The 72,089-nt window shown below is 33.0% G+C and overlaps 5 protein-coding genes across 9 annotated transcripts; 3 read left to right on the top strand and 2 right to left on the bottom strand.

The window, feature by feature from the left end:
• The first annotated feature begins 3,778 nt into the window (after positions 1 to 3,778).
• LOC131930629 (uncharacterized) lies at positions 3,779 to 7,286 on the top strand. Of its 3 annotated transcripts, none has more exons than XM_059287201.1 (3): positions 3,779 to 3,841; positions 4,173 to 4,275; positions 4,989 to 7,286. In XM_059287201.1, the coding sequence occupies exon 3, from the start codon at positions 5,001 to 5,003 to the stop codon at positions 6,063 to 6,065; it is 1,065 nt and encodes a 354-aa protein (XP_059143184.1). In that variant the 5' UTR covers positions 3,779 to 3,841; positions 4,173 to 4,275; positions 4,989 to 5,000; the 3' UTR covers positions 6,066 to 7,286. The 3 variants fall into 3 exon arrangements, with proteins under 3 accessions (XP_059143184.1, XP_059143185.1, XP_059143187.1); XM_059287202.1 differs by having other exon boundaries at positions 3,779 to 3,858; XM_059287204.1 differs by having other exon boundaries at positions 3,792 to 3,841; positions 4,191 to 4,275.
• A 16,923-nt stretch (positions 7,287 to 24,209) lies between these two features.
• On the top strand, positions 24,210 to 33,418 carry LOC131930618 (HAUS augmin-like complex subunit 7). The gene is made up of 10 exons (XM_059287186.1): positions 24,210 to 24,273; positions 28,936 to 29,042; positions 29,442 to 29,518; positions 29,678 to 29,739; positions 29,880 to 29,974; positions 30,364 to 30,510; positions 30,668 to 30,770; positions 31,306 to 31,518; positions 31,692 to 31,782; positions 32,761 to 33,418. The coding sequence occupies exons 1-10, from the start codon at positions 24,220 to 24,222 to the stop codon at positions 32,877 to 32,879; spliced, it is 1,068 nt and encodes a 355-aa protein (XP_059143169.1). The 5' UTR covers positions 24,210 to 24,219; the 3' UTR covers positions 32,880 to 33,418.
• A 1,895-nt stretch (positions 33,419 to 35,313) lies between these two features.
• LOC131930626 (UDP-N-acetylglucosamine transporter) lies at positions 35,314 to 44,642 on the bottom strand. Of its 3 annotated transcripts, none has more exons than XM_059287198.1 (6): positions 44,598 to 44,642; positions 43,180 to 43,338; positions 41,007 to 41,021; positions 39,037 to 39,239; positions 38,616 to 38,771; positions 35,314 to 38,380 (listed from the first exon to the last, which is right to left on the bottom strand). In XM_059287198.1, the coding sequence occupies exons 2-6, from the start codon at positions 43,310 to 43,312 to the stop codon at positions 37,730 to 37,732; spliced, it is 1,158 nt and encodes a 385-aa protein (XP_059143181.1). In that variant the 5' UTR covers positions 43,313 to 43,338; positions 44,598 to 44,642; the 3' UTR covers positions 35,314 to 37,729. The 3 variants fall into 3 exon arrangements, with proteins under 3 accessions (XP_059143181.1, XP_059143180.1, XP_059143182.1); XM_059287197.1 differs by having other exon boundaries at positions 44,494 to 44,625; XM_059287199.1 differs by lacking the exon at positions 41,007 to 41,021 and having other exon boundaries at positions 44,494 to 44,625.
• Positions 44,643 to 44,697: 55 nt separating this feature from the next.
• Positions 44,698 to 47,602, top strand: LOC131930606 (mitochondrial intermembrane space import and assembly protein 40-B). Its single transcript, XM_059287174.1, has 3 exons — positions 44,698 to 44,837; positions 46,198 to 46,293; positions 47,095 to 47,602. The coding sequence occupies exons 1-3, from the start codon at positions 44,816 to 44,818 to the stop codon at positions 47,430 to 47,432; spliced, it is 456 nt and encodes a 151-aa protein (XP_059143157.1). The 5' UTR covers positions 44,698 to 44,815; the 3' UTR covers positions 47,433 to 47,602.
• Positions 47,603 to 51,465: 3,863 nt separating this feature from the next.
• LOC131930617 (UDP-N-acetylglucosamine transporter-like) lies at positions 51,466 to 61,934 on the bottom strand. The gene is made up of 5 exons (XM_059287185.1): positions 61,629 to 61,934; positions 60,401 to 60,509; positions 52,675 to 52,877; positions 52,256 to 52,411; positions 51,466 to 52,128 (listed from the first exon to the last, which is right to left on the bottom strand). The coding sequence occupies exons 1-5, from the start codon at positions 61,932 to 61,934 to the stop codon at positions 51,466 to 51,468; spliced, it is 1,437 nt and encodes a 478-aa protein (XP_059143168.1).
• Positions 61,935 to 72,089: the final 10,155 nt, after the last annotated feature.

Genomic DNA, 72,089 nt, shown 5'->3' with positions numbered 1-72,089 from the left:
GTTACATCTGTATTTTTCTTTGTGGATCATCAACACTGATGCATTTTAAGTCTCAGTTTTAATCTTAATATTGCCTAATTTTTAAATACCTTATTCTGATGCCTAAACTAATATCATTTTTAACCTTGTTTTCTTTGTCTGTTAGGATAAATGTTTATAAAAGTTGAAAGTGTAAACTACTGATTTGATAGAGTCCATGACATTTAAGTCAGTTAACAAACTGTTCATAGCATGTTTATTCGTTTCACCTACGCCATAAAATATAGAAAGATGTCGGTACATGGGAAGCTATTCTTTCCAGGGTAGTTTGAACACTGGACCATGCATTGTTTAGCTGTTTCCTTCATAGGGATTGAACCACTGGACCATGCATTGTTTAACTGTTTCCTTCATGGGGATTGAAACACTAGACCATGCATTGTTTAGCTGTTCCCTACATTGTAGTTGTTGTCTCTACATAACTGCACGCCCCATCAGCTATTGCACATTTTATTTTTAGAATCATGCAATGCAGTTATTAGTTGAGATACATGCTTTTGTTATGTCATAAAACTTTATTGTATTTAGTTCATGCTAATTTTTTTTTTCAGTTAATTGTAGATACATCTAACTTTTTAAAATGGTTAATTAAAGCATACTGTAAAATATATTACTTAGGGTTGGTTTCAATTCATAATAGTGAAAAAATATCCATTCACATTTTAAAACTATTGAATCTATTATGTAGCATTTGCTTTAGATTTATTTACTGTGTGTTATTTTGTCACCATTTCTTCATTTTTAACTGCACATCTCACGCATACGTCTTTAAATTTAGAAATGTATCTATTTTATTGTTCACACACATCATGATGAAGTCTCATAGTTAACAATGTTTAAAAACTAGTCCCTGTTATCACTGTGTACAACTCATCTGTAAAACTGGTGTAGTTTCTGTAGTCTAAGCAACAATACTAAGACTTTGTATATGATTTTTAAACTGCTACTTACTCAGCTAGTCTTTACTCAACTTTGAACAGAAATAGTCAGAAAGAAATATTTTTTTCGTTAATACATTTTTTTTTGCTGTTGTTGTTTTATTTGTTGTTTAATTTTTTATGTTGAAAGTTATTAAAAAAAAATAAACCATTAGCTAAACGGGCTTAGTTTTGTTTCTTTTCTTAATTATCTTTATTTTTAATATAATTTAAAAGTACTGGTTTTCTGGATTAGGGGTCCTCCATAAATGACGTCACACTCGTAGGGGGGAGGTGGGTCTGTAATTTTGTGACGGTGTATGATGGGGGGGGGGGTCAGATGGTGTGACGTCACACTTTTGCACTATAAAAAAGCAATGTTAGAAAACGAGTTTTAGCCGTTATCTCGCGTTTTAGAAAACTGTTTTAATAAATTGTAATAGGAGTTGAACAAAATATTCTATGTTGACGGAGTTCTGACAAGATTTTGGAAAAATGTCGATGTTTTAAGAAAAATTCAACAGCAACCAATTTGGAGGGGGTTGTAGGCTGAGGGTGTGACGTCATTTTAGGGGGGTGGTCTGGCTTTTTGTGACGACGTGTGACGGAGGGAAGGGGGATGTAAAAATCGTCCAAATCATTTATGGATGACTCCCTTATAACACAAGACGTATGACTTCACAAAAATAGGTTAGAGAAACCTCAAAATGAATTGCCTGAGACTGATTCTTTTTTTAATATACACCTTTTCTGGTACAAGATTTATTAGCTTTTAAAAAATAAACTATAAATTTTTGAGGCGAGGGTGTTTTAAACATTTTTAAAAAAGATTATTCCTACATATTTTCTGGACCCATCGTATTCATAAAGAGGTATTCCAAGTCCAGTAAAATAGCCTACAGGCCAGAGCAGATGGCGTGGGAGGGGATACTGCTTCACTGAAATGAAATGTTATGAACCAGGATAAACAACCAGGATTTATATTTCCCATCTTATGTTAATTGTAGGTGTTTACAAAAACATCGCATGTTATCAATTCTGTCTGCGATCTAGTTTTGTAGAAGTAAAAAAAAAATTAGCAGCCAATATATTGAAGAGGCAAAATTCTCGAAGGGCAGTAATTAATGTATCCAAAACTGACACAATCATTCTGTACAGTAATGGATGGGCATTACATTGTTAATATCCACCACGTACAAACCACTTTCTAGGCCAGTGGTTCTGAGCCTAGGGTTTGAACGAACACCGAGGATTGGTGAAGCAGTCGCAGGGTCAAGACACACACCCAACTAATATGATTCACAATCGGATTTTGTCAGTGCGGATGGCAGGACTGTAAAGAAGGGTTCGGTGAATGGGTAAAAATACTGGTGAGGTTAGGTACCTCCAAGAAGATTGAGGGCCACTGGACTAGGCTAGTTTTATTCTTTTTTTAGCGCAATTTCCATACTGACAATTGCGATTATTAATTCGTTATTTTTCTTTCTGCATAGGCCGAGACGACAATTTGCCTGCAAAACGTACTTTAAAATGTGCTTTAAACTCACATGGGTCGTAAGATTTGAAAGGGTACTTTTTTTTCTATTCTAGGCTGAAAGATTTCACCGGTACCACCATCATTGTTTTTGGGATGTTTACTTTTTTTTTTTTTTTTTGCTGTTTCTTCAACTAGTACTTTTGTTCTGCAGTGTTGACAATCTGAAGGCAGAGATCATCAGCCACAGTGTTTCTTCCAGACATTTTTCTCCGGGGGGCACTTGAGATTTTTTTTGGGGGGGGGGGGGGGGGGGGGGCGGTCAACATTTTCGGGGGGGGGGGCGGACACTAGTAAAAGTGTATGTTTATAAATTCCATCTCGTTCGGGGGTGGGGGGGGGGGGTAGGGTGGTAGACTTTATTCGGGGGGGGGGGGGGGGGGGGCGAAGAGATTCCTGGAAGAAACTCTGATCAGCCAAATCAAAGTCTTCGAGTGTCCGTTGAATTTCAGTTCGTTGGTTTCCTTCAGTCAACCAACCGTGTGAGCCAACACCAGTGTTTCACACCCATGTGTGCTTTGAATGTTTTTTAATGGATTCCCATTTTGTATCCCTAGGCATGAGTTGTGGCATACTAAGGCGTCATCCATAAATGACGTCACGTGTTTTTTTGACGATTTTTACCTCCCCCTCCCATCCGTCACGCATCGTCACAAAAAGCCAGATCCCCCCCCCCCCACCCACACACACACACACTAAAATGACGTTACACCTCAGCCTACAACCCCCCCCCCCCCCCCCCTCAAAATTGCAGTTGAATTTTTCTTAAAACATTGATATTTTTCCAAAATCTTTTCTGAACTCTGTCAACATAGAGTATCTTAATCAATTCCTATTATAATTTATTAAAACCGTTTTCTAAAACGCGAAATAACGGCTAAAATTCGTTTTCTAACATTACTTTTTTATAATGCAAAAATGTGACGACACATCATCTGAACCACCCCCTCCCCCTCATCACACGTCACAAAATTACGGACCCCCTCCCCCCTACGAGTGTGACGTCATTTATGGGCGACCCCTATGTCATACTGGATAAGTGAAACAAATATGTCTGGGCTCGTACATTAATGCACAAAATGTAAGCCAATTAATTATTAAATCCAATAGCGTAGGGAAAAAAAAATACTTAGAAACAGTTTCTCTATTGGTTATCAAACAAATGTATAAATAGCTCAATCGGGATTTCATAAACGGCATGTACATCAGCGCAGTAATACCTTGACCTACTTACATTTTTCGAGAAAATCGCTGACGGAATTCCTATTATTGACATAGTGACCAGTTTCAGTATTGTCAACTGTGTTAGAGAGAGAGAAAGAGTTGTTTTCCTAACTTCATTTTTAATGTGGTTTGTGGTTTTCAAATGTAATGTTTTTATTTTACTTAAGTATTTGAAGGGATTTTGTTATTGCTTTTATTTTGCAGATAGCTAATTGAAACTCTAAATCTAAATGATTTATGAACCTATAAATTATAGACCAGTAGACATATAGATCTATATATTGATGCTATTATTATTAACATGACTACAAATAAAATATATCTAGAAGCTTGGCTACAATACTATACAACATCAGCGAAAGGTGGATTTTAAAATAAATACATAATCAGTAAACTAACTTTGCAAATTAAAAAAACAAAATTTGTATCTGGATAAATGGTGAAATATTTTCTTACAGTAATCTGTGTCGATGTAGGTTGTGTACTTTAGAATCCGACAACAACGTTACACATCTGTGTATTTCTGTGACTGAACATTAATTGGAAGAAATAAATCTACAGGTAAGGGACTGTCCGTTGATGACGTCATAGTCGTGAGTGGTGGTGCCGTGCTTTTGTGACAATGAGGGGATGGTAAAAAGTGTGAGAGCCACATTAGCATTTTAACTAGTAGTTATACATTAGTTGTCTATATAGCGGCTTTTAGCCAGTGATAAACAATTTATCGGAACTACTTAACGCAAAACACTCAGCCTTTATCACCGTATTCGTATAATCGTCTTTTTCAAATTAGAACGATTTTAAAATGCTGAAAATGAAAGTACGAGTTGGTTGTGTGATGTAAAAAAAAAAATTTTAATTAAAAAAAAACTCGAGCTGGGATAGGAGTTAGGACTGCACCGGACAATACCATCAAATTGGAGAGATAACAGTTCTCAAAGTTGCCAATTTTTTAATTTAAAATATTTCTATTTTTTTTTAAATAATTAATTAATAAAACCATCTAACAGGTGAAACCTTAATACGCTTACTTGTTGGGTTCGACACATGGGGCAGATGAAGTAGAGTTGATCAGTTCTAATTACCACGGCAGATTCAAGGATAGTGTGATCAGCCGCGTTAGTTTTTCCTGTGATTTAAGTGTTTATCAGAGCTTGGTAGACTCGCATGAGTGTCCTACGGCCTTACACTCGGGATCCGAACTCGAGACTTTCGGGTTAGCAGCCACGAGTTTTGCCGTCAGCAATGGTTAATTATTATTTGATATGTTTCAGTGACATACAAGCATGGCTTCCGACGCATCCTCAGATGTTATAAAAAAATATACATTCGCTCTACTCGGAAAAACCGGAAATGGCAAAAGCTCAACCGGCAACACAATTTTAGGATACGACGCCTTTTTTAAATCTGGCAATGCGCACGCATGCACCCAGCTGACTGTCTGCAGGTACAGACGACGCAGTGATGCAGAAATTAAAGTGGTGGACACCCCGGGGTTGATGGATACGAACGACACGCAAGAGGTCCAGAACATCGCGGAAAACCTCCCGATGATAATGAGCGTTTGCCCTGAGGGATTTGATGCCATGTTGATTGTTCTGAAATACGGCAATCGCTTTACTAGTGAAGAAAAAAAGGCTATAGACTTATTAAAAACGGTGTACGGGCCAAATTTTATTAGAGAAAATTGTATTGTTATAATAACAAACGGAGATACATTCGAAGAAGAGAATTCCATTTCCTTTAAACAATGGTGCAGAGAACAGAAGGACCCTATCAAACCTTTATTTGATGAATGTAATTTCAGGGTTATCCTGTTCTACAACAGAAAAGACGAGAAGTATAGCGCAAAGCGTCAAGCAGCGGTAGAAGAACTTCTAAATTTAGCATCGCAGCTCACTAGAAGGGGACGCTACACTAGCGATCGCTTTCAAGCTTGTTATCTTGAACGAGAAAGATTGATTCTAAAATACCAGCTTCCTACTCTAAGTGCCGAAATCCAACGAAAAATCTCACTACTGATGTATGACATACAATGTGGTATTGACGACAACAGAATATTTACTCAAGAATTCATGCTAAAGCTGGAACTCCAGGCTACTGGGCTGTACAAGGAAATCAAGGAAAAAGCTAAAGGAACAAATCTCTTGAAAGATTTGGAAAAACAATGTGAAAAGCTCTGTAACGACATACTCAAGATGGACTTCACAGTCAACTATCTTTCAAACATATACTCTCAGCTCATCGAACTACAAAATCCTGTTGTCACTTCACTGGTCGTAAATACCATCAAATTGAGTTGTAGAAATATATTTTTGAAACAAAAAGACTCATGGTGCCATATTCTTTGATTACCAATTATTATTAATCAACAACTCCTTCAAAAAATGACTAAAACCTAAAACTAGAAACTAAAACTAAAGAAAATTACTTTAAAAAAAAAAACAAGGACTCACATAAAACAAAACAAATTGTAGTGTTGTGGATATGTTTCTCCATCATTCAAGACTGCTAAAATGTATGTAGTTTCAAAAGCAGACTGACTCATAGTTAGTGGTGGCTGGCTGTGAGAGATTCTCGGTAAATTTTAAAAGGGGCCCCAACCCCAGAAAAAAAATATAATTGTGCATTTTTTTTCTCTATAAAAGCCTGAATTCTACGCCGTGGCATGAAGAAAATGTAATTTACAACCAATTTTAAAAAACCAATCATTTCTTATAGGACTATTACAGCACCGTTCATGGTGGCCCATCGACATTTTTTCCTGGGGGCCCAACTGAATTTTTCCAGGTAAACCGGTGAGCCAGTCCACCCCTGCACACAGTAGCCCCTATTTTCTTTGTCCGTGCACACTGAAAATATAGTGATAGGCTTATTCGTGTTTTCTGATTAAGACAACTGACCTACTTAGGATCCAGTGATGTGTTACTGGCTACTGCACAGTGAACAGGTTGATAAAACCCAAACGGCATGCGAGCTTGCTTGAAGCGTACGATTGTGTATCACACGACCGTATATCACACTACAGTATATCACACGTCTGTGCATCATACTGCTGTATATCACGCTACATTGTGTTACACTACATTAGTGTATATCACACCAAACTTCTCGGTACTGTAATAGAACTAAACAGTTTCTCATATCTCAAGAATGTTGTATCACTTCGTTTTGTTGTGACGAGTTATCGCATTAAAGTACATAACATACCAACACATCACCCATTTAAAGAATAAAAGAATGAACAAACTACAAATTAATTTGATATTTGTAGGCAATGGAATGCTCATATAAGAACAGTATTGTTCGATTGTCATAATAAGGGGGTGTGATTGAAAAAAAGATTAAATTACATCAATAGACAGTATGTTTGATTATTAAGTGAACTGTTTGACTTTTCTTCCTATAATGTCAATCTTGTAATCTAATTTTTTTTTTTTACAAATTGTTATTTTCACTTTTTAAATAAATGCATAACCCCAATACTAGTTGTAAAAAATTACAGTATAGTGAATTGATGTTTTTACATTATTCAATCTTTCAAAGTTGTTCTTATCGTGTAATTATTAGCTTTTTCTGAAAAATAAATATTTTGTGATTTTAAGAATATTTGTTTTTATTTAGTTTTATGACACACACTAGTGCGCATCGGCACGAGGGAATTCATTATGGATCTAGTTTAGCTACAAAATCTAAAGACGCACTATAGGTTTTGAGTTAGGCGATATGCAGTACACACGGTGTTGAGGGTATTCTAGGAAAATGAGCACTGTATGTAACAGTTGTGTCACATCTGTGCGAAAATCAATAGTGCGTGTCAGTGTGTGTAATGGTTGCGCGAGAGCTTGTGTGTGTGTGTGTCTCCGCGCGCGCACATGTACGAGTTCACGCTACTGACAACACATGTCTACACATGCGCAGACACATCCATATACAGATTATATATATATATATATATATATATATATATATATATATACATATATATATATATATAGAGATAGATATAGATATAGATATAGATATAGATATAGATATAGATATAGATATAGATATAGATATAGATATAGATATAGATATAGATATAGATATAGATATAGATATAGATATAGATATAGATATAGATATAGATATAGATATAGATATAGATATAGATATAGATATAGATATAGATATAGATATAGATATAGATATAGATATAGATATAGATATAGATATAGATATAGATATAGATATAGATATAGATATAGATATAGATATAGATATAGATATAGATATAGATATAGATATAGATATAGATATAGATATAGATATAGATATAGATATAGATATAGATATAGATATAGATATAGATATAGATATAGATATAGATATAGATATAGATATAGATATAGATATAGATATAGATATAGATATAGATATAGATATAGATATAGATATAGATATAGATATAGATATAGATATAGATATAGATATAGATATAGATATAGATATAGATATAGATATAGATATAGATATAGATATAGATATAGATATAGATATAGATATAGATATAGATATAGATATAGATATAGATATAGATATAGATATAGATATAGATATAGATATAGATATAGATATAGATATAGATATAGATATAGATATAGATATAGATATAGATATAGATATAGATATAGATATAGATATAGATATAGATATAGATATAGATATAGATATAGATATAGATATAGATATAGATATAGATATAGATATAGATATAGATATAGATATAGATATAGATATAGATATAGATATAGATATAGATATAGATATAGATATAGATATAGATATAGATATAGATATAGATATAGATATAGATATAGATATAGATATAGATATAGATATAGATATAGATATAGATATAGATATAGATATAGATATAGATATAGATATAGATATAGATATAGATATAGATATAGATATAGATATAGATATAGATATAGATATAGATATAGATATAGATATAGATATAGATATAGATATAGATATAGATATAGATATAGATATAGATATAGATATAGATATAGATATAGATATAGATATAGATATAGATATAGATATAGATATAGATATAGATATAGATATAGATATAGATATAGATATAGATATAGATATAGATATAGATATAGATATAGATATAGATATAGATATAGATATAGATATAGATATAGATATAGATATAGATATAGATATAGATATAGATATAGATATAGATATAGATATAGATATAGATATAGATATAGATATAGATATAGATATAGATATAGATATAGATATAGATATAGATATAGATATAGATATAGATATAGATATAGATATAGATATAGATATAGATATAGATATAGATATAGATATAGATATAGATATAGATATAGATATAGATATAGATATAGATATAGATATAGATATAGATATAGATATAGATATAGATATAGATATAGATATAGATATAGATATAGATATAGATATAGATATAGATATAGATATAGATATAGATATAGATATAGATATAGATATAGATATAGATATAGATATAGATATAGATATAGATATAGATATAGATATAGATATAGATATAGATATAGATATAGATATAGATATAGATATAGATATAGATATAGATATAGATATAGATATAGATATAGATATAGATATAGATATAGATATAGATATAGATATAGATATAGATATAGATATAGATATAGATATAGATATAGATATAGATATAGATATAGATATAGATATAGATATAGATATAGATATAGATATAGATATAGATATAGATATAGATATAGATATAGATATAGATATAGATATAGATATAGATATAGATATAGATATAGATATAGATATAGATATAGATATAGATATAGATATAGATATAGATATAGATATAGATATAGATATAGATATAGATATAGATATAGATATAGATATAGATATAGATATAGATATAGATATAGATATAGATATAGATATAGATATAGATATAGATATAGATATAGATATAGATATAGATATAGATATAGATATAGATATAGATATAGATATAGATATAGATATAGATATAGATATAGATATAGATATAGATATAGATATAGATATAGATATAGATATAGATATAGATATAGATATAGATATAGATATAGATATAGATATAGATATAGATATAGATATAGATATAGATATAGATATAGATATAGATATAGATATAGATATAGATATAGATATAGATATAGATATAGATATAGATATAGATATAGATATAGATATAGATATAGATATAGATATAGATATAGATATAGATATAGATATAGATATAGATATAGATATAGATATAGATATAGATATAGATATAGATATAGATATAGATATAGATATAGATATAGATATAGATATAGATATAGATATAGATATAGATATAGATATAGATATAGATATATAGATATATAGATATATGATATATAGATATATAGATATATAGATATATAGATATATAGATATATAGATATATAGATATATAGATATATAGATATATAGATATATAGATATATAGATATATAGATATATAGATATATAGATATATAGATATATAGATATATAGATATATAGATATATAGATATATAGATATATAGATATATAGATATATAGATATATAGATATATAGATATATAGATATATAGATATATAGATATATAGATATATAGATATATAGATATATAGATATATAGATATATAGATATATATAGATATATAGATATATAGATATATAGAGATATATAGATATATATATAGATATATAAAATAGAATAATAAGGATATGTCGACAAAACTTTGATGTGCGAAAAATTTTCACGAAAATATTCAAAAACCCAAAGATTTGAACGCTTATGTTGTTAATAATATGCTATTGTCCGGAAAGAGGATAAGTTGATTCTGAAAAGGCATCTAAACGGATATCCGGTCCATCCACACCTTTAGACCTCCCCGTGCCTCATACATCAACAGTGTAATGGGTGTTGACAGGCAGGATTCGTTGATGATTACTGAAAATCTTCTATCGTCTGCCGGCTTGTGGCTTGTTAACAAGGCCGAAAGTTTAATTTAAATTTAAGACGTCCGGTTTAGAGCGGATAATAGTTGCGGTGTGTGGTCTCCGTTACTTTAAGCTAGATCATTATGGATAACTTTTTTTTTAACTGCTTACTCTTTACTCTAAAGAGACGCTTTTAAAAATTTAAATCAAACGGAAAAATTTCACAACAATAAGAACAGTTTTTAAGTCAAAGAAACGAAAAATATAAACACATTTAGACGAAACTATTTGTTGCGAGATTAGCCTACTACGAAAACAGACCTGGAGACGTGACCTGGAAGAAGACACCAAGAAGATTGGATACACCTGGGGACAGTTGGAGAGACTAGCCCAGGACAGAGAAAGCTGGAAAGCTCTTGTCAGCGGCCTATGTCCCAGGATTGGCGACAGGCAAACCTAACCTAACCTAAAACAGACCTCAAAATTATATCTAGTTTTATGCCGTTTTGTCTTTATCCATTAAGTACAAAATACAAGCATTATTAGTTTTTTCTTTATAACTCCATATAACTACAATATTGGTTTGTAAATATTTAAAAAACGAGAATAAAAAATATCTCTTTAGAAGGACTTTTATGAATGTAGCAATTTAAAGGGACGCATCTCCAGTTATAACCACATGCCCCTTCACATTTCTTCAAAAGACATCAAGTTACTAATTAATTAATTATTTTAATTATCAGGTCTTTAAACATTTACCTTAGTATTATGTGTACATAAAAACAAAAAAATACCCTTCTATTTTGTCTTCTCCACAGAACATAGAATCACATTTGGTTAAAAAATTTAATTTTCAGGTTGAAAAATAAATTGAAATTATACGTTTTGTAACAGCATTATGTATAAACAAACCATTCTCAATGAATGAAAGTACATGTCAGAAAGAAGCTTTATGCCTACTAAATATTAATAAAGGTATCCAATAGATACTTAAGTGACCCACGCTTTTCTTTATAGTTATTTAAATAGTAGTGAATAATTTATTTTACTACATAAAAGCTTGTTATTGAAACGTTTTTTATGATATTTTTTTTATTTAAATTATTTAAAAATCGCGCTGAAAAAAAAATTGCGCACCAATTTGGAGTAAAAAATGTGAGTATAATAGAGAGGAAAATTAGTACTTTCTAAAGGAAAGGATTACCATTTTTGAAAAATCTGAAATAGCATACTACTTCCAGTCACCGAAAATCACTAAAAATGGGACTTAAAACAGCGAATAAGATCGTATGCCTATGTATGAAATTTCCTCTCGCTAACTGAAACAGTACTTCAAAGTTATATGGTATTTTAGTATTTTTAGAAACCAGAAATAAAGTACCACTTCCGGGTATCGCAAGTCACTCAAAAATTTATCAGAATATGAGACACTTTACTAATATATGAAATTTCGTCTTCGTAACTCAAACAGTTCTCAAATTATCGAATATATGGTAAAGTACATTTTCCATTTACCTCTAAATCGTATGTGAAATTCCGTCTACCTTACCTAACTATAATGGTACTTAAGTTATCGGCTTTTACGAGGCCGGAAATTGAATACGTACCGTTTCCGGTTAGCGGGAATCGTCCAGAAGTTGATAGAAAACTACAAATTGGATTTTTATATTTGATCAACTTAACTGAAACGGTGCCCACATAATAAACACACATAATCAAAATCTTCATTTTTTTACGATTACAATACATCTTTTATATTCAGTATACGATAAGGTAGTGAGCGGTAAAACAGCGAAAAATGTCAAAAATGTCATTTCATTTGTGTGCACAATTACAAACAGGGCCGTTTTAACGTTTTCATAAACCCTAGGCACAGTGCAGAGGCGTATCCAGGTTTTCGTTGTAGGGGGAGCGAAAAGAGCAAATAAAGGCGCCGAATTTTTTTAACACGTTCTATATACGTGTATTATATATATATATATATATATATATATATATATATATATATATATATATATATATATATATATATATATATATAATTACTAGCGGTATGTCATTACTTCGCTATGATGTAAAATAAATTGAAAGTAGCACTCTGAAGAAATAAAAAAAAAACACAATGTAGGCCGACAAAACAAAAATTGTATCAATCTAAAAAAAAATATATTTATATACACACACTACAACCAAAAACAATGAACGTAACACAATCTGTTTTGTAATTCTTATAAAAAAATGTCTTACATAATAATTCCTAGGAAATTATTTAAGACAAGAGAAATAGGGGAGATAATCACTTTCTTAATATAAATATGTATATATCTACACATCCTAATATATAATTCCCCATGTGCGCACTTCTCTCTCTCTGTCCGCAAAATATTTTCGCCGGACATCACGTCAGAATCGGCAGCGATATATGGATACCTTTATACGGATTTTTGGTGAAAAAAATATGTTAGATGTTTTAAATGTATAACCACAATTTTATTTAAAGAAGAAAAATAAAAAATAAAGGCGTATTTGAATGTAGAGAAACAGTATTATTTATGCAACCGGAAAAATGTATAAACTTGAGACAAAAACGCATTTAACAATGACGTCGCTTATTGTTTACACTAAAAACAGAGCACGAAACTGATGACGTCATCTTCCGATTTAGAAAGAAATGAACTATTTCATTCAAATATGATTTAGAGCTAGATCTATGTGCGCTATGAAATATATACAATACGATTTTCTCGGCCTAAACTTAAAAAAATTATTTTATCTATTTGGATTCTAGATCTAGAGATTCTAGATCTAGATATTGATCTCGATCTAGATATTCTAGATAATCTAGATCTAGAATCTAGAGATTCTAGATCTAGATCTAGATGATCTATAAAGCTAAGTTGTCGGGTGCCCGATAGGGCACTTCCCGGCGCCGCAGTCGCTTCAAATTTGGCAGGATCTTGCCTTGGGGCGACAGAACACGGGGGCCAGTTGGCTGAAAAGTCTACGATGAGGGGGTCAAAACTGACCTCGACTGACCGGCGCCTTATATGGGCGAATTAATTAAGCATTCAAATTCTCAATGTTTTCGAAAGCCTAAGCGAAGCTGGGCAGCATGCCTAGTTTAATTATAAATGTCAAAACAAATAAATAATTACTTTAGAATATAATGAAATTGTTTAACACTAATCGTGTTTAAAAAATGTTTTTGTCTATAATCAGAATTTAATATATCGTCATCATAAATGCTAAAGTATTACAGCATAACGAAAGTTTTTAAAATCAGAGTTGGTATAAAACCATGCTTTTCGACAACATAGAAAAACATTCGGAATGACAGCCTACATTTAACTAAATATCGGTGTTTTAGTTCAGATCATATATTTTTAAATTAACTACTGCTTCTTTGTGTTCTTTAAAGGTCATTTTATAACATAGTGATAGGTATGGGTTAGATCACTTTATTGATCACACACCTTTTTACTGGTAATTGCAAAAACAATATTCACAGAGTTTTACGTTTCAAAAGCTATGATTCTGGCGGCATGGTACTTTAGTACATCATTACGCGTTTTTCTACATGTACTTAACAGATCAGTTCGGGGTGGGTTGTGGGGGGGGAGGGTTCAACTTCATTCACCACTGTCTGGTCACTTTAGATCAATTATCCAACCCAGTGTATACCTAGATGCGACATTAATGTCGCTCTACACAATTGTGGTGGTGAGGCGTGTGGGGGGGGGGGGGGAGATAACCAACTCAGAGTGAACATAGCGTCAGTTTTTAGATGACTGTTCTAAACATACATATATATATATTACACAAATATATATTACACAAATATATATTACAGAAATAGATTTAAATAAGTAGCAGTCGTATTATGAAAAAAAAATTTTACAGAGGGGTCCATGAGGGAGGGGGGTTGTAACTGTTTCATATAATTTGTAATCGTAATCACTATCGCCCAAACTGTAAGAATACTACTACTTCATCGTGATGACGTTTTTGACCTTGTCAAAATTTCCCCGCCACTACGCAGTTTGCTCATACGTAAATTTAAATAGAGGTGCCACATCAGTTGTATTTGTTTCTGTATTGTAATTTTTTTAAAATTAATCACACGATTCAAGCTGTATATATAAAGTAATTATGTGTGAAGTTTTATGTATAACATTTTCTAATTCAATTATTCGCAAGTTGCCTTAAACTTAACACCCCTCTTGCCAAGTGGTACTACCCGTAGAGGTTTTTTAAACAGTGCAATGCATCGTAATGGTTATTCTTAGAATGGCAAACTGATGCAACTGTTAATACGTGTCGAAACGTTGACACTACTAGACTAGTACAATAATGCTTAATTGCTGCATGAAAAGAAATCTTGTGATTTACATAGATGTGCCGACCAAAAATATTTTTTAACAAATATTATTGTTTAAAACTTTGAGTTTAAAAAGTTTCCAAAAAAGGCGCCACTTTGCTGAAAATGGCCAGAGGGGGAGCGGCTGCTCCCCCTGCTTCACCCCCCCCCCCCCCTGCGTACGCTACTGGCACAGTGCCTATCGTGCACATGGATAAGATGGTCCTGATTACAATACTTTCTCTACAGAATGGAGGCGAGCGAGTTGACGAGATTCCGTCCCCAATGTTGTTGACATGGAATAAAAACGTGCTTTTTAGATTTAGACCGTAAAAAAAAATAAAAAATAAAAACTTAAGCCTAAAATTAATTTAGAAATTTTATATTTTTAGAATAAATGTTATAAAAGTTGCAAATCCAGAGAACTTGAAAATAATTTGTTGAGTTTAAGGCTACATTTCTATTTATTTTCATCAAGCCTAAGTTATAACCGGATGTTTCACTTTCGTAAGACAAATATTGATTGGCTGTACAGTAACTTAGTGATCGATAACTATTTGTTTACAAAACTTTGCAGATCAAGTTTTTAAATTACAATGCAAATTTAAAACCCCATGACCTAGTTTTCTATTTTTAGCTTACAATGTGTACAATAAAATCAATGGCGGCCTATCCAATAGCAGGATGCCATTGTTTATGTCGCCATTACACGTGAAAACCAAATTGTTTTTGCTTTTTTTTAAATTTTTATTTAGTTACCGAAAATATTATAAACATCAAATACATCCAATCTTTAGTAAAGTCCGAAAAAAACCAGATAGACAGGATTTTATAACCATATTAATTGTAACTACGCTGTGCATGATTTTTAAATGAATTTATACACCTCTCAAATACCTTTGAGACTTTTCTCGCTGGTGTCCATTGTTAAACATTTTATTTTTAAGGCAGATATTTCCCGTTTAGAATTTCCCCAAACTCAAAATCAAGGGTACTAATCTATCGTAAAGTAGAGTAAAATGTAATTAATGATATTAGGACTATTATAAAAATAGATTATATTCTATTAATTATATATATGTGTTACAACTTGTATAATTTGTATTAAAAGTTATAATTAATTTTACAATTCTTATAATTTCAAATTGTAATTTTAATATAATCTAAATAAAAAACCATTAGCCAATTCCAATATGAAATTATTAAATAGTTAAAGTGAAACTATTTATTTTAATTGGCTGGTCGTTACGATTTGTAAGGTACAACTATCTCAATTTGATGAATAAAATAAAATTAAAATTGAAAGTAAATAAATTAACTTTTCATATAATTAAATATATATAAATCATTTTCATGTTTTTGAAACTGTACAAAACCACAAAATACATTACTATTATTTTAACTTTTTAAAATTAAGTTATTTAAAATTGCGGGAGAACTGCTATGGATATAGCTGTTTGAAACGGAAGAATGTTTGATTTAATGTGTCTCAACGTAATCTACATATCATCCATGCTGCTCATAATATTTATACTATTATTTTTCTTTAATCCCAAATTTATTTAAGCTCTGGATATAAGCTCATGCTTCCTCAAGCCACTACACCGGAAAAAAGAAATATATACCCTTATTTATTCTCCTTATCTCCACAGAACATTGAATCGCCATTAAGTAAACATTAAAATTTTCAGGTTTAAAAATAAAATTGGAATTAAACGTTTTGTCTGAGTATTATGTATAAATAACTCAAACATCAATGAATGAAAGTGCATGTTAAAAATAGTTACAGCTGTTGACTTGTGTCCCTATCAATACTACCATTTAGAAATTAAATACTAAACACTTAGGCCGGGTCGTAGCCTCTAGAACAACAATGTATACCATTGACTGAAATTGCCAGTAGATCTTAGTTACAATTTTTTTATCTCGCAAAATTAATTTATTATAATCCGGAACACAGTATGCCAAGGGAAAGCTGGTATAGATCAATTTTCGTGATGTGTACGCTACTATTATTGATAACAACATAAAGAAAATAAGGGAGGATTTCCTACAGTTTGTCGGTGTAACTGATCTAACAGGCAAAGGACTCAGTGGCGTAGGCATGGGGGGGGGGGGTTAGGGGTGGTTCGTAACCCCCCCCCCCCCCCATAGACCCCTCGGTATATATATAAAAAGTATGAGGGGGTGCAAATCGAAAGTTTGAGGGGGGATGAAAATCGAAAGTTTGAGGGGGGGGGGTGCAAATCGAAAGTTTGTCCCCGGGTAAAAATTGGAACTCCCCCCCTTGAGACGATCCTGGCTACGCCACTGAAAGGACTTGCAAATGTTTTAACGAACACTCTAGCAAATGTATGATTGATCGGTAATTGTATGATTGATCAATGATATAATGGAGCCGTTACAATGATTGGTCGACTACATGGGGCACAACAATAATTTGCTGAGAAATTTGATTTGGCTATTGCGCATCTCACAGTCTAAATCTAGCACTTTTGATGCCTGCAACTATCAGCTGTGAGAGACTGTATGGGAATCCTTACTGCGCACCCAACTTTTTTTAGCACAACAAAACGACAATCTTTGCTTGCAAATTCAATAGAGGAGTTAACACCTAAAGCTTCAGCTTCTTATTTTTCTAGGGGTGGGTGAAGTGGGGGGGGGGGTGATCCCTTGACCAAACCAAGCGTGTGTGTGTAGTGTGTCCATGTTTTGACGTCATATCCCACAACATGTTATCGCTTTAATAAGAATGTATTTACTAGCTTTCTTCGGTGGTTGTGACAGAAGTATAATTTTTCTAAACACGTTAAGCGCAGGTCTACAAATGTGGGTTGAATACATGAGAATTGTGGTTGATTTTATTTCTAGAAACTAACCTTTTAACCTAAAAGGCGTTTTCTAATATAAAGTTTTTAGTGCTTGTTTTATTCAAAGAAACGATCAAATTATTTAAAATTCAAATTGACAAACAAGAAATAGACAAAAATATTAAATCATCCATTGCTTTCAACATACATACAAGAAGCTGCATCATTTTGCAAAAATGTAGGTTGCGTTTCTATCTTTGATTAAACAATATATTATGTTAAAGATTAAAACGAGAAGGCTAGTTTTTTTTTTTTTAGTTTTTTTTCAAGCCTTATAATGGTTAGTAAAAGTTTATAAGTGTGTGTGTGGGGGGGGGGAGTAGTTGCCGAAAAATCAAAACGATTTTGTTGACATAATATATACCATAGCAACTTGTACTTTATGTACTGAGTACATGTATGTTATATGCGTGTGTGTGGATGTGCTATGTAAGAGAATTGATGCTTTTTTTTTTCGTTTCGTTGTAGTAGTTTTTATTTAGGAAAAGTAACATATATTTGTGTGGAATAAAAGGGAAGTTGCATACATTTTATTTATGGTGTTGTGGGATCGTATGAGGGGCAGATTTGACATATGGTTTATGTGCGATGTATGGGAAAGTAGGTATATGGTATCTTTATGGTGTAGGATCGTGTATATAGGATAGTTACCATACAGTGTATGTTGTGCGTTGTAGAGAGAAATTTCTGATTCGTTGGAGGAAGATGTATGCAGGAGAGTTAGAATATCCTACCTGGGCGTGTTTTAATCCCAAAAATAACTCGGTCGTGTCGCAGGGGCCAGCAATTAATTATCCAGACCCAGTCTTCTGTTCCGTGCGTGGCTTGCCGAAAATATTAATTCACGTCAAAATAAGGGCTGCTACTTCCTTAAACCTTTCATAAGCAGCAGTTAAAAGATTTCAGGAATTAGGTGCTGGGGCTCGTTTGAGGTGGTTTAAAAACAAAGTAGGGATCGTCCACTGTTATATGTATTGTATCCTCGTATTGTATACAGTCCTAATCAAGCGCTATTTTCGGATCATCTTCAACTAAAAAAGCAGTTATTGTAGATTTTAATAATTTTTACAAAAACAAAACAAAACACTCTCTAAGATGGCCTATGTTTTACCACATCTCGTAAATATAATTTTACTTTCGCTAAAAAATTACATTTATTAGCTGATGACATGATATGAATAAAAGATTTTGAAAATCTCATGATACGGGTATTTTTAGATCATGATTGAGTATAATATTATAGAGAACAAGAGAAATACATGTATATACATGTATTTATTTAATACATATATTACTTTATTGTTCCATAACATAGTAAAAAATATTGAATACAACAGAGATATTCTACATTTCTCCTAGGCCTAGATATAATTTATTTTAATGTACATGATGACACTAGATTCTAGTAGGTCAAAGTGATTTAAAGCGCCTTGAATGTTGAATACACAACGCCCTATGTTGGTAACTGTGGGTTATGTTTAACTGCATATTTTAAACTAACTTAACTATTAATTTCCTATTTAAAAAAAAAAAAACATTAGCAAAAATATTTTGTATACAAATAATGGTAAAAAGTGTTTTAAATTATTTTTAAAAAATTTAGATTAGTAACCTAAGTTTAAAGGTTTTTTTCCTGATCGGACCTACTATTTTACATTTTTTACTCTGAACTTGTTTTTAGTCAAAACATCATTTATATTTTTGTTTAGTATATTTGCTTTAAAATTTTAAACATTTTAAAAATATTGTTTTGCTCACAAGGGAAGCTATCCACTTAGAAAAGCACTTCCTACAAACTTATATCACTGTCTAGATAAGAATTTATCCACAACTTTATCAGAACGATGCACCACAGCTAGACTCCCCAGGTGTGATTTAGCAGATATGTTGGGGAACAAATGTGGAGACACTCGGACACACCCTCCATGTTTATAATCCCATCACTACGAGCTGTGACAATGACGAAAAGAAAAACGAGGGTAAAAAAAAAATTAGGGGTTAAAAATATTAAATCCTAAAAAAATAAACCAGCGGAAACGGCAATAAAGGAAAGGATATATTTTTTGAGATGTGTAGATTTTTTACTTAAAAATAGTCTTAACAAAGCGGGGCAGGGGGGGTCGTGAAAAATGACGTCATATTTCTGAGGGTGGGGGCAGCTAGACTTTGTGACCACGTGAGAGGGGTTAACAAATCCGGAAGTGGGGTTAAAGACCTGGTAAGTTTTGTTGAATGTGAAAAGGTGGTCGTGTATGGTGTAGGATGAAGCCGAAACACGTCCTTATACAAAATTAACCCTGTAGACTTTGCCTTCCTAGAAATAGCCTTGTTAACCTGGTAATCTTGCAATTCATCTTGTAGACCTTGCCGCCTTAGAATTAATTGTGTGAAACTTTTGATCTTGAAATTAGCTCAGTCCACTTTGTAACCTTCGAATTAACACTGTAGACGTTACAACCTTAAAATTAACCTTTTTGGTCTTTCAACCTTGAAATTAACCTTGTTGACCTTTCAACCTTGAAACTAACCTTGTAGACCTTTTATCAACCTTGTTGAATTTGCAACTTCTCTTCACTTGCAATGTTAAAGTTCTCATTTTAGACTGAGTGCGACAATTGATAGCGTCCCAGTAAAAATGGCTCTTTAGCTGAATCAACCTTTCCCGTGTAAAACTTGTAACGACGGTGGTCGAGTGGATGCTTAAGCTAGCCTCGAAAGATTTAAGGCGGCTGTTGGCAGTGTGACAGCCACAGAATCATTCCACTTTCCGAGGTCAGAGAAAGTTCAACTCTACTCTGTCTGTTTGTTGGACAGCAGAGTCTAGAAGAAAAGTGTGTTTTTTTTTTTTTGTTTTTTTTGTTTGTTTGTTTTTGTTTTTTTCTTAAAAAGGCCTACTTTACTTATCAACAAAACTTGTTTAAGTCATTAAAAACGGAAATATTCTCAAATTTTAAAATGTTAAAACGATGCATGCAGTCCTGGTTGTATATAATAACACTTCACACAGAACAAATACAAAACATGATAACACAACACAAACAACATTTACTCAGACACAAAATAACATTACTTGTAAATTAAAGTTTTATTTCTCGACTAAAAAGATGAAAGAGCAGTATCTTAACAGGGGAAACAATGTCACTCTCTAATACAGTTACGATCACATTTTTTTTATTTTAATTTTTATGATAAGGAAAATATAGCTTAACGAGCCGACCCGCGGCGAATCATACACCGCTGTTTAGTTGTTTTATTTTCTACTTTTAAGTAATTCATAATTTGTGAATTCGACAGTACCAATGCTGCCACTGAAAATATTTGCTTTAAAACACTAAAACCCTCCTTCCCCCCCCCCATCCCCTACCCCCCCCCCCTCACCGTGAAAGCAGCCTCCTTCTAGTTACCTCCCCTAAATTTAAAATAGTTTCAAACTAAATTATCTGCCCCTAATAGGCTTCACTAAACCCGGCTCTACGATTGTAAACATTTAGCGTGAACCACAGCTCACCAGACCATGTGGGGGTGGTGGTGGGGACTGCTAGGCGCGGTTACAGCTTGGTGTTTTCTAACGTCTCCAAGAAGAGAATTATATATATATATATATATATATATATATATATATATATATATATATATATATATATATATATATATATATATATATATATATATATATATATATATATATATATATATATATATATATATATATATATATATATATATATATATATATATATATATATATATATATATATATATATATATATGTATATATGTATATATATATATATGTATATATATGTATATATATATATATATATATATGTATATATATATATATATATATGTATATATATATATATGTATATATATATATATATATATATATATATATATATATATATATATATATATATATATATATATATATATATATATATATATATATATATATACGAGCCGACCCGCGGCGTATCATACGCCGCTATTTAGTTGTTTTATTTTCTACTTTTCAGTAATTCATAATTTGTGAATTCAACAGTACCCATGCTGCCACTTAATATATTTGCTTTAAAACACTATCAGTAGCTCGTTAAGGACGATACCCCCTTTCCCCAACCCCTACCCCACCCCCGTGAAAACAGCCTCCTCTTAGTTACCTCCCCTAAGTTTAAAATCGTTTCAAACTAAATTATCTGCCCCTAGTAACCGTCACTTATGGACGACCCCTATGCCAAAAGTAAATGAATAAACTTTAAGTCAGTTAAGAAGTCACTAAGACAGGGGTCGGCAACCTGCGGCTCCCGAGCCGCATGCGGCTCTTTTGGTGTCGAGATGCGGCTCTTCAACTCCTTTCACAAATAATTATAATTATTTTATTTTCAAAAACTCATCAACATTTTTTTCTGCAACACTCGGTGATGAACGATATAATAAAAATATAAACAATAAGCACTTTTTTTAATGTACTTCATATTAACTTGTCTATCCCAAATTGAAACATTCGACTCGACTTCATAGGGGAATATCACAAAGAAACTAAATGAGCTAAATGTAAAACTTCAAAGAAAGGAAAACCCAGCATATGCTTTGCTTGAAGAAGTTTGTTTCGAAAAAAAAAATTAAATCTTTTTGCTGAAGACGCGGAGAGCGGTAAATTACTTTATTTCGAAAACTTTGAAAAAAAAATGTTGTGATAAAACCAACGCTACTAATAACATGAATTACTTCTTCATTACAATAAACAAAAATAAGGGTGAGTTCACTGAGAGATTTGAGCAATTCAAAAGAAATGCAGGTACTATGGCGTTCATAGTAGATGCTCTCAACACAAAAACAAATGAGATTAACTTTGAGCTATTTGGAATTGATGCTGGTTCGCTTCAAATGAAATTGCTAGATTTGAAAACCAAACATTTGTGGAGTAGGTAAGTTCACATATATTAAGAGCAAGTTAGAAGATTTGAAGGTCCAGTAAAACATGCACGTTTCGCTGCACAAGTTGAATGCTCTAAAAGAAATGCCGCGAGTTGAGGCGATTTTATGTGACAAATTGAATAGTCTTCAATGATGCCATAGTGAGGTGAAAAAGTTGTTATTTGGAGTGCCGACGATTTTCGGGTCAACATTCATGCGAGCAAGCGTTTTCTTGCATGAATGTAATACAAAGTATAGAAGCCAACTAACTAAGTAATAGAGGAGTGCTTGAAACTGAAGGTTTAAACAAACTTTTAAAAGGCAAGCAAGGCCAAACTATTGTAAATATATTCAATAATTAAAGTTATATAATTTGATTACTGATTTTATTATTCTAGCAGAGTTAGATAAAATACGTTCATATTTTTTTCTGGAAACATGTGTATGTTTTTATATGAATAAATATTATTTCATATTTAAATATATTTATTTGAAATTATATATATATATATATATATATATATATATATATATATATATATATATATATATATATATATATATATATATATATATATATATATATATATATATATTGTCAAAATGATAATATTGAATTTTGACAATATATATATATATATATATATATATATATATATATATATATATATATATATATATATATATATATATATATATTGTCAAAATGATAATATTGAATTTTGACAATATATATATATATATATATATATATATATATATATATATATATATATATATATATATATATATATATATATATATATATATATATATATTGTCAAAATGATAATATTGAATTTTGACAATATATATATATATATATATATATATATATATATATATATATATATATATATATATATATATATATATATATATATATATATATATATATATATATATATTGTCAAAATGATAATATTGAAATAAAAATGTTAGTGGCTCTTTAAAAACTTGGAAATTAGGTAAATTGTAACTTTTGGCTCTTCCGTCTCAAAAGGTTGCCGACCCTGCACTAAGACATTCGAATGAGGATTGCTTTTTTGAACCATCCCTCGTAATGATATTTGACATTTTACGATTGTAATGATATTCTGCGAGACTATAAATTTGAAAAGAATTTCAAGAGGCGAAAGAAATTCTTATATTATTAACTTTTAAATTTAATTTTCGCCAAATTGATCTGGCAAGTAAAAGTATAGAGCTCTTTCCGGGGAAAAGGTAATTTTATCTGTAGAAAATGGCGGCGCCCTTAAGAAAAGTGCACAAAATAACTTTCAAAGAGAGATTGGACGTAAGTATCTTAAAAAGTGATTAAGTGGACGCTTTAAAACGTCACTTTTAGAGGAGAGGTAGGGGTCGGCGTGGTCGAGTCGGTAAAGCAGCAGTAAAGCTCATGGTTGCTAAACCGAAATGCGAGTTCGAGCCCTCGGGCAGATGAGTAGGAATGTTGGGATATTTTTCCTAGTTACCATAGAATGATAAAATGTACACAGATTAATTCTATAATATACCCCATTGATAAAAATACCAAATTTATCATTCTAGGCCTAATAGTTTTTTTTATATGAATTTTTAAAGTTATGTATTAAACCTGTTATATATCACTGTAACATCGGATTTAATTGTGTGATTGGCTTTAGGCTTGCATACCACTGCTGCTATTCGAGATATAATTATAAAACTTTGCACATTAGTGCTAGAGAGTGTGGGCAATAGAAATATGAAAGTAAAATCAAAATTTGATGAAGGATAATTAGAACTAATCAAGTCAAATTAAAGTGAGGGGTGCTGTTCTATATAGGTCAATATGCAGACTGAAAGTCTATGTTTTTTTTTTTTTAATATTAAAATTGAAACTTTGCTAGAGGGTGGGGGCAATAGAAATATAGAAAAAAATTATATTAAGTATGACTGCATATAATTAAAAAGTCCTATGAAAGGGTGTTGCACCCTTTTATAGTAATTATAGTGACTGCAACAGACGTATGTCCAGAATGTTACTATAATAGATAGGATACATTTTGGTTATTGATACTGAAGCATGTAATAAGAAGAATGCTGAAAAATAAAACTAGGGATGGTGTGTTAAAGCACTCAACTACTAACATGCAAGTCTTAAGCTCAGATCTCAGACGAGTCTGTCTGTGCAGCGTGCAGCATCCACCAAGCTCAGATGAGTACCTGACCCAAGGGAAAGTAAAGATAGCTTGGCAGAGAGCTAACCACACCATCACTTCATGTGCATGGGTCAAGAAAAGATAAACTCTACTTCAGCTGCTTTATGGATGATGGATTGACAGGTCCAAAAGGGAAACTACTTTAATATACTAGGGCCTTTATAAGACCCTATTGATATTTTGGTACAACTAAATTACTAATCAATAGAAAAACCTTAAATTCTTGTAAAAGTTTATTAAGCTAAGTGTTAATTTGTACCAAATCAGAAGTTACAGCTTCCCTGTCTATCTGCTTATATGAATATATATATTGGCAACATGCAGTGATTTAAATCCGTATTGTTTGTTGTTATTTGTTTTTTGTTACTTTTTATTATTAAATGTAAAAATTGTATCCTAAATTATTATGAATAATAATTATCATGCCTTTTTCATGTCATTCTAAATTCACTGCCTTATTAATTAGTACCCCCCCCCCCCATGTCAATTGCTGCACCTTTTGTTAATTATTTACTAATGTCATAAGCATAATTATTACAAATAATTAAATAAGTTTATCACCAAGCTTCTTTACTTATCATAACCAATAATAGGCCCAGACTTACTTTATCAATCGATACATATAGTATATAGCATTAGTTATACTAAGAAATAGGCCTATAACTTATTTATAGTATAAAGTATAATAGTATATTAAATATTAAAGGCTATTAGTATTAGCCTTAAATCTAAGTAAGTCAGTAAGTAGGTATGTGTGAAATGCTTAACACTATTTAATGTAAGCCTAAGCTTCTTGCCTGTCGGTTTTAATAGATAACTTGATCAACGTATTTTATCTAGTTTTAACAGTGCCACCCACAATTTAAATTCTTTCCAACTTCGAAAACTACGTCATTGGCATTAGTGCGCGTATTTTATCGATAATAGGTAATGCTGTGCTAAACCGACGCCATGGCGTTGTCAAGGCCGAAGCGCTAGCTCGGGGATTTGACATGTATGATAACTCGTAAGCAGAAGTAGTAAGTGCCATAAAACCGTTATTATAATAATATTTGTTTATTTAATGGACACTTACAACTAATGGCAAGACACTTATAATGTGTTTAATACGTAAACTTATTTAAAATGTGACAGCACCGTACGGGACATGTTCGCGAGATAAACTCATTAGAATCGTGCGATGGATTTCGGCTTAAAGATTGTCATAATGGCGGTAATTTTCTAATTGAAACATATAATACGACTACACTAGAATATCTATATCGAATATTTCTAAAAACTCGATTCCAACAGTGAGATTCGGCATTCTTCGGAAAAGGGCGAGTTTTTATAAAGACTGCATCGAAAAGTCCGGATGTTGAATACCGAATCTAAACAGCGGAAGTCGGAATGCCTACAGATGAGGCTCGTTCGCTGGCGGGACAGCCACTCTTCTAGGAGAGACAACTCCAAAATCAAACAACTGCTGCCTTGTAGTTTGTTCATGGTTGGGCAAAGGCTATGGAAGCAAATCCAAAATAAAAGCAAGCTGAAATCGGAGTCAGTGGCCTCAATGGTGCATAACCAGTTGACACATAATTAGTCACGTATCCTTAATTCAAAATAATTGTGATGGAGACGTTGTCGAGTCAGCTAAACTAATGGACGAATGGTTGATAAATTCGAAAAAGTCTCGAGTTCAAACCCTCTTGCCAGATAAGGCTCGATCCCCTCCAACACTAAAATTTAAGAATGAAGAAGAAGAGGAGAGGTGGTGTTTGAAAAGAGGGGGGGTGGGGGTTGTCAGAAAGAGTAACGACACACATTAATTTACAGTTCTTAAAAATGATAGGCTTACACAAAGGGTAAAACTTGGTTTTTCTCACAAAATCTAGAATTTACGCAATTATCAATTTAAACATGACCACTGAATAATAGACATCAATATTTAATCCATTAGGCACTAACTTTGGAGATTTTAGTTCTTTTTAAACTAAATTACTTAATTTAATATTTATTGTCAATCACTGCCATGTCCAACACATCTCTCCATGACAACTCTTCTAACCCTTGAAGGTAAAGAAAACCACAAATCAGGTTAGACTTTTTAAGTGGCCATGCACAAGAGTTCCTCACTAGTGATCTCCAAATAGTGGTCACGTGGTTTATTTTTAAAAAAAAATTTGGTTGTCATTTTTGTGGCTGGTCTTATAAAAAAAGGGTTGACGATATTTGATTTATTTTTTCATAGACTGATAAAACTAATAATGCTTTACTATGGAAATCAATTTTGTAATATGGAAATCGATATTTAAAAAGTTCTAGTATTTTTGATGAAACCAACTTTTAAATTTAGCCTTCATTCTCCAACGCAAATTTTAAAATGCTTTTCTGGCATATATAGCCCTGCCACCTATAGCTTGTTGTTATAACGTGAAAGTCCCGCCATTTTGCGCGTGGTAAACATTTTAAAAACTAATTAGTAGAAGGTCTCTGGAATTTGGCCGAAAAATCGTCGGAAGTCAAGCGTCCGGTTCGGACGCCATATTGTTGTTAGCAACCGACCACGCCTCCAAGTTAGTGAGAAATACTAGTAAAACTACATTTTAGTGTATTTTATTCGCCGCTTAACGTTCACCTCCGGTTGAGCGTATTTTATTATAAACACAACCGAACCACGCGTTAGGAAAACACTAGGATTAGATCATTAAAGCTAGATGTCATTAGTAATAAAACAGATAGTATTAGTTACCTCACAAGTTAAAGACAGTTACAAGTACTATGGACGTTTCGACCCAAGGTCTTCGTCAGCACACAACAAGCTAGATGTCTAGATCTATTACTAGACTCTCTATTTATTTTTTATATGAATGTGAGTTTTAATTTAAATTAGAAAAGGTAAAAAAAAAACATAAAAAATCACTAGGACAGTTCCAATTAAATAGCGTGTGATCGTCAGCGTGAGAATAATCCCTACAAGGTCGAGGGTTCACCGTGAGTTCACATTGACTACATTGATTTTAATTACCAGCATACATCATAGCTATTCAAAATGGTGTTGGCCTCAGTTTTGGGGTCATCGTGAGTTCATAAAAGTTTATTTATAGCATTCAATATTCCAAATTTGGATTTTTCTCAAGTTTTGACAAAAGTAAATTATCAAAACTAAATCAAAACTTCATAAAGAAATAAGCCAAATGCTTTCCTAACGTTTTTGTGTGTTTAGGTTGTGTTTATAATATAATACGCTCAACTGGAGGTGAGCGTGCAGCGGGGAATAAAATACGCTAAAATGGAGTTTTACCTACACAAAGTACAAAGTGAAAGTCAGTGTAACAACTGAAGAAGTAAAGTAGGCATATTGGGAAAATGGTCCTAATTATCATAGAATGATAAAATGGACACAGATTAATCCTATAATATATACCCCATTGATAAAAACACCAAATTTATCATTCTAGGCCTAATAGTGTTTTTGGTCAGAAATTAGGATTAGGCCTTAGGCGGCTTAGATACTAGGTAAAAACTAGGTAGGACTTGGGTTAGGCCGGGTAGAGTTATTGTTGATATTAGCAAATCAATATTTGTATTTAGAATATTATCAGTAATTTTACCAGTGAAAATTAGCAGACACTGGTAATGTCATGTAATAGAAAGTCAACACTAACTAAAGTCACTAAAGAATTTTAAAATTAAAGTACCATTGTCAATGTCATTATCATTAAAACTTAATTTTTGAAAAGTGGGATGGATCTAACTAGTTGATAAAACCATTTGTTATTTATTATTACTTTCAGGCTCTTGAATGTCCATTTACGGAAAGTTTGGATGAGGCTACAACATCAGATATCCTACTCAGTCCAGGAGAGAGTAGATTCAAAATTTTACAATGGTTATTTTCCAGGTAATAACACAAAAGTTCATACGCTTACTTGGTTTTGAATATTAAAAAAAATTTAGTTAACATACTAATACGATTAACCTAGGAATATATTAATTTCCCAGTTTTAGTTAACCATTTAGGCTACATATGATGGCAACAAACAGAGAAAGCCCTGCCCTTTAGTATACAAATGCAATTAATACATTTCATTAAAAAATTGTACTTGTCAATTTCTCTTATTTACAATGCAGCACTTATATTTTATAACAAGATTTCAACCCATACCTAGCCATAATGTGTTGATGTATCATCAGCTATACTCACTGTGATAATCAGTAAACCAGTAGCTAGTACTTCTCTTTAATCTTCATTTTTTACTTATTTTAATTGCATTTTTTTGCATTCTGTTTTCTCAATTAGATATGATTCCTCATTAGCTGAAATGCTGGATCCCTCGCAGCCTTCATTGGGAGCTAGAAATGAATCTAGAGTTCAACGTAATATTGTTTTACTAAATTTTTTTTATAATCACCTTCAGTTTGGTTTGAGTTCTTGTAGTAAAAGATTCAACTTGTAAAATATATTTTGTAAAAATGTTTTACTAAAATTTTGGGTTTTTTTTCCGTTTATTAATTTATTCATCTAATTATGTTTAGGACTTTTGACGGCTGCTTCGGCAATGTGTTTGTGCCGTTACGATGATGTAGAGCTTATACGAGTAAGTGTAATCTTTCACATTGGTCGCTTATTTTGGTTTTTATTCTTTGTTTACTTTTTAAATCTATATTAAGCTTATTTTAAAACAGACAAACTTTCTTTATTTTTATTTGATTTTTTTAATTAAATATTTGTTACAAGGGAGATAGTCCACTACCAAAACAGATACAGTTTATTGATAGATTACTGGACTTGGTCTGCATTAGAGATAGTGAGTTCAACCAAGATACATCAAGGTTAGTTTATTTAATTTTTTTATTCTCTTCTTTGATGAAAACAAACATCCTTTTTTTTAAAAATGCCAATCGATTGTAATTATATTTAGTTAATTATACATGAATTCTGGTATTACCAGTTGGATTTTTTTCAATTTACATAAACTTCAAAACTAAAAAAAATTTTGTGTTTGTATATTTTATGTAATTTTCTTTATCTTAGCTTTAAAATATATTTCAAAACATTGATTTTGCGCAGGCTCAACATGTTAATGTGTACATTTTCAGTACTTTTTTCACTATAAGTAGCTTTTTATTTTCCTGAATGTTATTTGTTCCCTAATTAAATATTAAGCCCCCATTTTTGCAGTGACTCATGTATTTGTTATAAACGTGTTACTTGTCCCTAGACCAGAGAATCCTAACTCTTACCTAGAGGAAATTGTGAATCAGGAGGGATTCTCCACAATGTTGGATACAAAAGTGGATCTGTTACCAAAGGATATCCAGACTGAAGTTGAGAAAATGTGGCGCAAGGAAGGCTGGAAGGGAGATAAGTATGTTATTGTTAAAAGTTTTTAATAAATGTGTAACAATTTTATTTTTTACTTTAAAACAGTTGCCTATGAATGCATAATTTAACTATCACTACTTATTTATTTTATTTTTTTACTTTGTCATGTATCTTACACATTGTATGATCCTATTGATCAGAGCCTATCCGGTATCTACCTTAGAGGATTTGAATGATCTATCAAACAATTTGGGTACAGCCTTAGAGAAACAAACTGCAACATTAAATGGTTTAAAAGCGAAGGTATCCAATTTTAACTTCATAACAGAGAAAGTATTAATGTTATTTAATCTATCTGTATGTATGTTTGCTCTATGTATATATAATAACTGGTAAAAAATTAAGTTAATGAGTAAAGTTCCTCTTTAGACTTTATGATCCTTTGGACATATGAAGTAGAGTTCATGTTTCTTGACTTTGGTGTATGAAGGGAGTATGTGGTCAGCCCTATGCCCAACTACCTTTACTAACCTCCCTTAGTTTTGATGTATTAACCACCATCTAACCTCTCAGTTTTTATTTATTTACCACAATTTAATCTCTAAGTTTTGATTTATTTACCACCAACTAGCCCCTCAGTTTTGATGTATTTACCACCATCTAGCCTCTCATTTTTTAAAATTTATTTACCACAATTTAACCTCTCAGTTTTGATGTATTTACCACCAACTAGCCCCCTCAATTTTGATGTATTTACCACCATCTAACCTCTCATTTTTTATTTATTTACCATAATTTAACCTCTCAGTTTTGATGCATTTAATGTATTTACCACCAGCTAACTCTGCAAGGTGAGAGCAAGAACCAGGAGGTTATGACCACGACCCACATGCTGTCCACAGTGCTGAAAGAACTGCGTCAGCTGGCTGAGGGCTTTACCCAGTGCTACGAGTCCAGCATCAGCCAGTGGTGCAATAAAACACCACCAGAGTTGTCTGACCTTGGGCCTGTTTTAAAGAGGGTTCATGGCTATCTACAACAGTTTATCAAGGTAGAGGAATTTATGGCTTTTTTTTAAATTGGTCTGTGTGTTACTTTCTTATAAGTTTATATCTAAATAGGAATGATAGAGTTTTATATTATTATTTCAATGTAACATCTAATAGCCAGGTGAAATGTTTTTTGGTGTGCTTGTGTCTTTAATATCTAATGTTTTTCTTTCAGCTTCTCACAGATATTAATAAAATTCGACAAATTCATTCTAAATTGAGTAAAAAGTCAAAGTCTGACCTAGATGTCAGGTTCCAGGTTTTAGGTGAGTTCCTGTTGTAAACTCCCATAAGTGTTTGATTTACTTACATACCCACCTTACTTGTAAGACAAGTTAACCTTTTTTCATTGCTGAGAATAGTTTGAAACAACTCCAAGACTTTTATTGTATACAAGCTCTTAATTCATTACTAGTTTTAACAATGTCAAGCATAATGCAGTTTTATGTTTGTGCATTAAGAAAAGTCTCAGTTGTGTAATATATCCATAGTACATTTAACAGTACATCCAGAAAAGTTTTCATTACTTGTTGACTATTCCAATCTAACCATAGGATTATACATTTAGAAAAGTTACCTCATCAGACTGCTCAAAATCCATGTTTAGTTTGTTTGTTGTTTTTTTTTCAAGATTTTTACACCATTTTGTTCTTTAAAAAAAGTGGCTATATCTCTTACCATTATTACTTAATTTAATTTCACAAAGTGCTTAATAAAAAAATTAAATGAAATAAAAGCTGTAAAGATTTGTTTGTTGTGAACTTGAATTAAGAACTTTTTCCTCCTGTAGAAGCATAGTCTTTACGTTTATATCCTGTTTGCTACACATATTGTTATGACTATGCATTGTTAAAAAAAATATATGGTTAACTACTGAAGGATCCCATCTCTTTTTTTTTTCTAATGCTCCAGCTTTGTTTCACTCACACATATTTGTTTGAAGCATTTTAATTGTCAGAGAACACAGAATAAGTTAAACAATTCAGATTGATTCAACTTAATTGAACCGAGATTTATAACTGATAGTAGTGATAAAGATAAACACATATTAGAAAGGAAAATGTATCTTTCATATATCAAATTTTTATTTCATTGTAGTTATGTGTAAGAAAATATTTTATTCCAAGCCACAAAACATTGATACAATGTAACCATAGCTGTAGTAATCCACTTCAACAGGTTTAGAATGATATGACATGATATACTTGTCATGGGTTTAATGAGGGTAATTTTTCCATCCCCAGATAGCACATCAAGAAAAGTCTCAGACAGTTTCCAGAGCTGCCTGACAGTGCTAGAGGAAACACTCCATAGATCTGAGTCTAACTTCACATCCCAGCATCCCCCTGTGATCGTGTTGTGATGGACATATTGATGTTGTTGTTTACATTTGTCTCCGGCAGCTCTCAGCTTCACTCATTCTTTCAATGTTAAAATGATGGTATTTGTGGCACAACTTTTTCCTGTGAGAAATTTTTGTTTACCACTGACAAAATAGAGCACGTTTATCATCATGTGCCAAATGATCGAAATAAATAATTACTAGTACTAGCTTTGAGTAAAGTATGTATTTTTTATAATAAACTGTGCATGTTTACTTCTGTACATAAAAGGTAGACTTGTCTCCTCATCCATTCCAGCCCTACAGCCCACATAATATAAAGCTCTGATCCATGTCAACTCCCTAACAGACTTTAGTTGTAGCCACATAATCTACATTATTTAATGTGCCTGCCTGAAAAATAAAAAATTGTATGCAAGTTTTAACCGCATGGTGCCATTGTACATTGTTTTCAATGTTCAAGCTTGTTTTAAAATTGTATATTTTTATGCAAATTAAACTGTAAATGCTGTTAAAATGTATATTTTATAAATATGCATATATTATTAATTACTATTTCAATTAAATTCTATTCACATATTAACTAATCTCAAGAATTTTAGTTTTTATTTTAAATTTGTGTTGTACATTTGTTTTAAAAGAAGATATATATTAAATGTGTTGAATAGAGCTTTTCTACAATATTTATGATTATTTTCATGTTACACAACCTGTTAGCAATCCCATTTAACTAATATTTAATTGGAAAAACTACATATTTTTTCAGATCTGTGTTAAACATGATTTTTTTAAATTCAACTTCTAAAGAATTGGCTACTTTTTTTTATGAATACTTATGTCTAAATGTAGGCCTATGTCAAAATATCATCTTCAAATTAACTGTCTTTCTTTGACAATTTTCAATATCTCAAATGTATGTAAAGAAACTAACACAACAACTTACATTTCATTATTCAACCATTTATTTCATCTATCCCTCAGTACCTTGAAAGCTCAAGGATCAAACTTAACATTTTTTTTATCATGAACATAACTTCAAAACAAAAGGTAAAACTAATTTGTAAGTTCACAGAAAACAGTATCACCATAATTTCATACCATATATTTTTTATCCACAAACATAATTAACACAGAACACAATCATTTTTTTAAAAAGAATTCCAACATCTCTATCTTACAAAAAATGTAATAAAAATATTTTAACCATTTACATACAACATGAGTTTTTATGTTTAACATAATTATAAAAAAAAACCTCTGTTGAAGGTGCATATGAAATATTAGGATGAGAAGTTAAGCAAAATTACAGAAGAAATATAAAGGTTAGTTTGGCATGAGCAGGTTTAATATAAAAAGCATTGCTATTTTAAAAGTTGGCTACATTTAATAATAAAGCTGTGATATGAATTATGTAATAATTAAAAACAAATTAGTTATAACTTATATATCTAGCATTTTTGGCAGTAATCATCTCTCAGATGAACTAAATTTTCATGCTAGTACAAATATTAAATCTGCAAAAAAAATTTAATAGAACTTACATTTTTATTTTATAGATTTACATAGTTTATTCCCATTTTTAAAGATCCCTAGACTTCTAAAAGCCTTGAAAAGGTGACAATTAAAAAAAAAGCTAAAGCATGGTAACATTCATGATTCAATAATATATGTAGTACATATCATTCCTGTAGTGAATCCCCCTTTCAGATTTATGAAAATGAAACAAATATTGCAACTTTAGTTTCACCATCAAAGGAAAAACACACAAGTAATAAATAAACCAAGATTTTTTTAAAAATAAGTTTCTTTTCAAATATAAATAAAATGTTGAACATTCTTATAACTGAAGCAAAATAAAAGTATTAAAAAAGGTCTGAACACGATTTGCAATACATTTACAATAACTCAGAATGACAGCTGGTTACTAATTGGTTGTATAGTCATGTTAACCTACAGATGTTGATTTCATAAACTTTCACAAATCTCACAAAAAAGGGTGTTTTTATCTACGTATACACCCAAAGTTGCTAATTTGCTCGTGATGTAAAACAATGGTGGAAGAACTGGGTTGCCAACATATAACTTCACACAAAATAGACTTCTTTGTCATAAAACTGTGTTTTAATGCACTGAAATACTAAGCTAAATTGACATAAAGAGCAAGTATGGATTTCTTTTTAACTACTGCTATATATACAATCAATTCAAACAGGTAGTTTGCATACACAAAAATTTAAAAACATTTTGAATTAAAATAATTATTTTTTTAAGATTGTCATATTTTGGTTAATATTTATTTTAAATTTCATTATGACCCCAGCACAACATTACAAGCGAGAACACAGTATTTATTCCTGCCTGGAGAAAATAGTTATAACAGTGGTAACATTTGGTATAGCACCAGAACAACTCAATGTGTCACTCAACACTTTATTCCCACATCCATGTTTGAATAACTAATTTGATAATACTAATCTAAACAAAAATCATTTGGATATGAAATATACATTTAAAAGTGTGTTAGTAAAGTAGGATAACCCAACTGAATATATTAATTAAACAAAAAGATTATTGATATGGTTATGGAAAAAAATGATCATGTGCAAGAAAATTTGTTTTACCCAATTGTATAACCACTATGAAAACATTGTTTCTATTTAATATTTAGAATATGATATATATACATACGTACAAACTCACATATACAAACATATTTACATGTAATTAATTGCACACATGCAGAAACATTAAAAATTTTGTTAGTCACAGCTTCACGGCTTAGTATAAAACAATGCGGTACTTGTTCAAACTCACCCCACAGGAAAATTTTATTCAATAAATAAAAAAATTGAAGAAGACAAGACTATCACCACACTAAACTTTAGTGATGATAGTTATATTTTTAAGAATAATTTTCAAATTAAAAAGTTCAATTGTTCGTTGTTATTTCCTTTGTAATACTGAAATATGAAAAACTTGGGATAAAAAGAGAAACGGCTTAAACCAATGCAATTTTACAGATTATGAGATTCCTTAATAGTTAACAGGTTTAGCCATGAAATTAAGTAACACTTCTGTGTCAATTTTAATATTACAGGAGTATGTCACATATTTTAAGCTTCGAAGTTTACAAATTATTTCTGAACGTATAGCTTGTTGAGTCATGCAAACGAAAAAGTAAGCATAAGGCCTCTAGTGCATGTGAGTTATTTTAAACACTGGCGCGAGTTATAGTAAGAGATAACAGGATTCTACTAAAATAAAGAAAATATATCTTTTTAAAAGAAATTTAGTGGCCATTTCTTAATAATGCTGATTATTTTTAATGTGTTCAACCAATTAAGAATTAAGTTAAATTGAAACTGGTTACAAGTTTCAGGTTTGCCTATAAATCAATACAAGGTTACGTCATACCTTGCTAAAATCTTAAAGTATGGAGAATCTTTGGAGAAATATTGATATAAAATATTAAATTCTAAAGCTGGACCCATAGTTTACAAAAAATAGACAAGTTTAATCAAACAATCTCTAATCCATTCCCCAATACAACCAGAACACACTGTACAAGCAATGAACTATTAATAGTTCTGTTAAACAATGAAATAAAGCTACTTTCAATTTCACATATATTTTACTAGTAAATACAAGATGGCATTTTAATGGGGGAAAAAAAAAATCGACCATCAAGCCAAGTAAAAGAATTTAACCATTTTCTTGCAGTATAATTTTCAAATAGGATATTCTTTACAGAAATATATTTCAGTACACAAGTATCTATAAACTATTTATCCAATTTTTATCACATTTCTAATCCACATTATTGGAAAATTAAAATTCAGCCCTGTTAAGCCTTTCCCCAGCTTTCATCACTATTAGAAGTCACTACAGGCGAAGTTGAACATGTGGTCCTTATTGATTTATTGATTGGGGGGGGGGGGGGGGGAAATCAATAATAAACTATTATTTTAACACAACTGTCTTGCTAAGCAAACAACTAAATTGTAAACAGAAACTTACAGTGACAAAATCATCTACTTCAACACTTGAGAACACACATACATATGTAGAAATATTATTAAAATAAAGAGAGACCAGTAAGTATAGATGAATGAAACAGAATGAGGAGTCGGAAAAACAGAATTCGCTTACCAAAACACCCACAACTTTAAGTCAATGGAAATAAAACACTTATCACTATGTTGCCTAAACTTAAAGCAGTGATGATCAATACCTTTAATTTTCAAACAAACAAAAAAATTTCATTGGAAAAAAAATTATTTTTCAACTGAAAGAACTCTTAAAATGAATTTAATTAACCAGGTCACAGTGTTGTGTTGAAGACAGTGAACGTTTGTGTTATATTGTGTTGATACAAGTACAAAAAAGCTTTTGTCAGCGGCCTATGTCACATGAGGGGTGACAGGCTAACATAACCTAACGTACGAAATAACACTAGATAATTTTTATCAGTTCTTCTCTTCACAACCGTTTTCTTGCACTATTTATTAATGGGATGAAATATTTTTCTTGTCTTGGTTAATCAACAATATTGCTAGTTAAAAAATAACATTAAACAAGGGTTTTAGTGAAGCAGTACAAAAAGTAATATGTAAGTAACATATAATTGATAAATAATTATTAAATAGAAATCTTTCTGAAAAAATACTCATAACATGATGAATCACAATTAATAAGATCAGTACTTCGAGTTAAAATGTTTTAAAATCTGTATTTGATGATATAAAAATACAAGTTTGCTTTTTAAATGTAGGAAATAATCCACAACAAAATGAAAAAAAATTGTTTTGCTATTGTGGTTTTATCTTGCTTGTAGAAACTAAGCTCTAACAAACTAGCAGTAAAAAATTGATTTATAATTTTCTACTGCTGGCTGTTGGTAGTACAGGTGTACTCTCTGGAACATATTTACTATAGATATACACAGCAGCTATAACAAGCCCCGCCCCAACTGTAAACTCTATGGACAGCTGGAAATCAAAGAAATAAATCGAGGCCACGCATGAGCATATAATAGCAGCAGACGTAGCGAATCCTTTGAGGATGTTATCTGCGTACTTAACAACAACAGCAACCAAAAGCCCCCCGAAAGACTGTAGACAGACAACAAACCAAACAACAGAATCGTAGCCGTTAAAAAAACCCTTTTCCTGTACTTTAGCACCATCGTTCATAAACATGGTGATAACACCTATAACAGATCCTAACACGCCGAGCTGAACGTTCCGTAGCCAAACTGACTGCCTCGTGCCTTTGAGGATTTTCTCGAAATAAACACCAGCAAAGCCGGACATGAAACAGGAGATGATGACAGCAATGAGTCCTTTGACTGGGCTTTGTTCTGTGGCTGTTGCTGTTTTCTTGCTGTTCTCCGGCTGCATCTGGACAATGGCCACGCCCACAAAGAGAATGACCAGTGAAGCCCACTGGAATTTGCTCAGCACTTTTTTTAACATAACAACTGAGAAAATGGCGGTGGTCAGAATTTTTAGCTGATATGTTACCTGAAAAATAAATCAAATTGTATTTTTTTCAGTCAATAAAGTCTTCATTGATTAATATAAACACAAAAATTGTGTGGCTATGTCACACTTTGGGCTAATTTTAATTTTACTATATAAATAAAAATATAAAACTACCACTCACATAGTCACATTTAAAATATATTGTAAGCTCACTTAACTAAAAATCTGATATTTTAAATTACCATGGCACAGTTATATTTGATTAATTAAATACCTGAAATGTAGCAGCATCTAAATTAGAGACAGCAACATAAAGCAAATTGTTCTGTAGAACATAGATGATAGATGGAATCGACACTTTGACACAATCCATGGGCTCTAGGATGATGTCTTCATAGAGTAGCTTCAGCCATGCTCTAATGCTCCCAGTCTGCAAAAGCAAGTTATTCAGCACCTTTTTTTTCACTGCAGTGAATTAACAACTTAAATTCTTTTAAAATACATAAACGAGATGTAAGTTTATGCAAAAAAATTTTTTTTTTAATTTTAATCAGTAATAAGGAAAAAGTTAAAAAGGCTGCCTAAAAATTATATAAAAATTACATTTCTTATAAGGTTAAATAAAATGTTTTTGAAAGTCAGATCACACTTTAAAAATATTTAAATTATTTTCAAAAGGGTGAAAAAATTGATACCTGAATGAAAATAATAACAAGACAGGTAATGAACTTAAAGATCTCTGACATAATGACAGCACTGGTAGACAGGAACATCTCCCCCTCACGTGTACGCACGTAGCGCATGACAAGGATGAGCAAAGCATTTTGTAGGGTCAGCAGAACCAAACTGATGTACTTAAGGCTTGCTGGTGTTTTCTGTGGAGCTGGTTGCTTGGGCTCTGAAATGTACACAAATTAATAGTTTCAGAATTTAGACAAACAACACGAAAATGTGAACCTGATGAATTATTTAAGTGACTGAATATTGATTGAGTATTTATAAAATCATTGACAGGACAATACAGTTTGATATCAGAAGTTTTTTCTGCCGGTATTGCTGTTAGGATTTAGGATTAGTTCTAGCATCATAATACAAGCAAAAAAAAAATCAGCCTCAAACATATCCTGTCTTTATTATACTTACTAACAACTAATTTTTTTTTAAAATTCAGAGCAAAAATCATTTGAAATGTTTATTTATATACAGAATTTACATAAGCATGCTACAGATATTTTATTCTTGTTTTATTCTCACAACTTATTTCACTACAATGAAGTAGAAAAAATTGAATTAAAGTCTATTTAGTTAATATAAATCTAATATAAGCTAATCAAAGCCCTTTTTAATTATTTCAAGAAATCTTTTATTTTTAATTAAGAGATATTTTTTTATAACTACCAATTTAAAGTTAATAGCTAAAAAGTTGATTAGCTTTGCTTGGTTAGCAAAATTGGAAAGTTTAACTGATTTTAAACAATACAAACATCAACATATACTTGTTCAATACTTGTTTACAGACAAACAATTTTGATTTTAAATTGTTAAACAAATAATCAATAACATCCAAACAACAACTAATACAATGTGACCTTCCAGTTAAGCTGTTTAACACCTATGACTATATTTTAAAGGTTGAAGAAAGAAGTAAAAGCATTTTGTAACATCAATTTCAATGGTGAAATACACTCTAAAATTCTCTCAGAAATAAACATTTTACTATAAACTACTTGAAATGTGATTCTAATAAATTTTGAATTTTCGTTTGAACATCATTAGATTTAAAAAAAAAAAATTTTCAGTTACAATTTTTTTTTAAACTGGAAGTAACTAATAAACCCTAACATTTAAACCATAGATCTCCTTCTTTAAACTACAGCTCCAGATCAAAATATCTCAAGGTGTCAAGCAACTCATCTGATGTAGGCTTACATATGATCATTTGTAAACTTTCAAATCTTATTGAAATGAAACTCAAGGAAATCTTTTCTACAGGAAAATAAATCAAGTAGACCTTGCCACTAGATAAACTAGAGCCAAAGATAAATTATTTTAAAACCAAAAAATTTGACTAAAAGTAAAAATAATCAATCATAACATTTATATTTGGATATGATGCACTAAGTTAGTTTTTTTAAACTGTAAGACAGTTCCCACAAATGATGTGCACATTTTATTTAAACAAAGTGTCTGCCTTTATCACCCACTAAGAGATAGCTCTCTCTTGTTCAAGAATTATTAAGGCAAACAATGGGGAATGGCTTAATTACTCAACAATATTTCATGTTTAGTAGTTTTGGTGTATGAATGATATTGTATTTTAATACAAGAGTGTCAATTTGTAAACTTTTATGTTTTCATTTGAGTGTTCCCATAAAGATTGCCTCAATTTACCCCCATCTTGCTAGACAATGTCAAAAGACAGCTGATCACTGCCCATCTTTAAATATGACATCATTAACAGGTGCTGTTATAATTAATTTACAGTTTTTAGATGAAACAAAACAGAAACAATTAAATCAAATTATACAGCAGAACAACTGATAATGCAGTAATAAAGTATTTAAAACAAAAACACAAGAAAATTAATCAAAAGCTGTTGAAGGTGCATCTAGCAAAACAAAACAACACTACACTGGAATAAAAATAGTGCAGACATTCCACTTACTGTGGTCATATATAGCTGTTGAAGCAGTGAAAAACAAAATCAGTTTTTAAAATGTATGGTTATAAGCATCAACATAGCACATAGTAATACAGAGGAAATAAATTGTGTGTTTGTCAAGCTGGCAAGGTATTGGGTTGCCAGAATTTTGAAAGTTTAAAAGACAATTTGAATTAATTTTATGTCCTTTGATAAGAGAGTTCTATCAATAGCTTAAATATTCAGCCTGTTTGAATTTCTTTTCTAAACATGTTTCAGCTGAAATTCATAGTTTAGTTTTTAAATGACTAAACAAAACTAAGCAAAAAGAACTGATTATATTTATCATCAACATTTATTAAACCAATCATCCATCCCCTTTATAACAAAATCATGAAATTCATGAACAGTAACTCTCAGGAACAAATTATTTCAATCAGCCATGAAGGAGAGAAGGGTGTTGGAGTGGTGTGAAGTGGTCCCCAGGTGCAGATATGTTGATTAATTGACGGATGCTGAGATGGGAATTATAGATAATCAATTACTTCTTTGCGTCACTCAAAAGTATAGTGTTTGTTGTTGTTTTTTTTAATTTTCTTTTGGGGAGAGGTGGAGGGGGAATTTGGGGCAGGGTGTGTGTAAGCGTATTAGTCCTTTTAACTAAATAAAATATTTACGCACCTAAACTAATATCACACTTTTGAAACTCAATGTTTTTTTGTTTTTTTCTTTGGGGAGGGTTGACGGAGGATTTGGGGCAGGGTATATGTAAGCATATTTCTCATTTAAACTAAATTTAATATTTACACTCCAAATATCACACCTTAGAAGCTCATACGAAAAGATGTCAAATAAGATGAAAATTAAAACAATAGTGGAATTAGGTTTAAATAAAGCATCTTAAATGAAATACCTATATCAAGAGGGCTTTGCTGTGATTAACAACTAACTGTTATTTAACCAGGTAGAACTTATATACATCAGACAAAGTAGGCTAAAGAGAAATGATTTGATCTAGGTATACGTAAATTAACAGAGAAAACAAAATGGATGGATGTACTATTGATCAACATACAAGTGCATTGCAAGAAGGCTGTTTATTCAGAGAGTACTATGGCCCATTATTGTCTATTGAGCCTTCAGCTGGTTATAACTAGATGGAAAAAGATAATGATGCAAGATTACCTGGAGGGTAAAAGGTGCACGAAAGGATTTAGATTTAAAGATTAGAATATGAATAATATAATCTCAGGCTGTGGGATAGACTACCAATCAGAGCATGAAAATCTTGTATAAAGCTGTAGGATCAGTAATATTGTTAAAATTAAGAACACTGCCATACTTGTTTTTAAACAAGACACATTTTGGATTCATCCTCTTGCAATGCAAAAATATTATGGACAGATTTTTTTGTATTTGTTATTTTTTATGTGTTGCTATACATTACCCTTTCTATTCACTTTAAGAATGAGACAAAAAAATATAATAAAATGAGCACAATGAAGCATAATAACATATTGAATAATGAAAAATAGAAAAATAATATGGCTGAAGAATGTTTATATCACAAAGCATATTAAATTAAAGAATATTTACAACACCATGTTTTGAAAAAAGAACTGCATTTAATGTAATACCCACTTCACTTCAAGTTATTAACATTTAGCATTTTTTCTCACCAAGGTTATCTGTCAGAATGTTTGTTTCTGGGAAGTTTTTTTTTTTTTAAATAGCTTATGCTTAAGCAGTGGTTGAAACAACCAGCTAAAAAAGTATTAGGTTAAAATATTTTTACATATTATACAAAATTATAGCACACATCTATAAAACAGTTAGCTTTTTAAGCATACTTAAAATTTGAGTTACATTTGTGTATATCAAAGATTGATTTTAAGTCTGCAGTATTTGTGCCTTCATTGCCAAACAAACTAATGCAGATAAGAATAGGAAAAATGGCACCAGATGAACCGACTTCAAAGCATGGTTTGACCAACACTTCAAACTTAAGGAGTGAAGCACAACAACCTACAAAACCCACTTATGCTTCATCTAGTCATAGCAAAATACAGTCCTTTTTTTTTTTTAAAAAAAACTGCTAAAAATTATCAAAAATGAGCAATACTACTTTTTAATCTTAAGTGCACAAATAAAACATTTTAAAAATGGATGTCAATAAGTTATTTGGGACACTACATACCCAAATCCTCTTGGCCACCTTTTCTGATCATTTCACTGTCTGGGGACCCTGACTCGGATAATGTTTCCCCTGTTCTGTATATATCGTCTGCTCTGTTTATATCGACTAACGGAAGCTTATGTTCCATTGACATGACATTATTTGTTATATTTACTAAACCTGTCAAGAGAAATATATGAAATTATGTTAACTATTAGAATGTTGTTCACTTTTAAAAAGAAGGAATAGCAAAAAGGAGAAAGAAAAGGTGTGAGAAATTTTTTTGAAGTGATTAGTAGCTCAGTTAGACTGAATTTTATCTCAGCTTTAAACTTGTAATTCTCTTTTTTATCCCTAAACATAGCCTTAACAATAACATGCTAAATCATGTTTTTTGCAATTTCCACTTTGTCCATTTTGTGAAGGGGGTTATTCCCTGGGATGAACAAAATAGTGATAATATTATTGCAAAGTCATCATTATAATTTCAATACATGTGTGGAAGATATATTCTTTTGTAGGCTAATTAGAAAACTTATTTTCTGTGTCATGGAGTAAAAAATAAAAATTTTAAATCTCGCTAGGAATAGGCCTAGGTACATTAATTATTTAGGCTAACAAAATATTTGCCATGTTAGGCCTACTAAATAAGTAACTAAACCTCTATATTTAATTTAGTCTATAGTTACAGTAGGCCAATACTATTACTACTGGGCCTAAACAAAATTATTAAATTTAACTCATGTTAGTCTATTATTAGACGTAAGCCTAAATATTTAGGAACTTTAACACTAATTATAAATTAATAAATAATATAGGACCTAGGCTTAGAGTTTAGAGTCTTAGAGGCTACCTCATTATCAACCCTACCAGGTCCAGAACGAGTACTACTTAAGTACTAGGTCTACTAGTACTACTAACAAGAATCTAAAGTCAGTACCATGCCATAGATATTATTAGATATTAGATAACCACCACCTTATAGGGCCTATAAATAAGGAGTTGAATTAGTTATGTTATGAGGCCAATGCCCAAGGTGAAATAGGCCTGTTATTATTATAGGCCCTAGGCCCCTAATTGACGAATTGTAATAGTAGAACTAGAAATCTAGATCTATCTAGATTCTAATTACTCATTACTGTATTATTATTAGATCTACCAATACCATTATTGTAAAAGTATTAAAATTCTATCTTTGACCTGCATATGTGAAATTTTAAGTCTAGTTTGTTTGTTTTTGAATTTTTTGTTTTACTTTACTCCAAAATTTAACATTGTGACTTGTCGTTTAAACTGTGAAATATAATATTAACCAATCTTTTAATCTAAACATACCGGTTATGTTCAACCAATAAAAACGAAATGTAGATAGTCCTTATAAATAAATAAAAAAATATTGGAATTGGTAAACTGAGTACGGAATGTTTTCTTCAGCGTACCTCTCGAACGTGGCACCGGTAACTACAGAACACAACTTCCTACTTCCGCCGATCGTTTTATTCTATATATAGATCTAATTATATTTGTTTCTTCCGGTTGAACGGGAACCCGAAAACGAAACAAGACAACAAAAGGCTGTTGTCATGCTTTCTCTGTAAAAGTGTTTGTGACCTTTTTACGTTCTCAAATAGGGAATAGTCAAATTTAAAAAATAAAAATGTCATATTGTATGGAAGATGGTAAGCCAATAGTTATATTTGCTGTTCCTTTAATAATTAATTAAAAGAGATAAAGGGAATATTTGTTCTTGAGAAATTGCGTGACCTTTGCTGTGAAATCATCAGAAATTGAAGTTGAAGAACTCACAGTCACACTTCTGACAAGGCTCTTTTAATAAATTCTAGAATCTAGTTCTGAAAGTAGCTAGAAGTGATTTCTAACTAAACTTCACTTACCGCCTACTAAAGTCTAAGTGACTTAAACACTTAGGCCTAACACTACACTCCTAGGGGGGGGGGGGAGGTTCGGAATTTTGTGTGAGGAGATAAGAATGCTGAGGTGTGACATCCGATTTGGGTGGGGAATCTGGGGGAGAATGTTTACACCCGTGTCCGATAATGGAATCTTCTTTAAATTAGGGGTGTTAGGTTACTGGTAGTTAACTTAAGTTAACTAAATACTAATACACACATGGCATCATGGCTGGCTAAATTCAATGCTAACCCTGTCCATAACCCCAACCCTGGTCCTACCATACGCCTAACCCTAATCTCTAAACATAAAATAGGTCGAGATTACAATACTACTAAAAACCCAACACCCCTTTTTTAAAGAAGATTCTATTATCGGACGCCGGTATCTATAATCATCCGAATCGGGTTGTTTGTGATGGGGGGGGGGGTGGAAATTGTCAAACAAAAGCGTGACAAACTTTATGAGCCACCCTCAAGTAGAAATTAAAATCTTCCTTTCTTTTTGTAAGTTTTAACCCAATGGCTGCAACTACTCCTATGACTTGGTACACAAAATTGGCTTTGCAAAACACATCAACCTAGGCCTATACTTTATTCTAAGCTGTGTCACTAGGTAGGGTGTCATCCCACTTCCCGAACATTTTTTTTTATTTTGGTTTTTGGCATCATATTCAGCATCAACCCTTTCCCCTACTTTTTTTATTATTTGTACAGAATCAAACATTGTTTCGTTTGTACATTTTCTGAATTTTTAAAAATTTTCTCAATTTGGTGTCACCCGGTGTGTAATGCACCCCCTTCTTGTGATGCTACTGAATCGTTACTACACTAATTATTACAGATTATAAACCTAACCTAACTTAACCCTTGATCTTTCTCAGACTGATAAGTTTTACAAAATAAAGGTATAAATTATTCTGCAAAATCTCTTAAGTGTAAAGAATCACAACATTCTGACAATTTTGCTTTTAACTAGAATGTAAAAAAAAAAGTTCCCTTTTCAAACCTGGCGGTTTATAGGGTTAGCAGCCCAGCTCTCTATCGCTAAACCACTCCGTTCTTTTAACCAGAATGTACCCATGTTTTTATGTTTCAGCAAGCCAACATGCATCTTGTTTATTTTCAGGGAAAGACCAGGTAATTTTTGCCACCAAAGAAGACCTAGATGAACCAAGTAATGCAATTATCAACTTGGAAGAAGATGAAGCAGATCATCAACCAGGTTAGAAATGTGAAGTTGATTGTTTTTTTAGAGGTACTTGCTGAGTAGCTAATAGCTAGACTTGATGTCTTGAGTAAGGTTTAAATTGACGTCAGTAATTCCAGGAATTTTCTGTATTTTTTGTAAGGTTGATAGACCTTCTGAATAGTGATTTGAAAAGGTTAACCCTGAAAGCGCGCCAAGCCACGATCGTGGCTTTGCTGTTGCATAACTTACAACACGTACGGCCATGTGGCGCGCGCTTTAAGGGTTAAAGAGGTTGGCATGTTTGGGTCGTTAAACCCATGGTTGCTAAACCAAAGTTTTAGAGGTTTGAACCCCTGAGTAGATGAGGCTCAACTCTTGATAGCTGGGGACAGCAACTCATCTAGAAGATACAACTTCCAAAATCAAACAACTGCTGCCTTGTAGTTTGTTCTATGTTGGACAAAGGCTATAGAAGTAAATCTATAAAGAAAAGCAGGCTGAAATCTGAGCTAATGGCCTATATTGCACATAATAAGTTGATACATAATACTTGTGTTGTAGGGAATCCCTTACAAACTACAAGAAGAAAAATTGTTTAACTTTTAATTAGACTTTAGAGTCATGAAAGCACTCAATGTACATGTGGCATAGAATGTTTTTTATAAAACAAAAAGCCTAGTCTCTTGTATATTTAGTAATTAATTCTAAAATTTCAGAGCATATACATTTCTTTTAAAGCTAAATTAATTATTTTTTTTGTATCATGCTGTAACATTTCAATAAACTCATCTGTGTTCTAAAATGTTGACAATTTGTTATATTAATTTCTTTCAGGTCTAATTCTCCCAAATGGTGACATCAACTGGGAGTGTCCTTGCCTAGGTGGCATGGCTAGTGGTCCATGTGGTGTAGAGTTTCGTGAAGCGTTCTCCTGTTTCCACTACAGTAAAGCCGAGCCCAAGGGTTCTGATTGTTACGACGCATTCCTAACCATGCAGGACTGCATGAGCCAGTATCCCCAGCTGTATCCTCCAGCCAAAGCTTCCATTGAGCCAGACGAACTCAGGCAGTTGTCTGGAGCACAAGAGGACCTGGGCCTGTCACAGATTAAAGGCATTGAGGAATCATCAGAAATGAGCACAGATGCAGGTAGTAGTAACCCAGAGTCGTGATAGTTGTCAATCTAGTTCTAACTGTAGTTAAATTATATGAAACCAGGAAGAAAATTGGCTTGTTTTGGTGTTTCAAAACTCAATTCTCATTTAAGGATGTTTTATTGCAATCATTTTGGCGCGTACACTCCCAGTAGCTATGTTTGCAATCACTACAAAATTTTACTGGTACAAGTGTTTATAAAATCAAAGCACAACAATGTGGTTTCAATGCATTTGAAATAGCAAGTAAAGTCGTAGGCATACTTTAATTTGCTTAATGTATTTTTGTTGTATGGCTGAACACAATATATAGAAGATGTCAATTTTCCATTTTATTTTTGTTGGTGTAGAATTGTTAATCCTTAGGGAGAAATAAATTTTAGTTTTATTTGTTGCAGTTTGAAGAAATGTTTTAGAATTAAGTATGCCTCTGTTTGTGAGAAAGTGAATTAGACTTTGTTATTAAAGCATTTATAAATTACTTCCTTATTTGAAAACAGAAAATTATTTTATATAACTGAAAAGATGTTTAGTTGTAATTGTAAATTTCTTTTATATTAAAAGAAAAAGCTTTGTAATATATATATATATATATTACAGAACTCCTTAGTTTGAGAAGTTAAAGTTGGACACAACAAATCTCTGTGTACCCTAGAAGTGTTCTTTGTCTTGTTTAGAGGGCATTTGTTTATTAAGAAAGTAAATAATGTCACAATTAAGTTTAAATTTTAATAATTTTAGGAGTGTAAAAAGAAATATTTTATAGTAAATAACTTAATTGTTTCTTGTTCATTAAAAGTTGATTTTTATATTAATAAAGTTTTTTCTTCTCTTTTTATAGAGTTACACACTTAGTTGATATAATTTTAAACTTGATTCAAGCTGTTTAAGAGTCCATTAACAATCGGGTTATCTCAAGATTGTATCAGACTTCAGTTCTACTTAAAAATGTTATTCTTCAACTAAAATCTTTGTTTTCCCCACTATAGTTATAAACCTATATCATTTCCAAATAAACTAATAATTAGTTAAACTTGTTTTCTTTCTCACTGGTTCATGAACTTTGTAAGATTACATCAAAGCTTATTTACAATAATTATTGGTATTACAAAGGTATTCTGTTGACTTACAATGGAATATATGAGTTGCATCCCTTTAAATTTCATCATTCTTTTTTTGCTGTTCAACATCCTAAAATCCTTTTTAGTTCTTGTTCAAATTATATAGTTAGGTCCCTTTTTATTTCCAAATTCTTTGATCAACATTATAATTGAATTAAGCAGAATTTATTATTGCTCAGGGTGTCCTGAAAAACAGAAAAAGTAAAGCTGATTTTTAAAAAACAGCATTTTGAACATTATTTCAACACTAAGTAGATAGCTATCCTGTTTTGCCTTTGTCTCTACCCTAAACTGTCAGATTCAGAAATCACAACAAAGATGCATTTGTCCCTATTTTCAAGATGTGTTGATGGTTGGAGTTAAATTATAAATCATACATAAAACTGTTAAAATAAAAGCTATAGTTACAGTAAGTTCTAAAATCTCTATTATAACAGCACTGAAAATAAGAAAATTGGCAGAATTTTTCCTTTTTAATAATTCTTTTGATTTGAGAACCTGAATAAAATAAATAAAAGATAATTCAACATCAGATCTTATTTGAAAAAAAAAACACAAAGAACTTTTTTTGTAAGTAATACATTGTGCTTTTTGATAATCAATACTATGCTTACAGAATAAAGTAGAAAATTTTGCAGTTGATTCAAGTATAATGGTACCTTATTTTTCATTCTAAAGAGTGTGTGTATTAATGTATGGCTTTTCTGAGTAGAAGAAAATTAGGAAGGTCATTAGAAAAAAAGAATTTCTTTTTAAATGCAATACATTTAAAAAGCAGGATAAAATGTTTAAATTTTATCACTGGTTTTGCTTTGTAAATAATATAATTACTCATTGTGTGCTTAGTTCTAACATCCCAGTATATTCTTTTTAAGAACATGTTTATTTAACATTAAGTTGCATGTTTTTAGTGAAATGCAGTTTACATGCAATATTTAAGAGTGATATTAATGGGATGGTTATGTTTGCATCCCAGACTGTCTGATGTCCCTCAAAACACTCAACTCTGAGGGTTGCCTATGGTTAGGGAAAGTAAATATGGCTGGTTCTAGTACTGACCACACTATACCATTAAATGCAGAGATTACACAAATATTAACTCTACTTCATCTGTCCAAAATTTAACAATCACAACTCATTTCACTAGACTCCGTTACTAACCACTTTCAATGATTTATTACCCTATATCATGTAATATAATTTTACAAAAAAGATATTTTTAAAACACAATCCTACTAATTATGATGTTTTCAAGAAATATTTTTTTGAAGGGATCCCAATATATGATAATAGCAATATTTATTCTTTTTACATGATGACATGGTTTAATTATCTTTCTGGCAATAAATGTTTCTAAAAATCAAACATGTTTTATACATACGCACCAGATTTTAAACAGCATAAAAAAATAATGTAAAAAAAAAAACCCACATTTTTAAAAAGTCTCACATAATCTCTTTCACAGCCTTAATATTTGATTGTGAAAACAAGCAGTGGCTTCAACATTACAAAGTTACAGGCCTTGTCATTCAATATTATTCACAGAGCAACTTTTTTCAACATGATGAATACATTATTTCTACATGTACCTTGTGAACAAAAACAGATAAAACAACTGTGTTTTGTACCATAAGTTTAGTTATTTGTTTTAAAGATACTAAACATTTAATTTAATTCAATATTGGTTTTAAAATTGATGAAAAAAAATGTTAATTACTGAGCATCAAGACCAGTGGGTTCGCAAACTAGAATGGGTATCCCTGTATCCCCTCAAGGGGGTGAGGTTTTGGTATCTGGGGAGATATATGATTCATTTGAAGACCTGCCAAAATGTATTTTTTGTGTGATAGAAATTGTGATATAAAAAAATTATTTCAACATCAATATCAAATCATTAAAAGCTACCTTAACCTAACTTCAGTAAGTACAAGATTCTTTTCCAAAAACAACTATATCTAGTTATCTAGAGTTAAACGATGAATGATATGACGACATCTAATGTATGCTAAGTATAAGATCTGCATTAGAGTCTATGGAAGTTAGGCCTACATTTATCCTAGATTTTACAGCATGGTGATGGTTGGGACATGTGCTTCTGTCTCACACAGTAAAAACTGAACTTTATTGGACAGTTTAAGGATAAGAGAGAATGGGTGGATGACTTTAAATAGCATGCCAATTCTATGTTAAGGCACTATGGGCTTATCTTGACCTTAACAGGATCTTTACTTCCTCTACAAAATAAAATGTCTGATCACATAATCCCCCTGATAAACACACTCTCATGCAGTCTATATAAATAGAACATCTTTACAATATGTGGCACATGTAAAAAACCCACAAATTTGTAATTATAAATCATGCAGAAACTTTAAAATTCCAGAATCAGTAGAAACTTCTCTGGTTAGATATAAAACATTGCACAGCTACATCAAACAACTTGATTACATTAATTTAAAAATATAAAAAAAAACATTAAATATTAATTATAGTAGTTCAGTATGTGGCTTCTATTGTGTTTAGTTTATTTGAACTATGCAGTGTTAAACAATAAAAACATAAGGAGAGTTGGCTAAATGTCGTCTTTAAGTTATGCAATAGACAAATAATGTTTATATCTGTATAAAAATATAGCAGCTATTTATCAATAATGCTATTTATTCAAATATAATTTCATACAAGAATGAAGAGTTATGCCACGAAGGTTGTTTAAAAGTTCTAATTTTCACCCAAAAATCAGTTCAAATTTACATCACACCTAGCTAACATGAACATTCCTAAAACAATTAACACACAAAAAAGAACCGTATAAACAGACCAGTAAGATTTAGGCTAAGTTTTGTTTGACTTTCTTCACTTAACAAGCAAGCAAGTTAAAAAGAAGTGAATCTACCAAGTTTATACAAGAAAATGTGAAAACCTCTGACTGTTCAGCCTCCACTGGATCCATCTACACTGCTCGCTGTAGGCAGTACCTGAGCCCTGCTAGGAATAAATTTACTATAGATAAACACAGCTGCTATAACAAGACACGCCCCCACTGTAAACTCCAGAGACAGCCGGAATTCAAAGAAATATATAGAAGCCACACATGAGCATATAATGGCGCCAGAAGTGGCGAAGACTTTAAGGATGTTATCAGCATACTTGACCACAACAGCAATTAAAAGTCCCCCTAAGGATTGTAAACATACAACAAACCAGACTACGTAATCGTAGCCATGAAAAAATCCATTCTCCAGCAACTTTTCGCCGTCATTAACAAACATGGTGATGGCGCCCATAATAGACCCTAACACTCCCAGTTGAACGTTACGTATCCAAACAGATTGTCGAGATCCTTTGAGAATTTTCTCGAAGTAAACACTAGCGAACCCGGACATGAAAGACGAGATAACGACAGCGATGAGTCCTTCGATTTGACTTTGTTCTGTGGCTGTTGCTGTTTTCTTGCTGTTCTCCGGCTGCATCTGGACAATGGCCACGCCCACAAAGAGAATGACCAGTGAGGCCCACTGTAATTTACTCAGCACTTTTTTTAACATTAGAACTGAGAAAATGGCGGTGGTCAGAATTTTCAGTTGATAAGACACCTGTAGAAGAAAAAGTTAATCGTTTATAATAAAGTACAAGAAATAAAAAAGACTTACATTTTGGAGTGTTAAAAAGCCGGCATGTTAACTTTAAGCTGTACATTGGTTTGTTAGAACAATTAAGTACCTGAAACGTGGCTGCATCCAAATTAGAGATGGCAACATAGACCAAATTGTTTTGTAGAACAAAGATGATAGATGGTATAGACACTTTGAGACAATCTATTGGCTCTAAGATAATATCTTCATAAAGCAACTTCAGCCATGCTTGTGTACCCCCAGTCTGATGAAACAAAAAGTTGTTGGTGAAGAACCAGTGATTTGATTGATATCAAAAACTTAACAAGAATGCTTTAAAATTACAAATTATAATTCCCATCTATTTAAAAATATAATAGCAAATTATGTACTATTACATATATATATATAAGTTAAAAAATTACCTGAAAAGCAGCATTTAAATTAATATGATTTAATACTATGCCATACAAGGTTAATGTTCACAATGAATAAATAGAACTCATATTTTTAAGTGAATTTTTTTACCTGAATGAGAATAACAACAAGCGAGGTTGTGAACTTAAAGATCTCCGCCATAATGACTGCACTGCTGGATAGAAACATCTCCCCCTCACGCGTGCGCACGTAGCGCATGACAAGGATGAGCAAAGCATTTTGTACGGTCAGCAGAACCAGACTGATGTACTTTAGGTAGGTGGATGCGTCTAGTGGAACTGGTTGCTCAAGTTCTGTGATGTAAACAATTTCTTTAAATGAATACTAAATAACTTAAGAACATAAACAAAAAACAAAATGATAGTCCTAGCGCACACTTTTCATACTGATGAAATTAATGAAGGGAAGTTAATATTAAATCCTTTTTAACTTGTATTGGTAATTAAAATACAGCATTCAACTTACTACTATAGTACTAAATCATAAATGGGACAGTGGCGGATGGCAGGGTTCGTACTACTTTTTCAAAATGAAATTCCAGACTTTTTCCAGACATTTTCCAGACTTTTTTGGAAAAATTCCAGACATTATACAGATAATGTGTTCGCGAATAATTTATAAAATGATGCACCATTTGTACTCTCATAATTACTTGTACTAAATTGACATTTATTTTAGGCAGTTGAGATATATTTATATTGAACTTTCTTTAGCCAAATTGACAGAAAATTACTTTTCTAAGTTTGCCTACTCAACTCCACCTAAAGTTTTAACAATTAAAATAATTGATTAAAATGGTGCAGCTATTTTGTTTTAAACATTAGACTTATGTAATCTGTTCATGATCAAAATGCTTATGTTTTCAATTAAACTATTATTAAAATGGTATTGCATAATAGTGAGAGTTAATTACTTTAAAGAATACTAACGTAATGTATTAATTTAGGTCTGCTCTTGTTAAGTAGCCTAATATAGGCTACTTGTAAAGAAAAAAATTGGAGCAAAAAAAAAAACATTCTGCAGGTTGTAACCACATCACTCACTGTTTATGCTTATACACTTATACTACTTATAGCTGAGAAACGGGTCTGCAATAAAAAAAAAATGCCGGTATCCTCCTCCCCCCCCCCCCCCCACAAGACACGGTGAAGGGGTCATTGTGAGGTCATAGTAGTCTAGGCTTCAGTATGCCTGTTTAATACGTCATAACATGAACTGAGATGTTACTTATACCCCCCACCCTCCTTACCCAGCAGTACCAACTACAAACTTGGGGTCATGGTGAGTTCACACAAGTGACCGTAGTTACAAGAAGGGGCGGGGTAGTCTAGCTTTAATCGTCAGCATTGAAATCTATGCTTGTGTTTTAAAAACCATCCCAGCGTGTAAAGAAAACATGGTATTTATATCTACCCTAACATTATTGCAAGAGCGTGTCGTCAAACTTTCTGAAACCCTCCTTCCGACTTTTCCGAGTGTGACGTCATTTATGGACGACTCCTAAATAAAATTAGTACCTCTTTGGTAAGCGACGGCTGAAGCAAACAGAAATACGGGTGTGAACCCAAGGAGGCCTCGCGACTTATTAATCTTATAAATGTTAATATTAACCCAAAGTAAGTGAACGCGTGTGGAAGGGGGGGGGGTTAAAATCCGAAATTTCTTTGGATGTCATAAACGGATGACCCTCAGAGACAAATAAATTATATCTAAACTACCATTCATACACCTCCCACATAATTTTTTTGTTATGACTGTCTGCGTGCAAACTTAAACAATGAAAAATAGCGGGTAAAATCGAGAGCCTAACAATTCTGAAGGCGATCATTCTTTCATTAAATTTAAATGACAATTTTAAATACTTGTAACACATTCACACGGTCAGTCGCAACACAAAATATCTCTTCCCTCCCTTCCCCTCCTCTTCCAATGACGTAGTAACTGAGCATCCGTTTTTTTTCTGCGAACCAGCGAAAAAAGTCACAACAAAAGCGCGGGGAAAAAAATTGGAGTAATTTCACCTAAAAATAGCAATTTTTTAACTTGGAAAATATGGACTTCGAAGTTTTGTTTCTAAAACTGGATTCCAGACTTTTTCCAGACTTTTAAAAAATCCAGCCCAAAAACTAGCAATTTTCCAGACTTTTTTAAGTCTTAAATTCACTTTTCTAAATTCAAGACTTTTTCCAGACTTTCCAGACTGCGTACGAACCCTGGGATGGGTGTGTGACACAGGGGAGGTAAGATTGGTTGCAGGATGGAGAGGGTTCTGATACATAAATAGGTCCTTGGTCTAGTGCAGAATGTACAAGACCATTATCCAAAGGATAACATAGGGTAAATAATAATATTTAAGTATTAGTAGCTTTAGCCCTAAGACAAAAAAAAAACAAGAAATGAAGATCAAATAATTTAACAAAATGTTAATAAAACAAACAGCATAACCAAAACACAAAGTTAAAAACATGAACCAAGTTTAAACTATTTACTGTCAAGAAGGTCCAATAAAGTCTATACCATAAGCTAGTCTCGTTATAGTTCAAACAGGTTTGTTTGTTGTTGTTTTTTCAGTTCACAAAGGGTTAAAATGCCCTGAAACAAAACGACTGAAAACCAATTTCATAGGACAACAGTTCTTTTTAACTATTTTATAATTTAATCATGGGCTGATCAAAACAGAGACTGGGAACTATAGATTATAAATTCTTCAATCAAACTTGAGTGTGGCAAAGAGTACAGCACCTTGTTTGTTAAGACTAGTAAATAATTGCTATGTTGCCATATGACACCAGTATGCAATATAGGGTTAAATTACTAAAACTTTTGATACATATACTTTAATTTTTTATATAAAACAGTTACTAATTTTCCCACAAGTCCTAAGGGTAGTTCTTGTCATAGAGTCCATAGAACATCAGTGAGTCCACCCAGTGTAAAAATGTATGCTGACCACATGAGAGATGTGTGCTGACCACACGAGAGATGTGTGCTGACCACATGAGAGATGTGTGCTGACCACACTAGAGATGTGTGCTGACCACATGAGAGATGTGTGCTGACCACACGAGTGATGTGTGCTGACCACACTAGAGATGTGTGCTGACCACACTAGTGATGTGTGCTGACCACACTAGAGATGTGTGCTGACCACACTAGTGATGTGTGCTGACCACACAAGAGATGTGTGCTGACCACACTAGTGATGTGTGCTGACCACACTAGAGATGTGTGCTGACCACACTAGAGATGTGTGCTGACCACACTAGAGATGTGTGCTGACCACACGAGAGATGTGTGCTGACCACACTAGAGATGTGTGCTGACCACACTAGAGATGTGTGCTGACCACATGAGAGACGTGTGCTGACCACACTAGTGATGTGTGCTGACCACACTACAGATGTGTGCTGACCACACTAGAGATGTGTGCTGACCACACTAGAGATGTGTGCTGACCACACGAGAGATGTGTGCTGACCACACGAGAGATGTGTGCTGACCACACTAGTGATGTGTGCTGACCACATGAGAGATGTGTGCTGACCACACTAGAGATGTGTGCTGACCACACTAGAGATGTGTGCTGACCACACGAGAGATGTGTGCTGACCACACTAGAGATGTGTGCTGACCACACTAGAGATGTGTGCTGACCACACGAGAGATGTGTGCTGACCACACTAGAGATGTGTGCTGACCACATGAGAAATGTGTGCTGACCACACTAGAGATGTGTGCTGACCACACTATAGATGTGTGCTGACCACACTAGAGATGTGTGCTGACCACACTAGAGATGTGTGCTGACCACACAATAGATGTGTGCTGACCACACTAGTGATGTGTGCTGACCACACTAGAGATGTGTGCTGACCACATGAGAGATGTGTGCTGACCAAATGAGAGATGTGTGCTGACCACACTAGAGATGTGTGCTGACCACACTAGAGATGTGTGCTGACCACATGAGAGATGTGTGCTGACCACACTATTGATGTGTGCTGACCACACTACAGATGTGTGCTGACCACACTAGTGATGTGTGCTGACCACACTAGAGATGTGTGCTGACCACACTAGAGATGTGTGCTGACCACACTAGAGATGTGTGCTGACCACACTAGAGATGTGTGCTGACCACACTAGAGATGTGTGCTGACCACACTAGAGATGTGTGCTGACCACACTAGAGATGTGTGCTGACCACACTAGAGATGTATGCTGACCACACTAGAGATGTGTGCTGACCACACTAGTGATGTGTGCTGACCACACTAGTGATGTGTGCTGACCAAATGAGAGATGTGTGCTGACCACACTAGAGATGTGTGCTGACCACACTACAGATGTGTGCTGACCACACTAGAGATGTGTGCTGACCACACTAGAGATGTGTGCTGACCACACTAGAGATGTGTGCTGACCAAATGAGAGATGTGTGCTGACCACACTAGAGATGTGTGCTGACCACACTAGAGATGTGTGCTGACCACACTAGAGATGTGTGCTGACCACACTAGAGATGTGTGCTGACCACACTAGAGATGTGTGCTGACCGGTCTAGTGATGTGTGCTGACCACACTAGAGATGTGTGCTGACCACACTAGAGATGTGTGCTGACCACACTAGTGATGTGTGCTGACCACACTAGAGATGTGTGCTGACCACACTAGAGATGTGTGCTGACCACACTAGTGATGTGTGCTGACCACACTAGAGATGTGTGCTGACCACACTAGAGATGTGTGCTGACCACACTAGAGATGTGTGCTGACCACACTAGAGATGTGTGCTGACCACACTAGAGATGTGTGCTGACCACACGAGAGATATGTGCTGACCACACTAGAGATGTGTACTGACCACACTAGAGATGTGTGCTGACCACACTGGTGATGTGTGCTGACCACACTAAAGATGTATGCTGACCACATGAGAGATGTGTGCTGACCACACTAGTGATGTGTGTTGACCACACTAGTGATGTGTGCTGACCACACTAGAGATGTGTGCTGACCACACTAGAGATGTGTGCTGACCACACTAGAGATGTGAGCTGACCACACTAGTGATGTGTGCTGACCACATGAGAGATGTGTGCTGACCACACTAGAGATGTGTGCTGACCACAATAGTGATGTGTGCTGACCACACTAGTGATGTGTGCTGACTACACTAGTGATGTGTGCTGACCACACTAGTGATGTGTGCTGACCACACTAGAGATGTGTGCTGACCACACTAGAGATGTGTGCTGACCACACTAGAGATGTGTGCTGACCACACTAGAGATGTGTGTTGACCACACTAGAGATGTGTGCTGACCACACTAGAGATGTGTGCTGACCACACTAGAGATGTGTGCTGACCACACTAGTGATGTGTGCTGACCACACTAGAGATGTGTGCTGACCACACTAGAGATGTGTGCTGACCACATTAGAGATGTGTGCTGACCACACTAGAGATGTGTGCTGACCACACTAGATGTATGCTGACCACATGAGAGATGTGTGCTGACCAAATGAGAGATGTGTGCTGACCACACTAGAGATGTGTGCTGACCACACTAGAGATGTGTGCTGACCACACTAGTGATGTGTGCTGACCACACTAGTGATGTGTGCTGACCACACTAGTGATGTGTGCTGACCACACTAGAGATGTGTGCTGACCACACTAGAGATGTGTGCTGACCACACTAGAGATGTGTGCTGACCACACTAGAGATGTGTGCTGACCACATGAGAGATGTGTGCTGACCACACTAGAGATGTGTGCTGACCACACTAGTGATGTGTGCTGACCACACTAGAGATGTGTGCTGACCACGCTAGAGATGTGTGCTGACCACACTAGTGATGTGTGCTGACCACACTAGAGATGTGTGCTGACCAAATGAGAGATGTGTGCTGACCACACTAGAGATGTGTGCTGACCACACTAGTGATGTGTGCTGACCACATGAGAGATGTGTGCTGACCACACTAGAGATGTGTGCTGACCACACTAGAGATGTGTGCTGACCACACTAGAGATGTGTGCTGACCACACTAGAGATGTGTGCTGACTACACTATCCATTCATATGCAGAGGTAACAGAAACAGGTCAACTCCACTGCACCTGATGTGTGGACCACCAGATTCGAAAGCATATTTTTACTTCTTACAGAAACAGGTGCATTCTACTTCACCTACCCTACTGGCCACCAGTAAACTTTTTATTATACATAAACAGAGAAAAAAAATTATGAGTGTACTTCTGTACAGCGCAAGTTAATTGTTTTAATAAAATTAAGGCCCACTATTTAGCCTTTGGTGGGTTAATTATAACTAGAGGAATAGTAGAACAAAAAATGATACAAAAAAGCCTGCAGATACACAAAAGGATTTACTTTAGAAAATACAAATTAGTCAATACACTGTGTAGCATCTTTTGTGAGATAAGCTGCTCACTGGGGCATGACAATTTTTTAGAACACAGTAAGATCATAAAGATTGTAAGAACAAATGAGGATACCATAAAAAGTGACATATGTTTGGTTAAGTTTCAAATCAATAAGCTATGTCTTGATTTTAGGGTAATATGAATGTGTTGTGGAAAGATATTTTTAAAATTCTCTAAATGTGATACTTTATATTATCTTTATGAAAGAGACAAGAATTTTGTAGCAGGCCTAAGTCTAATGAAACTTTTTAACATGGTTGAATAAAATAAATTTAGATTACCACAAAACTTAACTTGCGTATTTGAAAAGTCAGTTTTGCACAAGTACTGCGTTCATTTAACATCTACTTTAACATATAAAATTAGGTTTATCTCTAAAAGACTTTTTGTCAAATAATTATTTTATAATAAGGAAACTTGGAGTGATATCCCCTACACTTTCTCGAATATTCTTACATAACACTACAAGGGATGGCAACTAGGGATATAGACATGATTTTTAATCCATTTTTAATTACTTAAACTTTTTAAAATCGAATAAAATCTCATAGAAAAAAGAATTTAGCACCAAGTGAATGCCAAACAATCCTGTATGATAGTGCGGAATATTATTAGTACTTTATAAATTTACATGCGTTTTTTAGAAATCGAAAATAGCATAAATTTCTACTTCCGGTCAACGGAAATTACTCAAAATTTGACAAAAGGCAGAGAATTAGATCTTCTACTTACATGTAAAATTTCATTTATCTGTCTGAAACAGTACTCAAGTTATGGGCTTTTGAAAAATTCAAAGTAGAATAAGTTCCACTTCCGGTTACCGGAAATCGCTGAAAAGTTGATACTGAACTACAAATTTGATATTATACTAACATATGAAATTTCATCAACCTAGCTGTAACGGTACTCGAGTTATTATGTTCACAGACACACACACACAGACATAAGGACAAGATTGCAAAACTATGTTTTTCTGACTCAGGTAGGTGTAAAACGTCGAGATTTGTAAAAATCGAGATTTTTTTTTTGCACTATTACAATAGTTCCTCTATACTTCCTACAAAAGAAAGTAAAAAAATCAGCAATAATTACTTCATACTAGGCCCAAAATAGCTAATATGTATTCCAAATTTTTATCAATGCAATTTACTGAACTATTTTTATGATGGTAAAAAGAATCTGATATCCTAATATACTCTCTTAAGCCTTGTCTGGTCATAACAAACAACACTGCCAATTTGTAACAACTATCACCACAATATGCAAACATTAACATTAACACAGAAGACTTAAAATTAAAAGAAAATTTAAAAAATACAAGAGTAAGAAATGGATGTGACACAAAAATTCTACAGTAAGCTACATACCTAAATCCTCTTCGTTACCATTTGTAATTATTTGAATGTCTGGAGAGACTGACTCATCAGATAATTTTTCATCGATACTGGAATGCGCTTCAGCCATTAAGGAAAAATTCTAGAAGTATGTAAATAATTACTTGAACAAACTATAAATAATCTTAACAAAAAGATATAAACTTAACAAAAAGGGTTACCCTAAACTGCCCTAAAGATAACAATACATTTGAAATTGAATATAAACTGTGTAAAAAAACAAGTGAGGCTATGTTACCCGTTACTGTAAACTGTAAAAGGAATTGCATACCAAACACTGTGTTGTAGCAGTATATAAGTGGTAGACTAGCCATATCGCCATTCATATGCCTTAATTTAAATATAGTTAATAAATTGAAAATTTCATTTTGAATGTAGTGTTTAGTTGGGCCTTATGAATAATGGTTCACTATTCAGCAAGGGTCACCGTTATGGCAGCAAATAAATAAAATATTTTAAAAATTAAAAATTAGATCTATATTATTAAAACAAGATAAATGGCCCGTTGAGGAAGGATACAATGGGCGCTAGGTTGATAGTGTTGTCTCTTTTCTCTAAACCAAAAAAAAACAAAACGCAACCACCTTTACCTCAAATACCAGAAACGAAAATTGACATTGAAAACGGATTTTTATCCAGAATTGGCATTTTAATCGGATTTAAGCTTGATCTACAAGTAGTTAAGCGCATTTATACTAAATATAGTCATAGTCATTCCCCTAAACCAGGGGTCTCCAAACTTTTCAGTCCGAGGGCCGCATTATCAAATATCAGTTCGGGGGCCAGATTTTTTTCCGTTCGGAGTCCCCTGCACCCCCCCCCCCCCTCAACAAAATATAATTTAGAAATATATACACATTTAATATCCCCCCCCAGGAGAAAAAGTCTGAAAGAAACAATGTCGGGGGCTGACAACACACTCGAGGTCCAAGTTTGTTCTTCTTGGGCAAACACAAAAACCCACCCCCCATTTTTAGAACTTGTCTCTAATGAGGTCATTTGCTTGCAATTCAATTACCTCCATCTGCAGTTCATCTGGGCAACTGGTTACATTTGCTTCAATTGGGGTTTGAAACAGTCTCACTTCCTCTGCCTTTGAATCCTAGTCAGAAAACCGCTACTGAAACCGAAGCTTGAAGTCTTTGATGATCTTGCATGCAAATGATGTGGGGAACACAGCTGTTGCTTCAGCCATGAAGACCTTGCACTGCTGAAAGTGCGTCAGCTTGTTGCCCAGTACTTGTTCCAAAAATATGGAACAACTGTCCAGCAACTCATCCATTGCAATTGAAAAATTGCGAAACTTGTTAGCAGTTGTCACTATTTGAGTCACAATGTTTTCATCAATGTCTGCAACATGGAGGGCAGTGTTATTTGCACCCAAAGCTACATATTCAAATTGTTTTACATCTTCTGGGTAAAGTTCCTCAGCCACCTCTAACAAACATTTTTTTTTCCGTGTATAAAAAGATCTCCGCAGGCCGGAAGAGAGGGCCTCGAGGGCCATAGTTTGGAGACCCCTGCCCTAAACCATGCACCTAATCTCAATCATGACAAAAGTCACATTTTGAGTTTCTTTCAGGCGACTCTACTTGGGAGGAGGGGGCTCCGCCCAGCCCCCCCCCCCTCCCACACACCAAAGCACATCTACTTTCCCATTCAACGAAATATAATTAAATACATTTTCCAATGTCCGCCCCTCCCAGAAAATTCCACCCCGTCCCCGAAAATTTCAAGTACCCCCATCCCTCTCCGAGGAGGAAAATGTCTGAAAGAAACACTGGTCACATTTGTTGATCATAAAAACTAAAGGTAGAGCCTGGGAGGGGCTTCGCCCCTACCTGATGAAAGAAACTGTGCACGCAAAACACTTTTTAGATTAGAAAATTTCAAGTTCCCCCTCTGAGAGGAAAAAGTCTGAAAGAAACACTGGTGTCGCGCTTAGCCACTAATCAAAGAATTGCATCAAAGAAACTCTACACGCAAAATGGTGGGGGGAGGGGGGGCTTCGCCCCAACCAGAAAAATTACATGAAAGAAACTTTGCACCCAAACCACTTTTAAGATTAGACACATGTATTAGGCCGTAATGTCAGTCTTTTTATTATAGAGTATCGATGACATCATTTCTTATAAGAGGGGGGCTTAAATGTTCTTAAGGGGGGGGGGGGGGGTGTGTCGCCCCTACCCGAACAATTGCATGGATAAAACTCTGCACGCAAACCAGTTTTAAGATTAGACAAAATTGGCTTTTTAACTCAATGTTTACTCTAGAATCAAGGACGTTATATCTGTTGTGCATATAAAATATAAAAACTTATCTGTCCTTATAAAAAGGAAGTGTAAAAATGAGTGCAGAAAATTTTACTTAATACTTAGTTACTTACAATACCAAAAGCACGCCTTGAACGTGAAAAACAGTAAGGCAATGTGAAGAGCAGCGACTGTTTGATTTATTTCGTGACAAAGTGTGAACTTGTAAGACAGTTAGATCTATATTGATTCTGTTTAAAGTAGTTTATTATATTGATTTTTGTTTTTAATCTCTTATTAATTGATATTTTACTATTTTTATGCATTGTCTATTTTCATCATCCTGGCCCTCACAAAGTAGGCTAAAATTGGGCCATTTAAATATTTTCCACATATTTAATAAACACCTAGAAGTTCTAAAAAATTTAAACAATTCCAACAATCCTTTCCATATCTTTGGTTTCTCTGAAACTCGATTACAATCTTTTATAAATGATGATGAGATATCCGCCACTGATTATAACCTAATAAACAGAGACCCATCCTTACACAAAGAAACTGGCCTTTGTGTTTATGTCCACTCCTCCATTCGTTTCAAGTACAGGAAGGATCTGTCAACGGACAATATGGAATGTATATGGATTGAACTGGAAAATAGCAAATACCATCCAGCAATTTCAATTTGCTTCCTTTATAGAAATCCCTGCGAAAACATGGAATGTTATGATCGTGTTAGCTCCATGATAGATTCTGTTTTACCTACTAATAATGAATATATCATATTGGGAGATTTTAATATAAATTTACTAAAACCTCAAGGATATTGGCAAGGTGTTGTTGATTCTCTAAATCTAAAACAATTTGTACACAGGGCTACCAGGGTCAATAACAAACCAAGTACAATAATTGATCACATATACACATCACCTGACTGCAATCTAATAGAGGTCTGTGTCCCCTCTTGTGGTGTTAGTGACCACTTCCCTGTTTGTTGTACATTTTCGCCGAAAAGATTAGGTGTACCTTCGCGGCAACACATCACTATAAATTATCGCTCTTTTAGAAAATTTAATGAAAATCTTTTTCTTGCGAATTTATTGGCTGCCCCTTTCTTCAACGTATACAATTACAATTGTCCCAATCTAGCCAATTTCTGAATGGCTTTGTATTTTCTATACTATATATGATTAACATATACCTAAAATCTCTAAAATGGTTAAGACTACAAACAAACCTTCTTGGTTTAACAACAATACCGAATCTGCAATTAATAAAAGAGACTGGCTTAGACGAAATGAACAACTGAGGACTTTTGTAAGCAACGAAATTATGTCAAACTGCTCATGCTTAGGTCGAAGAAGGGGTATTTTAATAAGTTGTTGTAGGGCAAACCTAAATCCAAATCTATCTGGACTGCCCTAAATCAAATAATTAGAAAAAAACGCACATGCGATACAGCTAGACATTGCCAGATATCTGCTGATGACTTCAACAATCATTTTATATCATCTCAAAGATGCTGATTACACAATCAGTGAGGAGCTTAAACATTTTTGTAATTCTGCTCACCGTGGTAGGACAGAGCTGATAATTCCGCTTCTCACTGTTCATGAAGTTTATGTTAGCCTAAGATCTCTTAAACCGTCTACAACAACTTTGTTTGATGACATCTCTAATAAAGTATTGAAGATTTCAGCTCCAATAATCTCTGAAGTTTTAACCTATATCTATAACCTCTGTATTGCCAAGCAATATTACCCGAAACATTTTAAGCTTGCTAAGGTTATACCACTAAATAAAAAAGGTAACATTCAAGATGCTAATAACTACAGGCCAATTTCTATACTTTCTCCCCCTTTCCAAGCCACTAGAAATACATATAAACAAATGTATGTCAAACTACCTAGAAAAGCATAAGCTTTTCCATAGTAATCAGTCTGGGTTTAGAAAGTTTCATTCTTGTCACACTGCTTTGATTAAAATTAATGAAAACTGGCTTAAAAATATTAACAAAAACCTACTTTGTGGCACGCTGTTCGTCAATTTCAGAAAAGCCTTTGATTCTATTGATCACACCATACTTCTTAAAAAACTAATTCCTTACAAATTCCACGAATTTACAGTTGGGTTACTTCACTCCTTTTTATCTAACAGATCTCAACGCGTGTTCCACCTTAATACCATCTCTTCACAGAAATATGTTACTATAGGGGTTCCCCAGGGCTCAATCTTAGGTCCTTTACTTTTTTCATTATACATTAATGATCTTGCATTGCATATCAACGCAGGTCAGTGCGAGATGTTCGCTGATGATACTTCGTTACATGTCTTTGCAGACAGCGCTGACTCACTTAGTTATCAACTTCAAACAAGTGCCAATCAGCTTGCTACTTGGACAAAATTTAACAAAATGAAACTTCACCCCGATAAAACTAAGTCAATGATTATTAGGCCTACTACTCATCAGAAACGCCTTCGTCTTCCATCCACATCATTATGCATTACAAACATTGAACAGGTTAACAGTTACAAATGCCTAGGTTTGATTATGGATCACAACCTCACTTGTTCCGATCATATTTTTATATTCATCTTCTAAAAATGTCCCTATTAAAAAAAATTTTTTTTCCAAAAACATAGCTTTGGTTCTGGTTCTAATTTCTGGAACAATCTTCCTAATAAAATAAAACAATCTAGATCTGAAAATATATTCAAAACTAAACTAAAAAAATAATTATTTAATTACCTCTCTAACTGACTCATTAAAACATTTCTCATTCATCTACTGATTCTACTCTATAGGCCCTGGCCCTATTCTTATTTTATCTTATTTATAATATATTTAATATTTTGTATTATATATAACTAATAATTATAACTAAATCTATGTAGTTGTAATAAGTAGTATGTAGGCCTAATATTATTTCTTTATTCCACATTTTTAGTGCTATGTTACTGCTACGTCATTATTATGCAATTGCTTTTTTAAATGCTGTTATTAAATTGTTGTTTTATTTGTTCATTTTAAAACGGCCAATGTGAAAAAAGGCCTCCGTGCCTAGATCTACTATTATAAATTATTACCTAGGGCTTATGATCAATGTTTCACTATTCAGCAAGGGTTGCCGTTATGGCAGCAAATAAATAAAATATTTTTTAAATTGAAATAATAGATCTAAATCTAGATCTAATTAAATAATTAAAATTAATAAAAAATAAATAAAATGTTTAGAGTATTGATTGATTGTTTGTTTATTAATGTTGTTTATAATTTTATTAGTTAAATTAATTTAAGGGGTCATCCTTAAATGACGTCACACTTGTAGGGGGGAGGGAGGTCCATAATTTTGTGACGATGTGTGATGAGGGGGAGGGGGGGGGGGGGGTCAGATGTTGCGACGTCACATTTTTGCATTATAAAAAAGCAATGTTAGAAAACGAATTTTAGACGTTATTTCACGTTTTAGATAACTGTTTTAATAAATTGTAATAGTTTAGACAAGATTTTGGAAAAATATCGATGTTTTTAAAAAATTCAACTGCAATTTTGAGGGGGGTTGTACTCGGTTGTAGGTTGAGGTGTGACTTCATTTTAGGGGGATGGGGGTCTGACTTTTTGTGAAGACGTGTGACGGAGGGGAGGGGGGAGGTAAAAATCGTCAAAAAAGCGTGACGTCATCATTTATGGATGACCCCTAGCCCCTAACCTAAAAAAGTAAAAGTAGATCTAGAATCTAGATTCTAGATCTAGATTATCATTATAGAATATAGATCTAGATCTAGAACTACTAGATCTGTTGTGCATATAAAATATAAAAACCTATCTGCCCTTTTAAAAAGGAAGTGTAAAAATGTGTGCAGAATACTTTACTAAATACTTAGTTAATACTAGTTAATAGATCTAATAGTTACTTACAATACCTAAAGCAAGTCTTGAACATGTCAGCGGTAACTACATAACACAACTTTCCATTTCCGCTTTTCGTTTCGTTTACAGTATAAAATAGATTGTATTCGTTTTTCCGGTTGAATTAGAACCCGAAAACGAAACGAGCCAACGAAATGCTGTCGTGCTTTCTCGATGAAATCTCCAATTACCTTTTGTTGTTTAACTGAAAAAATGTTTATTTAATAGAAATGTCGTACTGTGTGAACAATGGTAGGTCAAATGTATATTACACATTTATTTGATTAAATAGGCTCAAGCTCAACGTGGTGAGGCAAAATTTTAAGAATTGCAACTTGTAACCGATTTCTGAAAATATTAATCAGTGTTATTTCCCTTTATTCTCTAATTGCATGAAAACCCGCTAAGCTTGATTTGTGAATTAAAGTTAAATATATAATTGGCTTGTTTAATAATACTCTAGGGGAGGCGAGCAGAGGGTAGTGTCCACTCCCCAAGCCCATTTTTTTAAATCAATTCAACTAAAAATATTAAAAGAGTTTCAGCTGCTATATAGAAAAATAATTGCTCCCCTGAAAAACTTTATTTACTCCATGGCCAATTGTCTATTCTTTAATTACCTTTTTTTATAACGCTTAGAAATTTTTAATTGTTCTCTGCGCCCAGTGGGGCGTCAGGGTAGAGAAGATCCTTACATTCGTTTTTTTTTTTGTTTACAGCTCGTCACCCCTACTGGAGATGGGCTGCATACAACAGATGTCCAGGACAATTCTCTCAGGCATATCCCATGTGTAGCATTCGCCTGTTGCTGGTCAAATGGTAGAGCGTTTGACTGCTAACTCGAAGGTCTCGAGTTCGGATCCCGAGTTCGATTAGGAAAGTGAATGCGGCTGGGCATAGTGCTCTCCCACCCCCATGGACCCAGAGCCGGCGCCAGGTTATTTAGCGCCCTAGGCAAAACTTTTTTAAACGCCCCCTTTCACACAAATTAATTACTAAAACATATGTATGAGAAAACAATTAAAAGTGACATATTAATTTATCATCAATAGAAAAAATAGTCTGGAAAAAAAAAAATGGGAAAAAAAGCATAGTTCTTGTAGTGTTGGGCATTCTGCAGACCACCCAAGTTCCAGAACGAAACTTACCTGTTTTAGGTTTTGACGGCCTTTAGTTATAATTGTAAAATGTCTGTATCGTGTGATTATGTAACTTTTTTTTTTTTTTTTTTTAAAAGTTTATAAATGTTATAGGTTCCAGCCTACAATTGTTATATATGAATACTTTAGTAGAGGGCGAAAAATATGAAAGAGACACACGATTAATTCGATGATTAATTTGCGACTAAGACGATTTGAGACGCATTTGTTGCACTATCTCATACTGTATGTCTTCTAACATTAAGTATTGTAATCTACAACGGCTAATGACGTGCTTGTTTTTCAACATGATAATGCTAAAAAAAACTTTAAAACTATTTTGTTTAGAACTTCTACTTTATATAATTTTTACAATAGCAAATAATAACTTAAAGTTGTATTTATAAGCTGTCAACCTAAGGGGCAGGAATTTGAAATGAATGTAAAGTTAAGCAACGAATTATCTCCCATTAGGAAATTCAAATACCAAACTTTTATTCAAGGGAAATAACTTTCTAAAGAGTAGCTAAATTAACCTAGTGTAACTAAGACATTCTTGAAAAACATAATAACACGATCTAAATTTCATTAGGTAGTAATTACAACAAATCTTTTATATTAGTTATGTAGCCTTGTCAAAAGAATACATTTTACTAATTGACTACTTAACTGTAGGTTTTGTTTGAAAGTCTAAACACGCTAGCTTTATTATAACATACTTCTACTCAATTTTGATGACATCCTACTAAATTTGGTTTACCTACAAAATTCAATGTAAAAATTTTGGATCCCCTATTTAAAGGGACGCCTTTCAAAAAATTCAAATATGGTTATACCTCTTACGACAATGCTATAATTATCGATAAAATAAATAAAAAATATAACATGAAAAAACAAAGTCTACGGTTAGTTATAAATTCTAGCCTATATATTATAATATATTAATACTTTTAGAGTGGTAATTTAGATTCCTTAAAAACTAAAGATTTTTCAGCTAGAGAACGTCTACTTTTACTTGTAGTGTGTTCAAATAAAAAATACGACACTTTAACACTTCGATACTTTATACCTACTAAACCAGGGGTCGGCAACCTTTTGAAGCGGAAGAGCCAAAAGTTACAATTTTCAAAATTTCCCTGGTTTCAAAGAGCCACTAACATTTTTTTTATTTCAAATATTTTTTTTTTTTTAAGATTATTAGTATTTGTTCAAGGAGCTGGAGAGCCGCACCTTGATATCAAAAGAGCCGCATGCGGCTCGCGAGCCGCAGGTTGCCGACCCTTGTACTAAACCATATCATCAACAGCCTTCCGCCGTTAATCCCAAATCTTAACGATTAATCAAAACTTACCAAACAAGTACATTACTTTGAACACGCTGTCATTACAAAACTATGTACACCAGGACAGATTTCTAATTCAAAGTAAGAGAAAACGAGACTTACAAGCCGTATTAAAAACCAAAAATGTACGTGTTTTTGGAACGTCCCGTCATGCGCTGGAGCGATCACCAAATCAACATTAAAATTAGATAACCGTATGGATTGTTCGAAAATTTAAATTACGAACATATTTAATCGTTTTCTACATCAATTATGTGACACCAAAATAGAAAGGCAAAGTGGCTACTAAAAAAGCGCCCCGACCTTTCTAAATTAGGGAGGTGGGGTTGCATTTTCAGCATCGCGAATAAATATAGGCCGATATAGACCTAATGTTTAGATGGGGGCGCAAAATCGATAGTTCGTCCTGGGCGCCGAAATAGATCGCTACTCCTTTGTATATTACCATCTATAGTTTATAAAAGATAATCAAATTCATGAATTATTTGGTACTTTTTGATAATAGTGATTAAACCTTTTTGCGACTCCTAGGGATGGTGTCCTAGGCGACCGCCTAGTTCGCCTTATAGGTAGCGCCGGTCTTGCATGGACCGTAAGGTTCGAAAGGGTACTATACTTTTACTTTAAAACCTTTGCCTGAGCTGTCGTGTGAAGGGAGGCCAATTGTCTGCGGACATGGGGTTAACTGTTGAAACAGCAGTGTCAAAAGGCGGGAGCTGTTAAAGTTGGCTTTCAACAGTATTAATGTATTAAAGTTATATGCATCGTTTGGTACAGTGCTACACGGAGACGGGGAAACACAAAATAACCTATACTTGTAGTCAGTGGCGTAGCGGGTGACACCCGGTGCGGGACTTAATGGTGTCCCCCCCCCCCCCCCCATAGGCGTAGCGACCCTTCCCGGGGACAAACTTTCAATTTCCGATTTGCACCCCCCCCCTCAAACTTTCGATTTGCACCTCTTAAAAGACTATTTAACACTCGAATTAATAACTTAGTTAAGTGGAATTATCATTTTTCTCTATATATTTTGCTATTTTTTGCCTTGGTGTCACCCGGTGCGGTCCGCATCCCCCCCCCCTACGCCTATGCTTGTAGTGCATTATATACACAGTAACTGCCGGAGGAGGGGGTGATACCCTGGGTTACCGGACCCGGTGACACCCTACCTAGAGACGCCACTGGTTTGGAGTTAAAGAGCCATATCTTCGCTTTTTTTTTCTTTCTCTTTGGCAGTACCTCACTAAAAGGTAATTTTTTGCTTGCTTGCAAGTAATTCCGGAGCTTCTTTATAAGCCAGTTACACGAGCTTTTATTACTGTGCTTTTGTTATTCTTCTAGGAATTTGACACATACAATTGACACGAACTATTTTTTTTCACATAAAAGCTATAAGTTAAACTACATATAATCAAGCTGGGTGAACGACTATCACCCTTCCATCATCGTCTTATTGTGAGATTTGATTCGTTACTGGTAGATCCTACGCGAGCGTTGAACCTCATCAACTTTGCCTGAATTCACTGAACCACTAGGTTGTTGTTTTTTTTAATTCAGCTATTTCCCTTAGAATACAGAGTTCCTGTTCCTAGTTTTTTAAATTACTTTTATTTTGCCTCATTCATGTGATTCAGAGGCGTAGCGACGGGGGGGGGGGTACATATGACCCCGGGCGCCGACCCTAGGGGCGCCAAAATAAGCTCATTTTAGCTGCTATTTTGAATTTTAAATATAAAAATATATGGGGGGGGCGCCAAATTGAAGGTTTGTCCCCGGGCGCCGGGAAGGGTCGCTACGCCTCTGATGTGATTCAATAATATACATGCATTTACATAATTAAATCAAATAGAATTTGTTATAATGTTTTTTTTTTAAAACATGATTGTAAGTTAAAACGCAAACATTCAGGCTGCTTTAATAAAGGACCTTTTGACCTTAGATCTTCCTCAGATTGAACAAAGGAGAATATTGTAATTAATTTTATTGTGTATTATTTAATAATTTTTAGTTGAAAAAAATGGAATTTGGTCACATTCTTAAACAAAAAATGTTTTTATCTAAAGACGATTGATGCAAAATCCATCATGAAACTTTTAAAAAACATGACAAATATTTGTTCAGTTTTTAAAAATGTCTTATTATCATTTTGTTTCAATTTAAGGCCAAAGTTTATCAGTCTGTCCAGGATCATGAATGTAAATAGATATTGCGACTGCGGGGAGCTTCAAACTTCACTGTGTACATGATCTTCTTGATTTATATCTCTCCGCCTTGCAGTTTATTAGGAAATTCTTAAATTCTTGGAATAGTTTGATCACAAGTGTGGTTCTGGTTATTTTTAATTATTTATAACATGTGCGGTTGAAATTTTTAAATTTCTTTTTATACTTTATTTGCAATTTAAAACTAGTACATCAGCATCAACATATATTTATTTTTTTACTTTTTTTTCTTCTTCAATTTGTTGAATTTTTTAGTTATGGATACAGTACAGCAACTCATAACTTGGACAAGTCAAAATTCGAAAATGTCAAAGGGACCAGGAAAAGATAACATATGACAAAAAAGATAACAGGAGCATATTCATTCATAGTAGTCATAGTCAACTTTTCTTTAGACTCCCTTTTAAAAGACAATCTTGCTACTATCATGGTATAAAAATACTTGGCCTATCTCTACAACGTTTTAATAACTACATTATATACAAGAAGGTTTCAGGTACAAGTGCCAACAACAGTTGAGGCAGAGTAAAAGTAAATGGAAGAGGGAGGAGAGGAAATGTGGTAAATATTGAAGTGTAGATGGATACAAAATTTGAAACACAACAGGTGAACAGCAAAGACGTGTATAGAAGTGTGTTACAATTGTTAAATACCTACAAACAGTTAACAAATACAATGTATAATTGGTATATTTTTAAAAAATCACTAGTTGATTGTAAAGTTCACAATAAAAAAAAATGTCTAGTTATAGAGACAGATGAACAGACATTTTAAAATTTACAGTACACATATTTCAGTGT

This window comes from Physella acuta, unplaced genomic scaffold, assembly GCF_028476545.2.
Source record: "Physella acuta isolate Inbredline_101_S28 unplaced genomic scaffold, ASM2847654v3 ptg001810l, whole genome shotgun sequence".
Taxonomy (NCBI): Eukaryota; Metazoa; Mollusca; class Gastropoda; family Physidae; genus Physella; species Physella acuta.
Note: the sequence above shows the minus strand (reverse complement) of the source record. Positions and strands in the feature narration are given on the sequence as shown.

Bases quoted from the DNA above. Each gene is read 5' to 3' on its own strand.
- LOC131930629 (XM_059287201.1), top strand. From the start codon at position 5,001: ATGGCTTCCGACGCATCCTCAGATGTTATAAAAAAATATACATTCGCT.
- LOC131930618 (XM_059287186.1), top strand. From the start codon at position 24,220: ATGGCGGCGCCCTTAAGAAAAGTGCACAAAATAACTTTCAAAGAGAGA. The intron at 30,511-30,667 runs GTATGTTATTGT...CCTATTGATCAG, and splicing joins GAAGGCTGGAAGGGAGATAA to AGCCTATCCGGTATCTACCT. The intron at 30,771-31,305 runs GTATCCAATTTT...ATTTACCACCAG, and splicing joins TAAATGGTTTAAAAGCGAAG to CTAACTCTGCAAGGTGAGAG.
- LOC131930626 (XM_059287198.1), bottom strand. From the start codon at position 43,312: ATGTCAATGGAACATAAGCTTCCGTTAGTCGATATAAACAGAGCAGAC. The intron at 38,772-39,036 runs GTATCAATTTTT...TTGCTTTTGCAG, and splicing joins TTGTTATTATTTTCATTCAG to ACTGGGAGCATTAGAGCATG. The intron at 38,381-38,615 runs GTATTTAATTAA...TTTATTTTTCAG, and splicing joins TAGATGCTGCTACATTTCAG to GTAACATATCAGCTAAAAAT.
- LOC131930606 (XM_059287174.1), top strand. From the start codon at position 44,816: ATGTCATATTGTATGGAAGATG. The intron at 44,838-46,197 runs GTAAGCCAATAG...GTTTATTTTCAG, and splicing joins GTCATATTGTATGGAAGATG to GGAAAGACCAGGTAATTTTT. The intron at 46,294-47,094 runs GTTAGAAATGTG...AATTTCTTTCAG, and splicing joins TGAAGCAGATCATCAACCAG to GTCTAATTCTCCCAAATGGT.
- LOC131930617 (XM_059287185.1), bottom strand. From the start codon at position 61,934: ATGGCCCTCGAGGCCCTCTCTTCCGGCCTGCGGAGATCTTTTTATACA. The intron at 52,878-60,400 runs GTATGTAGCTTA...TTTACATCACAG, and splicing joins TGGTAACGAAGAGGATTTAG to AACTTGAGCAACCAGTTCCA. The intron at 52,412-52,674 runs GTAAAAAAATTC...TTGTTTCATCAG, and splicing joins TTGTTGTTATTCTCATTCAG to ACTGGGGGTACACAAGCATG.